The sequence below is a fragment of the Colossoma macropomum genome, unplaced genomic scaffold (assembly GCF_904425465.1).
Source record: "Colossoma macropomum unplaced genomic scaffold, Colossoma_macropomum, whole genome shotgun sequence".
NCBI classification, from domain to species: Eukaryota; Metazoa; Chordata; class Actinopteri; order Characiformes; family Serrasalmidae; genus Colossoma; species Colossoma macropomum.
Window position 1 is genome coordinate 3588612 of NW_023494801.1, and position 72089 is coordinate 3660700.

A 72089-nucleotide genomic window follows, 5' to 3' on the forward strand; every position below is an offset into this window, starting at 1 on the left:
TTACTCCAGATGTGTAATCAATCAGCCGAGACATGTTTGGAGTACAAATGTGGCTTCTGTAGTTTAGCACTGGAGCTATGAAGTTAGTGTTGCTAACAAACAAGTCAATAGTCACCCAGTTTTTTTCTGGAAATGCATCCCTGAAACCTCTCTCTCACAGAGCAGGTAGTATTTGGGTGGTGGGTCATTCTCAGCACTGCAGTAACACTGACGTGGTGGTGGTGTGTTAGTGTGTGTTGCGCTGGTCTGAGTGGATCAGACACAGCAGTGCTGCTGGAGTTTTTAAACACCTCAGTGTTGCTGCTGGACTGAGAATAGTCCACCAACCAAAAATATCCAGCCAACAGTGTCCTGTGGGCAGCATCCTGTGACCACTGATGAAGGATTAGAGGATGACCAACACAAACTGTGCAGCAGCAGATGAGCTATCGTCACTGACTTTACATCTACAAGGTGGAACAACAAGGTAATAGAGTGGACAGTGAGTGGACATAGTGTTTACCCTATACCCTAAGCACCCTATAAATGATGATTTTGTACATATTTAGCATATTATTACCTCTATTATTATTATTGCCCTGGGTTTCAATAGATCATAGCATAATCTCTGTAAATATCTAAGATCTGGGTCACGGGGGGGAGCCGGAGACTATCCCAGCAGTCACTGGGCGGAAGGCAGGAAACACCCTGGACAGGTGTTTTATATATTATATATATATATATATATATATATATAATATATATATGATATATATATATATATATATATATATATGTGTGTGTGTGTGTGTGTGTGTGTGTGTGTGTGAGAGAGACTTGCATGAACACAGAGGGGAGTCTAAAGTGGCCGCCTAGAAACCACAGAGAAAATATCCTGATTGGATCGTTTTCTGTTGAACATCTCATGATTGTACCTCTTTAGTTAAGAGTATATGTATTGCAGAACTGCGATGATTCTGTTTAAGTAAATTAAGAATTATAGATGTGAATTTTTGATTTGCCAGAAACATTAGGCCTTCTCTGAAGGCCTCAAAGGCCCTGATGGTTCCCCACTGACTTTTGTTCATTATATAACTAACAGTATATTGTAGCTCAAGTAAAAACTTCAGACATTTCTTGGCTGATCGACCGTATTTGAAGTAACTCTGTACATTCGATTATTTGCTAAGGCTTCACATTGCACTGCTGGAAGGTGTGAGTCAGAATACAACCAGTGAAATCCATGGTTTTCCAAATTAGACGTGAATTCCATCACAGGTTTGACCCTCTCAGTCACGATCAATAACATCCACTTACATTTAGCTTCGTGGGGGATACGTGTGCCCAACTCCTGCAGCCTAATGAGCTTTTCTAAACGGAGCAGCCATAATGAAGTGCAGACAACGGCAGATGAAGTCGTAATTTGCTCATAAATGATTCAGCGTCTCAGATGGGTGTAATGGCTCTAATGAAAGTAACAGAGGACGGTTTTTCGGGTTTCGCAGCGGCTCTGGAGAACGCCTCCTCCGTCCCGCAGCCACAGAGCTCCCAGCTGCTGGAGTCAGATGATATATCCGTGCAGAGTAGGGATGGGCTAGTGTGTGGCTGTGAGAGCGGGAATGCGTTCCCCATATAAATCTCCCACGTCCATTAGGAGTGGTCAGTGATGCAGCGCAAAACACAGGCCTGAACGTCGGGCCTAATCCTCCCGCACTGCAGCGCCAGCCGTTACCCCGCCACGAGAGCGCCATACATCACATGTAGATGTGACACGGCGGAACAAATCCCACGCTGACTTAGGAGGTCTGCACTGAGGGGGTGGGGTCAGTGCAGGGTGAAGCAGAAAGAAATCTGCTCTGCTACTGTGCAACTTCAGTCCTTTCTGAAATTCAGTCAGCCATTGGCCCCCCCTAGTGGCCAACCATGTCTGGTGGAATGGAATATTTTTAATTAATATAAAGAAATAAAGTGTCCTCCATAACTGCTGTCAGATGAACTAGAACACTGTTGAGACTTTCCATTGAGCTGCTAGCGAGCAATGAGGAGTGAACGGGGGGTGAGACCCCCCCTGCTGTGAAAACAATTCACACCTCTCCATGAAGACGGCCACACTGCAAAAATGGTATTGTGTCAAGTAAAATTATCTTAAATATAGTCAATAAATCTCATATTTCTCCTGTTGAGATTTTGGGGAGGTCAACGTCGCTGCTGGACTACAGTCAGTACCATTACAGAGCAGCAGTTTAAGAAAGATACTGTCCAAAATTACACTATTTCAAGAATATTACTCTCAGAAAGTGGGATAGGATTATATAACGGAGGGAACGCAGTGATCCACACTCATGTCTGTGTGATGTTTATGTGTAGATGTGGTCGTGTGGTTGGTGAAGCACAGAGAACCTGTTGATGTGATTGTTTTTCCTCTGGTTTTATATTAAGCTTATTTCATTTAATAGTCTATTCAGGATCTTAACTTTATGTAGTAGTTATTTATTTACAGTGATGGTTAAAGCTTTGTAGTGGTAAGTTATAGCATTCCTTAATCCCTGTAGATATTCATAATAGATTAACGTTAGCACCTTCTTACATGAACCTGAAGTTGGCTTCTTATTTGCCAGCTTCTTGTTTGAGTTTCTCGTTCCACCTTAAATGGTGCAGCAGTCACTTTCTGGTGCCTGAAGCTGCACCATTTAAGGTGGAACGGGAAAATTCGAACAAGAAGCTGGCAAATAGGAAGCCAACTTTAGCTTCATCCTTCTTACTGTGTTTTGGGGGTTGATTTTATTTTTCTGTGTATTTAGATTAGAAGTGATTCACACATTGATGGATTTGCTGATGTGTCTGATTGTGTTTCTCGCGCTAAACTTGGTTTTTACCGTCAGATACAGACTGAACACTTTCCTGCTGGTTCGGACGGCTAATTAGCTCGATCAGTTATTGAAGGAATAAAAGCTACCGAGAGCAGACCGTGCAGCCTGGATTAATCTGTGTCTGAGGATTATAACAAAACAGATTTGGTGAAAATCGGTTGAGTAATAAGGAAGTTGTGGCTGATTTAATCCTGAGACTCATCGTCTCTCAATACAAGTGAATCTGTTCACAAGTGGATCTTGACCTCTCCAACATGGCGGACGCTCAGACGTGTCGCCTCACATAGAGAACAACAGACAATGCGGCATCTAGGCATGTATATCTATGAGCGACACTTTTCCTGTTCTATATGATGTCTTTGCCTTCGTGGCCGTTGTCTGCTTGGCTCTGTATTTCCCATATTTCTTTGTTTCTGGTCCAAATGTTTTGTTTCCTGCTGGATTTTGAACTGTACAAACTCCGCCCCACTCCAGCCATGTACACGCCTTCTAGACACACAAGATCTGCATGCCTGTGCATCTACTGCTCTGTCCTTGCGTTGTCTAGTGTGTAGGTGCCCTCAGATGTCCAGTTTGAGTGTTCTAGGGCAAAATGTCCTTTTTGTCTGCAGCAACTCTGATGGACTATTTTAAGCTGGACTAAAGGACTAACTTGGCTCCGCCTCCATCAAGCTCATTATCATTAGAGAAAAGAATGAGCAATTCATAATTCTGCATGTAGATTCTGTGCAGAATGTAGACAACAGCAGGCGGATTTTGCATCACAATCATTCCGGGTGCAGAAGAGCAGGTGGTTTGATTGCTCACCCACTGACACTGAGCATCTAATGTAGAAGCTCATGCATCTTCTCTCTAGACTCCTAGTCTGCAAATCGTCATTGCAAAGCATTTTTTCCTGTTTCTATTTGAAAACATCAGCTGTCCTGATATTTCATGATGAATGGAACAACAGAAATCCACCAAAAATAAAGAAATGAAAAACCCTGTACATTAATGTATATTAAAGGGTCCATATCATGGAAAACTGAATTTTGCCATTTTTTTTTAATAAAAGAGTTTGACGTAGTACCTAAACACAACATTCCGCTCACTTATCAGTCCATATAGTCTCTTTTTGGAAACTAAGCTGCCGTTTTTTAATATTTTTTTTGTTTTTTTGTTGATGTCACAAAAACCAAAACATTAACATATATCTTCCTTTTCAGCCTATGTCAGTTTAGCCCCTCTAAACTGAAGTTATAAGCAGTGTTTCAGGCCAGACTGCTTTTTGAATGAGGCCCAATACAGGGCAGCCAATGAGAATAGAGATTATTTACATATATCAATCTTGAAGTCACAGTATAAAAAAACAGCCTGTTGGAAAATGGTCATGTTAAAATGAATTATGACCGTTTTTGGTACATAAACAAGTGGATGAATATGTGTAATAAAGTTCTCATTATGGAGATACAACAGCGGCAAAATACTAACATAGATGTGCTACAAATTCCCTGAACACTCGTGTGAGATCTTTCATCTCTAAACACATTTTATAATGTAATTAATATTTTAAAATCATTGGTTGACCACTTTATAATGGACATCTTAAAAAAACTATCTATATGTATATTACTGTTATGAAATGAGCCAAATGAAGTCAAAAGGTGGTGGATTTGTAAGGCAAATTGGGAATTAGAAGAGCCAGCTAGCTTCAAAGTAAATGTATAATGATATTTATGGATGTGCTGTACATAGACATAAAAATGCTCCACCAACTCCCAAGTGACTAGAAACGTGTTCACCCAGTGGTCTCCCGTTGGAATGCTTGACAACCCACCCAAAGCAAGAAACCTGCAGGCTCCCTATCAGAAGCACAGAGGAATCTCTGTTCTGAGAGAAATGTCATCAAATTTACTGATGCTAGGAAATGATACTGAGTATTTTGCGGTAATATGTTACATTCATCATGTGCCAGTAAACACTGCCTTAATGATTCATGTTGATCCTGACAAGCAGCCCACTTTTGTCAGGAGTTCAGATGAGCTTTAATTACTGAAGATTCATCACCGAAGACATCCGTGATGAATTTGCCTTCACCAGCACTGTAGCTGCTGCCTTAAATGCCATCCCATTATGTTTCATCTACAGGACTTAAATTGAGCTAGCAAACCCCATTGAGCTGGTGAATGCGATGCCATAAGGTCTGTTTGAAAAGGCTGTCTGTTTAGGAATCTGAATACAGAGTCCATCCACACTCACTGGCCACTTTATTAGAAACACCAACCTTGTGCTTCCACTCACTGGCCATTTTATTAGAAACACCCACCTTGTGCTTCCACTAACTGGCCACTTTATTAGAAACACCTACCTTGTGCTTCCACTCACTGGCCATTTTATTAGAAACACCTACCCTCTACTTCCACTCACTGGCCACTTTATTAGAAACACCCACCTTGTACTTCCACTCATTGGCCACTTTATTAGAAACACATACCTTGTACTTCCACACACTTTATAAGTTCCACCTTCCTTATAACTGTATTAAATATAAACTAAACACGTGTACAGACTCCAGCCCATCTGTTGCTGCACATTTTTCAGCCCTGGTTTATCCCATTCTTCATTGGTCAGCTTCTGACCACAGGACCTCTGTTGACCAGACTTTATTTAGGTGGTGCTAAAATATTTAGATAAAATGTTTAATGGCAAAAAAAGGTCTGACCACTGATTAAGGTCTAGTGGTTGGCTAACACAAACTGTTCATCAACCGTACAAGGTGACGCTACAAGGGAAAGTGGGCACAGTGTTCGCTGTGATGGTTCCCTGGTGTGCTGTTTTTCCAGTGTGGGAGGTAACTTGTCAAATGCAAAGAATTGCGACTATCTTTCATTTTAAAGTGGGAAAAATCCATTTCCAATAGCTCAAAGTTCTCACACAGGTCAGAGGCCAAGCAAATGGACATCATGAACAGGAGTGGAAGAGCTTGATCCTAAAACACATCATCTTTCAGGGTGTTCTCCTTCTCATCTGTTCATCGAGCACCAAGAGCAGACGGTAGTTTCGCTCCCAAGGGAAGCAGCTCAGAGTGAAGAAGATGAATGAGAGGATGGGCGGATGAGAAGATGGATGGAGAGACAGATTGGGTGAGCGTTTCTGGATCGTTCCTCAGCAGCTTCAGCACCATAAAGCTTTTAGAAACTGTATATCCTCATCAGGCTGCATCCTTCACATCTGGGCATGCAATTACATGGGCCTCTGTACAGTGTGTATGTGCGCTCTACTGCAGTGATTGCAAATTGCTGGAGCCATTGATGAACGGAGAAGGAATGCAATCAAAATAGCCAGAGAGAGCTGGATTAGGTGCATGAATCAGCCTGGCAGTTCCAGGCCTGGACTTGTTTGGTCACGACAGTGCAAACTACAGCTTTAATCAGGCCTGGAGTTATGGCCTAAACCCAAATACTGCCATAACCGCCTGAATTCTTTGCCCCACAGCAGTTTGGAATCTAAACTCGATTGTAGCTGGACGACCCAGCTCGGAAAACATCTCAATAATAGTAAACATTTATAGGATGTGACTGTTTATCTGCACTCTTAAAAAAGATGGTTCTTCAAGCGCTCTTTAGTAGAGTTGTAACCCTTTTTGGTGCTGTGTAGAACTATATACAACACAGTCTGGAGAAACATTTCACCAAGAACCGCTTAAGCATGCAAATGGTTCTATGTAGAACTCAAGGTTCTAAACCATTGAAGGACCATTTTTTTTAAGTGTGGACAATTTTCATTTAGGATGTTTTCCTTTGGCTCAAATCTTAGAACAAGTACATTTGTTGCTTAATGTCCTCTGAATGTTATTGTCATTTAATGTCAATGTGATTTAAAATCAATTATACAACAGTTAGTTCAGGCCACGCAAGCTGATTGGTCGAGAAGCGCTCTAACTGTGCTGTTATTTCACCATAACATCACAGGTTTTTCACAAACGCTGTATCACTCCGCTGAGATGCCGTTGCTAAGCAACGGATTTGACGGCTGTAGGAGACGCTCAAGCCATTTGAACGTTTTTACTTCTTACTTTGCCACAAACAGAAAATGGATACTTTTAAGATCACATTTGACCGACAGCCGATTTGGTCAGACTCTGAAGATGAGACGACACTAAATTCCCAAACTGTCATCACCACTGAGCAGCTTTTCAGTCGGCAGCTGAGACAGAAGAACAGCTGAACAACCTGGAATCAGCCAGAAATGAACCCAACACCATTCGCCAAACTAAACGGGCTGTAAGATGCTTTACAGACTGGCTGGAACAAAACAACATTAATACTGATCTGGCAAAAACTGACAAAACTGAGCTAAACCTGATACTGTGGCAGTTTTATGTCTCAGTCTGTACTTCAAAAGGCGAGGCTTACAGCAGACTGAGCAGGGAGTGAGCGGAGCTCATTACTCTGACGTAGCAACAAGCTGCTTGTTAAGGAACTATAGTTTGATATAGTAAGAAACGAGTGGGACAGGCTCTACTATCTTAAAGAGGTGGTTCTTCAAGGGTTCTTTAGTAAAGAAAAAATGGCTCTATATCTAGCTTTCCAGGTTAGCTTTCGCTTGGTGGTTGGCTTTCTTTTGCTAAATTCCTCCAAAACACAGAGAGGCCTAGTTAACACTGAAAGGGGAATATCTGGAAAAATACACCAGTAATTTATTTGGCATTGGAAATTGACTTTATAGTCTTTGTACATGTATATTTTGTGCCCACAAGAACAAGATTAACCCAGATTACCCAATAAATCTTGTGTTGTTCTATCCAGTGCATGAAAACTAGAACGTCTGCTAATATTAAGAATATTATCCTTGCTAGCTAAGAAAGTTCTTTCTGAACTTGACCACCAACCAGAAGTCAAATATACGTCCACGTTCCTCATTATGGTGCCTGCTAAATTTGGAGGAAAAACTACATAACTTAGTAATAAAGGTACTAAACTGTCACTGGGTCAGTTCCCCTCTTGTCACTGGGGTGGTTCCCTCAAGGGTCATCTCAGTACCTTCAGTCAGGGAACATAACTGTACCATACTCCACTGAAATGATATGTTCTAAGCTGTACTGACTCCACACACCCCGTCTCGTCTCCAGGCTTTTATTTTACTGTTCTGTTTTAAAACATTCGGTTATGAAAAGATACAAATACAAACTTTTCACCTGGAAAAACTTATTTAAGGTTCACAATCAGACCTTAAAACCACTGTTGTACCTTTGAGGGAACATTTACACTGTTTGTACCTCGATGACCAGAACAGAACCTTTATTTCTAACAGTGTAGGGGTAAAAGAAGCCAAGTTGAGAGACCGGCCGTAAGCCTGACTAATTTTGTCCAACTGATCAAATACGACTTGAACAGTCGCCTCCCATCCGCTTCAGAAGCATATTCTGAGCTGCAGTGCAGACTACAGCACCATCTGTGTCACAGGTGTGGAAGCATTGTTCATTTTGGCAGGAAGTCTTTGAACCTCTTTGTTGTGGGCACCAGGAAATCTGATGCAATCAGTGTCTGATGCTCCAAGAAGCTGCATTCATTTGCTTCCACGAGGAGTGGCTCAAAGGAAATGACTTATCCCGTCCAAATCATCGATACACACATGGTCTCATACAAACTGACTTTGGTCCATTATATTTGTGTTAAAGCAGCAATGTGGGATTTGTATGTACAGATTTGTACCATAAATTATAAGCTCGGATTCTTGACATTGACTTTTTTAAAAGCTTTATTGCTCAAATACTGTAATTGCACTAGCTAAAGTGACAGAGGTTGTAATTCTGCTTTTTAAAAAATAAACCAGTTATAGTCTCTCTTTATGTTACTGGATGCTAGTTCTTTCACTGAGAAGTTCAGACTTCAGTCATGATTTACAAAGATTCAGAGTGGGGACTGGCACTGTTCTAAGGAGCTCATTGTGGACTACCGGAAAAACAAAAGCTGCACACAATCTCCTGTCTGAATCAACGGTTCTGAGGTAGAGTGTGTCTCCAGCTTCAAGCTCCTGGGAGGGCACATCTCCGAAGACCTTAATGGACACTCAACACCTCACACTTGATTAAGAAGGCACAGCAGCGCCTCTACTTCCTGAGGAGACTGAAGAAGGAACATCTGTATCCTCAGATTCTCACAAACTTCTACTGCTGCACCATCGAAAGTGTACTGACCAACTGTGTGACAGTGTGGGACAGCAGCTCCACTGTGGCCGACAGGAAGGCCCTCTAAAAAGTGGCGAGTGGTATCTATCTATCTATCTATCTATCTATCTATCTATCTATCAGAATAAAGTAAGTTCAGAGTTTTGTTTGTAAACATGCTAAATCATGTTTAAGGACTGTGAACTATGTAGCACTGAACTGTGGAGTTTTCCATCAATTTTGTGTCCAGGAGTTTTTGGGTGGACCTGAAATCATGGCTTGATGATGCACTGGAGTGACACTGAGCATCACTCCTCTTCTAACACTATACTTTTCCCATTCCACCTTAAATGGTGCAACAGTTACATTCTGGTGAACACAAAGCCGAAGAGATTTTGCATCTTTCCTTTGACTGGGCCTTCAGCAGACCCCTCCCAGCGTTTCAGAGCAAAGAATGCTGCTTATTTTTTTTATGTAAACCTAATTTTTTATACTTTTATATACAAAATCACTTCAAATGAAACCCTTTTTACACTAAATATATTAAAAGTTATGAAAGTTTTTGCCTTCTACTATAATGTTACTATTTAGGAGATTTGTTTATCTTTGGACAGCAACGATTGGTGGACTGGGGTGCCCTAACTTTTGCATATAGGCTAGTGAGCACATCAACATTTAAAAAAGTGTTTTTACTGTGTTTAAATACGACGGTGTTTTAGGGCCACTGTTCATAAAAATAAAAATAGTAGACTTCAAGAATAAAGTCGTAATATTAAAAAAAAAGTGATACTATTTTGAGAAAAAAGTTGCAATATTACCAGAAAAAAAATCATAATATTTCGAGAAAAAAAGTCGTAATATTTTGAGAATAAAGTTGTAATACTATGAGAAAAAAGTCGACTTTTTTCTCTAAATATTACAACTTTATTCTCGAAGTCTACTATTTTTATTTTTATTAACAGTGACCCTAAAATGCCATCGTAGTTTCAATGTGATTTTTATTGTGGCAGTATATAAAGAAATATAAAGAAACCTGCAGTGTCTGTTTTATTGCGGAGAGGTGTGAATAGTTTTCACAGCAGTTGGGGTCTCACCCCTCCCCTTTCTCCCCCATTGCTCGCTAGCAGCTCAACATAGAGTCACAACCAACAGTGTCCCAGTTCACCTGATCTCAATGTAGTTAATAAAGCTACAGGCAAAATATTCTATTTGGACGATTTCCATTCTGGTGGTAGACTGGCAGTTGGGTTCTCTCAGGTTACGACGAATATTTCAAGCTCTACGAGTGTGTCGGATAGAGATAAGATTGAAAAACGCTGGACTGTTCTTTCAAGGAACAGATCAATCTGCTTTAATTGAAGTGGCATTTTTATCTGCTGGCTCTGCTGAACACAGGTTCCTAAACATGCCACCACTTGCCACAACATACAGCTTTACGACTTCCATTAAATACTGTCTAAATCAAAGGCCCAAGTGATGTAAATCCTGAAAAGCACACACGCCTCGAGGCTCTGGGTGTTGAACAGGACTGGTGATACCTCTCACCTCGACCAAACCAGAAAGCCATACGTTAGATTAGATGCTCTCATTATGAATGAACGTCATAGTGCTTTTGCAAAGAGCTCAACTGATACTGTCTAACATTAATATTCATCATTATATTAAGAAAACAACACACAAGATACGTTTGAAACTATTTTTTTTCATCAAATGGGTCGTAATGCATACATAGATAAATATATATTTTTGTACATTCAAAAACAGAATAGCATTTTAAATAGTTATACATTAACATTAAGATTTTAAAAATGTTAAAAAAAAAAAGGTAGGAAGGCCTTGTCACTGACCGTTGCTCAACATTTCAGTAATGCATATGAAACACACACATACGCACACATCAAAAGAAGAAAATAAAAACAGGCATAATCTAAGCTTGTGGCAGGAACCGTTTATAACTAGCTGGGATGTAGAAGCTGTCGAGCCTTTGATTATTGTGGCTGGCGGACTCCGCACTGCACTGTGCTTCTCCGTGTATCGGCTGCTGCGATATCAAAGGCAGGACGTAGATGCTGGTCTAATCTGCTGTTGTCAAGATAAAGGCATATTCAAGCAGGCCTCACCGACGAACGAGGACACTCGGCGTACAGCACCGTGCAAAGGTCAGAGATCACTGTTGATTTCATTTCCAGTCAAAACAGCCAACAAGTTATTCTGGCTTTAAGTTTTGCCAGGAAATCTGCAGGGATATTTTTCAACACCTCCAAAGTTCCGTTTTTGGCCCAATCCCATTTCTTATTTTTTACCACTACCCCTTGTTTTTAAGTGTCATCTTGGCCCTTGGAACTGAGTTACAAGGGTCAGTGATTGAAATCTTCCCTCTGAAATGGGACCCTCAAATAAAAAGAGCATCACCTCACTAACAGCTACTAGCGCTGCTCTGTTGGCGACCCTGCCAGTCTGCAGTGACAGCAGAGGATGGTAAAGTTCAGCTCCTCACTGCTGGGCTTTAGTTACATTTAGGGCATCATATGACTTCAAAGAGGGGGGCAATTATTTATTATCGCCCACCCCTAATTCTTCAGTGATATGAAGTTTCATTCGAATTTTCCCGTTCCACCTTAAATGGAGCAGCAGTTACATTCTGGTGCTTCAGGTGTCAGAATTGCTGGACTATGTAAGGTGGAACGGGAAATATAGTTAGCTAGCTACCGAGACATTAGCATACAACTAGTGATTTTTTATGCTTGTTATGAAGAAAAGAAGCGTAATACATTAAAATGACCTTAAACTAAGATAAAACAATGGTTATCATAATTTTTTAACAGAGAAAGTTTTCACATTTCTGGGTTTCTTTGGTCTCTTGTTCAGCCATCTCGCTGTTTTTTTTTTTCTCATTACACTCTGTTTGGAGTGAACCTCTGAAAAACCTCAGTTTGGAGGGTCATGTAGCTCTAACACTTCACCCTACCCCTCCATCTCAACATGAATCAGGACACCCTACCCCCAGGCCTGAACGTGCAAAACAGAGGCCTAAGGGCTAAGTGGTAGGGGCGAGGGGTGAAATGGGATTGAGCCTTAGAATTTGGTTTAGCACTTTCTGCTTTCAATCTCTACGAGTGTGTCAGATGGAGATTAGATTGAAAAAGGCTGGACTATTCTTTCAAGAAAGAGATCAATCTGCTTTAATTGAAGTGGCATTTCTTATCTGCTGGCTCTGCTGAACACAGGTTCCTAAACATGCCACCACTTGCCACAACATACAGCTTTACGACTTCCATATCCAATCTCCTCAGAAATATCTCTCAAAATAAGTTTAACTTGTACTCACTGGCTGTTTTGGCTGTAAATGACTGGCTTTTGCACAGTACTGTACACGTCTTGCAAAAATGCAACATTAATAAATACGTCCACCTGTATTCATCCATCTATTCTCATCCACAGACAGACCTCGAAACACAGTAGGCCTTTTTCGCACAGACCCATACATCTGGTTACTGTTGGTTGGGTATGGTCATTTCTAGGGTGAGGCTAGCTGGCTACAGCTGCTAAACTGTTTAACATCTCAGCAATGTCAGATTAGTATGAATAGCTAACGCTAGCAGACTTTTGGTTCAAGCCTCCCTGGCTGCAGCTCATAAAACTTTAGCTATTTTCATTTCTCTGCAATTTCTGATTAGTATGAATAGCTAAGGAACCTGTGTGTCCATCTGGTGAAGTGTTAGTACTTTAATTCTTAGCAATATCAGGCTAGTATCATAGCTATTGCTAGCAGGCTTCTGATTCAAGGCTGATTCTACGTCAGCTGGTTACAGGTGCTAAACCACTGGCAGTTTAATTCTCAGCAATGTTAGGTTAGTATGAACAGCTAATGTTATCAGACCCGTGCACACATCTGGCTCAGTGTTAGCAGTTGACTTTCTCAGCAATGTCAGCTCGTATGAATAAATAACGTCAGCAGACTTGACTTTTGGCTAACTGTCCTGCTGAAAAAGGACCATTAGATACCATTAGGATTAAAGCTAAATGTTTTATAACGGGAATTTGCTCAATGGTTTCCAAAAGAGACCACAAGTTTCCTGTAGAACAGTAGAACACCTTCACATGCACTTAGAATCAGCCACTGGTCACCCGTTAAACCATTAGGATCCTTTACATTGTGATATCAACCCATTAAAAAAGCCAAAACACATTACAAAATCATCACAAACCAACAAAAACACTTAATGGTTTCTATGTTATTTTAGCAGGGTGATTACAGGCGCTAAACCATTAGCGGTTTAGCAGTTACATTAGCAGTAGCAGCAGACCTATGATTCCAGACTAGCTGGCTAAAGATGCTAATCCATTAGCTATTTTAATTTCTCAGCTAACATTAGCAGACTCATGTTTGCAGGTTAGCTGGCTTCACATGCTAAACTGTTAGCAGTTAAATGCTCAGTAGTTAGGATGAACAGTTAACGTTAGCAGGACTATGTGTACATCTAGTTGTGTTAGCAGTTCAGTTTCCCAGGTTAGTATGAATAGCTAACATTAGCAGACCTGTGCTGGTTGAGTGTTAGGTATTACTTTTTGGGTGATTCTAGACAAGCTGGCTGTGGCTGATGAACAGTTAGCAGTTTGATTTCTCAGTCATGTGAGCTTAGTATGAATAACGTAAGTGCATGGAATCACAGTATTCCATGCACTTCAGTATTCCGTACACTTCAGTATTCCGTACACTTCAGTGTTCCGTACACTTCCTTGTCATTTATTAATGACACATATGAGACATTGTCATCAAAATGGCTGGCAGGACCATCTAAGCTGAGTTTGGACATCAAATCTGTGTAAATAGTGACCGCCGCCCCTCCAGTGCGACATGAAAATGGTGGGCGAGGAAAACATTCACGGCCAGTTATAATATATTTTAGCATGTTTTAACATCATACATAACACAATATTAATATTAGCACCATGAAACACAGTATGTTTAATATAATATCTTTATATCTTTAATCTAAGTTTACACCATCAGCTAAGTTACATTAGCAGACTCTTTGCAGCTGCCTCACTCAACTGACTCACGTTTACTAGGCTTTTCCGTGGTAGCCTCATTCACGTATATTGTTTATATTAATTCATTTTTTTAACAATGTATGAAAATGTTAATGGCCATTTTTATGCAATTAGATTTAATAAAACTTCATCATTAAAAATTTAATGCAGGAAAATACTGTATGGAAAACTCAAATAGCATGAATGTACTATTGTTTTGTACACTATATGTAAAAATGTGTAGCCTATTATTGGAGCACTGTAGCACATCATGAATTTGCTTCTGCCATCACTTCAGTGGAAATGATCATACCCAACTAATGACTGACCAGCTGTTTGTGGGGGTCTGGGAGAAAAAGGCCTATTGAACTGTCATTTTGTGTGGCAGTGTTATTGCACCTCTCTTCAAACCCAGCCTACCTCACAGCTACACTGGGAAAACCCCCTGACCACAAGTCTACATTCACAATTAACAATCTCTCCACAGCTTGCATATCACAGTTTCAGTATAATTGTCATTACACAGTTTTCAGTAGAATTCTCATTTCATCTTACATCCATTCCTTTTCACATATGTGGAAAATATTTAACCTTTCATATAACCTTGTGTCCGTTCCCTTTATATATATATATATTTACTTTTCACTTTCTATTCAAATATACACACTTTTCCCCCTTTGCTGTCATGTTGTGGTAGAATTCTCATCGTTCCATCTTGTGTCCATTCATTGTCGCATATGCGGAAAATATTTCACCTTTTATTTTATATTCATATATAAACTCAGTTTTTAAACTCCCTCTGCTGACATATTACTGTTTCTCATTCTCGTTCCTTTTCATACTTTCAACTATAAACTCGTGCTTTATCCTCTCTTCCAGAAGAACTCTTCCTATACCGCCCCATGTCCATACCTTTTCGCATACAAGGAAAATATCTGACCTTTGACGATATATTTCAAATATAAACTCACTTATTTTAGCCCCTCCCTAGATTTTCAGTCCATTGTGGTTCTGCACCACTTTTCTTGCAGGATTCCAGGTCCATAGCAAAGGCCTGTGCTGTGAAAACCCTTTAGCACTGCTCCTCCCCCAGAGACTCCGTGTTGTCCCCCAGGTCCACAGAGGCTGAGGGGGCCCTCATTTTTCCATGGCTGCTACCATACACGCTTCCATGTGCGCTCCCATGGCCTGGGTACACGTCCACTGCACTGGAGATGGACTGCACTGACCGGTCACGGAAGTAGTGGAAGGCCTCCTGGTCCAGAAAGGTTTGCTCCTCGCGGAGGCCCTGCTCGAAGAGCTTCCGCTTGTGCCGGAACTCAATCACCATCTTGGTGTAAGAGTTGAGGGTGGTGACGGAGGCCGCCATGCAGCAGGTGAAGGAGCCCCAAGCCATGCTGAGAGAAGAAAAACAACACAAAGAACTGTGATGTCCTGTTAGCATGCAGTTAATGTACATCGATCAGGCATAACATTATGACCACCTCCTTGTTTCTACACTCATTGTCCATTTTATCAGCTCCACTTACTGTATAGGTGCACTTTGTAGTTCTACAGTTACAGACTGTAGTCCATCTGTTTCTCTGATACTTTGTTAGCCCCCTTTTACCCTGTTCTTCAGTGGTCAGGACCCCCATGGACCCTCACAGAGCAGGTACTGGGTTTGGGTGGTGGATGCACTGCAGTAACAATGATGTGGTATGCTAACATGTCTTACAAGCTTGTGTTGTGTTTTTATAAGCGTCACATGTCTGTGTTTAATCTAGAATGCCAAATGTTCTTGCACACTGTTGTTAGCATAGCGCTTACACAATACTAGAAACCCATCATAATGCTAGTACAAGTTAGCATTATCATAGAGGTGGGTTTTTTCATCAAATTTAGACATTTATGGCCCGAATTGAAAGCCTATCTCTAATATTCAGGGTTCTTCACTGCAAGAAACGCAAATTTAACTTTAAAAGCCCACTGCTTGCCACCATGCTTTTAGCCTGCCACATACATAGTGCTTTTATAGTACAAAACATAAGAACAGGACCAGTACAGTTGTTAAACTTATGTAATTCACACCCACAGCTTTTTGCAAACCTCACATATGAATCCTCTCTTTATTTGCTCTGAGTCACTGGGCAGAAATGGCTTATTTCTGAAATTGACTTGAGTTTATGGATGACAAATTAACCCTATATTCCAGCCCAGAAGCCCTGAAAGTGCTGGAATGGAGTGTTTGAGCTGAGGAAATTAACCCGGCCGGTGGATGGATTTGAACAAGACTGAGCTTCAATTACCCTCTGATTTACAGGTTTCTAGCCGTTCCAAAGTGGAAGAAAATGTTTGGAAAAAAGTGCAGAAAAAAATCAGAAAGAAATTGGCCAGATGGCAAAGAACAAATGAAGCAATTTTATCCTGGACTAATGGATGCCAGTAGAGCATCTGTGGTAATTCAGCCAATGTAAATACCACTTTCATGCCTGTCAGAACCCAGCACATGTTTCAAGAACTCTTGTCCGAGCTCCAAAACAACACAGGTTATTTGGTGGGAGCTGTACAGTACAAATACTCCATCAGCTACAGGCTACATAGACTAATATAAGACTAATATATATTCATATTTTCCTCATTGCTAACCTTAACAGTGAGGTACACTGGATCCATCCATCACTGCCATCCATCAGTAATCGACATGGTGGACGTGGAATAAAGTAAGAACAAGTTACAAAATACAGGGCTCGCTAATTAACCCTCTGGACCGCATGAAAGCCTCAAAATCAAAAGTTTGGAGGTAAACTTTGCAGTGTTATGGTGCCCACTAGGCCTACAAATTCTGAAAAATGGTTCTGCTCCTAGATAATGGCAAATTTGGGGGTTTCTAGCTGAAAAGAGAAAACAAAGTTGTATAATATTCTGGAGTTCCATCAAAAAAAGTCAAACAAAATCAAAACTTCAATTGTAAGTTGCTGCCAGCCAACAGTGGAGCGCTAATGGGACCCCTGATTACCATAGATTACACACTTAAAAAAGATGTTTCGTCAAGGGTTCTTCAGTAAATTGGTTATGCACGCACCTGCCATTGGGGTTGCCAGGTTCACGGTTTTCCCTCCTACTTGGGCTAGTTTCGAAAATGCAGTCACACTAGAAAATTGTAAAGTTTCAGGTTTTGGTGGACAAATTTTAAGCGAGGGGGTTTTGGCTGAACCGGGCAACTCTGCCTCCCATACACTGTCAGAAAACTATGAGTTCTATATAGAACCACTTCATGTTTAAATGGTTCGTCGCATGGTGAAACAGTTCTTCAGATTGGTGGAGAGTCTGTTGTATGAGTTTCTACATAGAACATTTTTGTAAATGGTTCTATATAGCACCAAAAGTGTTTTTCTGTTGTTATGATGACTTTTTTAAGTGTGTATTTTGCACACTGAGCAAGGCAGGGCCCAATTTGAGGGGGATGTGAGAGGACGCCACCCCTACCTGGTCAAAAAAATTGCCCAAAACTGTTTCCCTTGTAAAACAACTATCCCCCCTTTTCAGTCTCCTTTGAATAAACATTATATCACTTATTATAAACATTTCAACTCCATCCATATGTGAGATTTATACACTATGAAAGTTCTTAATGTAAAAAACGAATGAGTTCAGATCAGAGCAGAGCGTGCGCAACTACAGAAGAGGTGGTCATACAGAACTGTGCACTGCTGGGGTTGCCAGGTTTGCAGTTTTCCTCCTATTTGGGCTAGTTTGAAAATGCAGGAGAAAACTGTACAGTTTCAGGTTTGGGTGGACGGCTTTTAAGCGGCCCTTCGGGCTGGGGATTTTTGCTGGACCTGGCAACTCTGCCTGCTATACACTGTCAGAAAAAAAGGTACTCTACAGGACAAAGGTACAAACAATGTAAATGTACCACCATATACACAACAACAACCTTAAGGCCTAAGTTTTCATCAGGAGAAAGTTGCATATTTGTACCTTTTCATAACCTAATGATATAAAACAGAACAATAAATCAAAAACGTGGAGACATGGAATCAACTTAAAAATATAATTGCAATGAAATGTGGTCCAATTATGTTCCCTGACTGAATGTACTGAAGACGTACCCTCAAGGCTATCAGCCCAGAAAAATACAGCAGGATCTGTGGACTATCTTTAAAAAGAAACAGCTGAGATAACTGTTAACCACCGAAAGGTGTTAGAAGTTAATAAAGCTGAAAATTGGATCTTATAATCTTCTGAGACTGTCTTAATATTTAGTTAAATAAACAGTAAAGATAATATAAAATGGTGGCTCTGCCAGCTGCATCTCCGGAATGAGAACTGCTAAGTAGCTCATCTGCTGCTGCACAGTTTGTGTTGGTCATCCTCTAGTCCTTCATCAGTGGTCACAGGACGCTGTTGGCTGGATATTTTTGGTTGGTGGACTATTTTTTTCAGTCCAGCAGCGACACTGAGGTGTTTAAAAACTCCAGCAGCACTGCTGTGTCTGATCCACTCGTAGATAGTCTTTGAAATTCTAAACAGAGTTAGAATTTCAAAGATTCTACCTTTCTTTGAAATTGTTATGATGATAATAGATTTTATAGCGAAAATATTTGTATTAAGTTAGAAAAGAGTGCAAAATAGAAGCAATTTGACTTTTGGACCCCACTGTATCTTCAGTTATATAGCAGCCTTCATGCTTAATTCAAGATTGAAGTTAGAATGGACTGGACAGGCATTTCGCCATAATACATTATGCAACATTTTGTCATCAAAATACTATTCTAATAGGACGCATTGCATAACTTCTGCAATAATACCAAGGCTTTTGTTTCTACACTGAAAAAATGGTGCTTTAAATTGCATTCAGATGTGCCAATCGGTTGCACATGACAATCCTTGCCAAAAACAGTAAACCAAAAGACAGCAGTTCCCAGATAGCGAGCATATATCAGTCCGCTGGCTTGATAAGGTCAGCCCCCCGCTGACTGTTTGCTGGACTGCTCACTGCTGATCCACCCTCGGACCACCCAGATGACTGTACAGCATACAAGCTCTAACTAGTTTTTAATCTCCTCAAACAGATTTTAAATGCATAGAAACTTTTATTTTGGAAAATAAACTAAGAAAAATATTACAAACAATTGAGAGGAAACAAATAATGACTAGGCCTGATATAAAATGATAGAAAATGTTATGCTGGATTAAAATGATTTACTAAACTAATTTACAAAGTATAAATAAAGAAAGAAAAGAAGGAAAAATCAGTAAATTGAACTGTGAGTGGAAAATGAGTGATGATAAGGGGAATTTTGTCTAACACTCTGCTTAACCGCTGGTCGGCCGCCCGGAAAACACTGAGCAAAATGCCAGTGGACCACCAGCTTTGCCATCAGTGGCCCACGGTCCTCTAGCTATCAGGGTTGTTTATTCGTGTGCAACATCTGAATGCTGTAAATTCAAAGCACAGTGTTTTCCAGTGTGGGATTTGAACCAATAAACCTCCACAAACCTCAAAGCTTTAAAGAACATAGTCCCAGTTGGATCCAGTATGAACTATGGAGCGTAGTTTTTCCTCAGTGTGCTCCGAGTCAATGTATCTTCATTTTCTTCCCTTCTGTGCAGCACTGACTGCAAAATGAACTGTTATATCTGCTTGTTATTTTGGCTTCCTGTGCTGAGCAACTGCTACGTTAGCCTCACTAGCTGTCCGCTCTACGCTTAGCATGAGCTAATTCAAGTGCAAATGGGGTGGCAGTTTTCTCAAAAGAGGACCTATTTACCCGACTCGGTCGCATTCATGTGATTCATGTGGGAAGGAAACAACAAACAAAACAATATGCAGTCTGTAGTTTATTAGCAATCAGCTGCATATATCATTTCTGGGCCTGTTCTAAAGGTGATCTGAACACAAATGTAGCAGAAATAAAATGTGAATTAATTGCACTTCAAAAAATTACTTTTTCATTACCATTAAATACCATTTGATTTGATGTTCATGTAGTGCATCCTGAGTAAAACTGAGTAACTCATGGAGTAACTCCAGCTAAGCTAGTAAGCTTTGCACTATCGTTAGAATAGTAAGTCAAGCTAAGCTAGTAAACTAAGCACTACATACAGAAACACAAGCTAAGCTGGTATACTTAGCACAATTGTTAGCATGTAGTAACTCAAGCACAGCTAGTAAGCTAAACACTATCATTGGAATGCAGTAACTCAAGCTAAGCTAGTAAACTAAGCACTATCATAAGCATACAGTAACAAGCTGAGCTAAGCTAAGCGCTACATACAGAAGCTAAGCTGGTAAGCACACATCATAAGCACACAGTAACAAGCTAAGCTAGTAATCTTAGCGCTACATACAGAAACACAAGCCAAGCTGATAAGCTTAGCACTATTGTTAGCATATAGTAACTTAAGCTAGTAAGCTAAGCACTATCATTGGAATGCAGTAACTCAAGCTAAGCTAGTAAGCTTAGCACAATATACAGTAACTCAAGCTAAGCTAATAAGCTTAGCACTACATACAGTAACTCAAACTAAGCTAGTAAGCTTAGCACTACATACAGTAACTCAAGCTAAGCTTGTAAGCTAAAGATTATCATTAGCATGCAGCGTGCAAGATAAGCTAGTAAGCTAAGCATTATAAGCATACAGTAAGTCAAGCTAAGCTAGTAAGTAAAGCGCTATTATTAGAATACAGTAGCTTAAAATAAGCTAGCAAGCTAAGCACTATTGATAGCATAGATTTTTGGCTACACATGGCTTTATAAATGTAACGTTACATAGTTAGGCTACACAGTAAGTTATGAAATTCATTACATTTCCATAAAGTTCGTATTTAGGTTTAATTCGGGTTTGTTTTAATGTTAAAAAATGATAAAAACATGGCAAAACAAACGACTGTCTTTGCACAAAACAATATGCACAACTTTTCATTAAATTCAAATCATAATAAAATGCAAACAGATGGTTGAAAGTTTAGAATCTGCACCTTCCCCTAGTCTCATTGAGCAACAAATGAGAATTAAAGGTAAAATTACTATGAATTAACATATGTATGAATACTATACATTAACAGGTTCCCCTAAAACAGAACAGGATTAGGAAACCCAGAATGGTTCTGTGGGATGGCGACAATGCGGTGCTTCAGATGCATCTTCATCCTACAAGCCTAAAAAGTGCCCGAGTGAATCAGGGCCATCAGGGAGAGCAGGTCGTGTTCAGTGGGCTCTCTGTGATGCGTTTCTCTTTTGTTTTGCTAGCTGGGTGGGCTGTCCGTGAGGAAGGCGTGCATTAATGTGAGTGGACTTTCATTTATAGGAGTCCATTAGAGCAAAATGTGCCTGTCTCAGAATCAGGACCAAACACCCACACAGCGGCCGCTGCTCCTCTCCACACAAACCTCCTTCAGCGCAATTCATTAGCCTGGATTTGGAATCAGCATGTTGCCCAAAATGGCTTCTTCTCTGCTCTTCTCCTTTGAGGTAATGTGGAAGGACGTGGGCAATAATGCAGAGTGGAAATGAGTTTTCAGGCGGAGAAAGCGAGTAAAATGGAAAAGCGCTGCTGGTTCTCTGTTTGATCATTATGGTACAGTATAATCAGGAATGTTAAACTAATCAGGCCTTCCATTATTGAAACACTGAACTCACTGAAATAGATGTAACAGATAAACACAGGGGCCTCTTTGTGGCGTGCGCTGGCCCCCCGGGCCCCGATGGTGGCTGCGAGAGCCTGCCGGAAGGACGAACCCCGGCAAACACTGAGCGGTAACGAAACCCAGCTCCAGGTGGGGGACAGAGCGCAAAGCCTGAGCTCCGCCGAGGGACGAGAGTGATGTAAGTGATGGCGGGAGGAGGAGGACGATGATGGTGCCGGCCACGAGAGGCACGAGGGCAAGGAAGAGAGAGAGAGAGAGGGAGGGAAAGAGGGAGGGAGAGGGAGAGGGAGAGGGAGAGGGAGGGAGAGACGGAGGGAGGGAGAGAGGGGGAGAGCGAGAGAGGGAGGGGGGGAGAGAGAGAGAGAGAGGGGAGAGAGAGAGGGAGAGAGAGAGAGAGAGAGAGGAGGGAGGGAGGGAGGGAGGAAGGGAGGGAGGGAGAGGGAGGGAAGGAGGGAGGGAGGGGAGAGAGAAAGAGAGGGAGGGGAAGAGAGAGGAGAGAGAGAGGGAGGGAGGGAGGGGAGGGGAGGAGAGAGAGAGGTAGGGGAGAGAGAGAGGGAGGGAGAGAGGGAGGGAGAGAGAGGGAGGGAGAGAGGGAGAGAGAGAGGGAGAGGGATAGGGAGAGGGAGAGGGATGGACGGATGGATGGATGGACGGATGGACGAGCAGGAGCAGCAACAGAAGAAGAGACTGAGTGAAGAGCTGAAAAGCTCTAGTGAAGAAAGTTTGCTTTGTCTTGTTTATTTGGTGACCGTGAATCCTGCTTCCAGTGTCCTACTTGTGCCTGGGGCAGCACAGGGCGCACTACATGCTTATACAAGGGTACAACCTTATATCAAAGCTGAGTGCAGAACTGACCACCTTTAATCACGTCTGCTTTTGAAAAATTTCGTACGTCGTGGAAACGAGCAGAGATTTGAGAGCAAATGATGAATTAGCATCAGTGTTTACCTACCACAACCATCTACCTATTACCTACATGAACCTTATTTCATGCAGATGTTTCAGTAAATCAGCAGCACTCAGAGGCTTGTGAGCCACTGCCTGTGCTTATAGCCAGAGCCTGAGTAAAGTAGTGAGTGCACTGCTCCCCCTACTGAACATTATAGCATTAAAGTTACAACAACTGAAAAGAACAAAATGTAAAATAAACTAAATTGACAACAGTGTAAGTTGATGCAGGCCACAAAGTCCAGCTCAGGCTCCAATCTCAAATAACCAGCTGTTATCAGCTGATCTCAATCAGGCTAAATTAACCTGCCCATTCTTGCCGCTTCCTCTGCGGGCCACTTTGCAACCCACCTCCACCCCAAGTCTTCCTTCATGCTGTGTCTGACTTAATCAATGTCATGTTTGTTGTCATTGATACCTGCTCTGTTCTGTACACTACTTCCTCAGAAATAAAGGCAGTAAACTGTCTCTGGGTCAGTGCCCCACTTGTTACTGTGGTGGGACCCTCAAGGGTACATCTCAGTACCTTTAGTCAGGGAACATAACTGTACCATAATCCACTGAAATGATATTTTCTAAGCTGTACTGACTCCACACACCCCGTCTCGCCTCCAGGCTTTTATTTTACTGTTCTGTTTTAAAACATTCGGTTATGAAAAGATACAAATGCGAACTTTTCACCTGGAAAAACTTATTTAAGGGGACATTTACATTGTTTGTACCTTGATGAACGAAAAATATACCTGCACATGTATCTTTATTTCTAACAGTGTAGGGGAGCTTTTCTGCTGCTCTCCCCTGCCTTAGGCTTTCCATGTATGCACAGGAGGTCCCAAAACAGAGCCAATATAACAGAGTAAATATAATACTGCAAATGGAAACAAATTTGAGGTGAAATGTCTTTTTACAGACTATAGAATGATGCTTTGTGTGATTATTTTCTAAAATAACACATTTAAATGCTGTGTTATTGCAGGGTATGAGATGCTTCTCCACTAGCTGTGTTTTGTATTGTTTATTTTGTGGACGGAGTCAGTAGAATAAAACTAAAGCACAGTGAAATATGTGAAATATACACCGATCAGGCATAACACTGTGTCCACTCACTGTCCACTCTATTAGACACTCCCACCTTGTCAGTCCACCTTGTAGATGTAAAGTCAGAGACGATAGCTCATCTGCTGCTGCACAGTTTGTGTTGGTCATTCTTTAGTCCTTCATGAGTGGTCACAGGACGCTGCCCACAGGACGGCTGGATATTGGCTGGATATTTTTGGTTGGTGGACTATTCTCAGTCCAGCAGCGACACTGAGGTGTTTAAAAACTCCAGCAGCACTGCTGTGTCTGATCCACTCACACCAGCGCCACACACAATAACACAACTCCACCACGTCAGTGTTACTGCAGTGCTGAGAATGATCCATCACCCAAATAGCACCTGCTCTGTGAGGGTCCATGGGGGTCCTGACCACTGAAGAACAGGGTAAAAGGGGGCTAACAAAGGATGCAGAGAAACAGATGGACTACAGTCTGTAACTGTAGAACTACAAAGTGCACCTATATAGTAAGTGGAGCTGATAAAATGGACACTGAGCGCAGAAACAAGGATAATGTTATGGCTGATCGGTGTATGTCTTTAAATATAACATGGAATAATAGCAACATTTGCTTATATTAAAGTGCATGTAAAATAAGTACATCCACTTTTGTAGTGGAGTGCCATGTGCACACATTATTAGTATTATTATTTTTTTCTATTTTTATTCTGATTATTGGTATTACAGAGTATTTTGATAAGTTTTTGTTAACATTTTTTTCAGGTTGTTAAAGTATTACACTCCTCCCAGATGTGAGTTTGATCATACAGATATACCAAAGATGAAACTGATGAATAACAAAACGCGTGTGTTCATTTTAAAGTCAGATTTCACTGTATGCAGCTTTGAGGAATAAAGCTCACTGGCCCAATACTGCATTCTTAAAGAAAACTGTCTTGCTGGCTCTGACAGCCATCAGTTAATTACCAAGGCATGTTAAAGAACCAGTAGAACTGGGGACTCTAGGAAAATGAGCCCTTTACTGTGAGCACTGATGTCACGTCATTTCATTCTTTGAACATTGTTCCATTAATGTATGCAAAAACAGAATACAGTCATTAGAATCTGAGAACCACCTCATTAGAGTATCGTCTCAAGAACCATGTATTACTATTTAATGTTGATTCTTCGGCAAAGATCAAATCAAATCAAGACATCATTCAGAGTTCATGATTAAAACATTACCCTTATTTCTAATACTATAAGTATTGTTTAAGAATGTTATGGTGTGCTAACAACTACCTGAAACCAACTATCCGATTCTGGAAAATAAAGGACTCCCTGATTTCTCCGTTGCACTTGACTTCGAGGGGAACCCTGCCTCCTTACTGGAGGGCAATCATTCTCTAAAGGTTTGATTTCTACACTCAGCCCCTCCAGCCATCGATTTGGTTTAAGTTAGGGAGCTTACAATACTGTAAACTATGGCATATTCCCTAAAATACTGTATATGAATGAATATAAATCGTATAAAACTCATATATGTTGCATATAAAATGATTAAACTATAATATACTGCATATAAACTGACATACATGACATATAAATTATAAATTTTAGGCAGTACCATATCCCTATATATAATATATATATAATATATTGTACATAAACCGACAAACACCACATATAAACTGATTTATCTGATATATACAGTAAATAACTGTATACTTCAGGCAGTGCCGTGTTCTGCGATGCATTATGATTCTTTGTACAACCTTCACACACACATATATATATGTGTGTGTGTGTGTGTGTGTTTGTAGAAGCTTCATATATATATATATATATATATATATATATATATATATATATATATGTACTCACTTTCAGACTTTGTGTGATCATTATGTCTATGCCGATCTTAAATGATTTCAGTACATTGTCATTTCTTGAAAGCAAAATAAATGTTACATAATATTAATAATGTTAGCTTAGCTTACCCTGATACCAAGGTAGTCCACTACCTAGCACACAGATCGCTAAGGCAACAAAACATATTTACAATTGTTTCAAAGGGTTAGTCTGTTCTGTTTTATTTAATATGCTCCACACCTTCTGCAGAGTAGCACTCATAATGTATGGCACATGTGCAGTTGTGTGGGGTAAGTGGGGTAAGGTGTGTGAGTCAACAAGAAAATGAAACTACAGGTAAGAAAGTGCAAATGTACTGACCAGAAGGACCAGCCGTAGTCCCACGTATGTGGTCTCCAGTCTTCTGGACCCAGACTGACTGTGATTTGAAACACCTGTGTGTACATCATATGAGCCACCATGCCCAGAAGACCTGGTGAGGAATACACAAACACACACACATGCAACGGATTTACATCATTCAGTTCAGTGATGATGTAAATGTATCACTGCATCATATATGGTGATGTACATTTTCAACATATACTACTTTATAAAAGGGCTCATATTGCTAACGTCACTTTTTTGGAAGATATGTTGGCTGATGAACACAAAATGTGTGCTGTGGTTTTACTTTCAGTTCCAAACATGAAACTAACATCCACAGGTCCAGCTTAGTTAGACTATAGACATCCACAGCTCCAGTTCAGTGACACTAGTTAACATCCACAGCTCCAGTTCAGTCAGTCTAGCTAACATCCACAGCTCCAGTTCAGTCAGTCTAGCTAACATCCACAGCCCCAGTTCAGTCAGTCTAGCTAACATCCACAGCTCCAGTTCAGTCAGTCTAGCTAACATCCACAGCTCCAGTTCAGTCAGTCTAGCTAACATCCACAGCCCCAGTTCAGTCAGTCTAGCTAACATCCACAGCTCCAGTTCAGTGAGACTAGATAACATCCACAGCTCCAGTTCAGTCAGTCTAGCTAACATCCACAGCCCCAGTTCAGTCAGTCTAGCTAACATCCACAGCTCCAGTTCAGTGAGACTAGATAACATCCACAGCTCCAGTTCAGTCAGTCTAGCTAACATCCACAGCTCCAGTTCAGTGAGACTAGATAACATCCACAGCTCCAGTTCAGTGAGACTAGCTAACATCCACAGCTTCAAATCAAGCTTGCGTCTGCATCTCTGCAGCAGCGTGTTGTGTAATTGGTTCTGAATTATCATTATCAGGTGTTCAGTGTTTGTTCCTGTGTTTATGCAATAGTCGATGTAAAGTAGTTAGTAACACTGCTGCCCTCCATGTGAAAGACTGGGGTTCAATTCTGCGCTTAGGCAAGCAAACCATGCTATACCAACAAGACCACATTTGCTTACTGTAACGTGATTGAATCGTAGGTTGTTACTAGTTAAGGCATGACTTATGGATTGAAGATACAATTTTGTAAAATAGGTGCAACTAACTAGTCAGGACCCCCATGGACCCTCACAGAGCAGGTACTATTTGGGTGGTGGATCATTCTCAGCACTGCAGTAACACTGACGTGGTGGTGGTGTGTTAGTGTGTGTTGTGCTGGTCTGAGTGGATCAGACACAGCAGTGCTGCTGGAGTTTTTAAACACCTCAGTGTCACTGCTGGACTGAGAATAGTCCACCAAACAAAAATATCCAGCCAACAGCGTCCTGTGGGCAGCATCCTGTGACCACTGATGAAGGACTAGAGGATGACCGACACAAACTGTGCAGCAGCAGATGAGCTATCGTCTCTGACTTTACATCTACAAGGTGGACTGACAAAGTAGGAGTGTCTAATAGAGTGGACAGTGAGTGGACACAGTGTTTAAAAACTCCAGCAGCACTGCTGTGTCTGACCAGCACAACACACACTAACACACCACCACCACGTCAGTGTTACCACAGTGCTGAGAATGATCCACCACCCAAATAGTACCTGCTCTAGGGTCCATGGGGGTCCTGACCACTGAAGAACAGGGTAAAAGGGGGCTAACAAAGTATCAGAGAAACAGATGGACTACAGTCTGTAACTGTAGAACTACAAAGTGCACCTATACAGTAAGTGGAGCTGATAAAATGGACAATGAGCGTAGAAACAAGGAGGTGGTCATAATGTTATGATCGGTGTATATTGATCTAACTAGCTTGTATGTTTAGTTACATAGTGGGGAAACATATTTAGTTCTCGCCAAAAAAAATACTTTGCTTGAATTTACATTACACAAATGTAAAGTGTATTAAAATGATCACAATTTTGTATTTTGCATTTTGCATATTGCATTTGGCAATAACTGTAATCATATATTTAAATCATGTGGCAAACTGAATCAAGTAAATTCAGTGCGGCACTGTTTGTTTTCAGTGTGCAGTAACTAAAGGCACTGCACTCATGCTAAAAGCATCTCCTCCAGCCGTTGATTGATGCTGGCGAGCTGCAGTGGCGTGAACCTTTTTAACCCGTGTCAGCTGACTGCGCTGAAGCTCATCTCTGGGTGGGAGTCTCGTCCCAGGGCCTCAATGCCTGAACGGATGCTGCGGACGGAATTACTGAGTATTAAAGGCCCAAATGAACAGAGCTGGGGGCCAGTGGGCAAATCAAATAATCTGAATTCAAAAAGCAGCAGCTGTTCCTGGCAATCTGACAGCAAGGGTTTACCTAACGCAGCGCCGCTGAGCTGCTCCCTGCAGACAGATGGGTCTATCACTGCACACCACGGCAGGGGCTTTCAGACAAGTACAGTGAGACCCTGCACTGCTGCCAGTATAAAGATGGGAAAAGTAACACATACTATGTACTCAATTACAATTACATAAGACTGGATTTGTACTTTGCTGAGTATTTTCAGGTTTTTGAAATACTGTTTTTAAAACATTAAAAATGTGTCCATACTACATCAATTATTTAAAAAAAAAAGTGAGGAAAATTCTACTTTCCAAAAAATTCCTTTAAAAAATGGTCCTTGTTAATAATCAAAAACACAACCACAACACATGTAATTATACATCTGTACATATATTTTCGTATTAAGAAGTTTGAACACCCCTGGTCAATTACATGTTTTAAGTTAATACATCGTCTACAGGGAACAACAAACTTAAATATGGTATTTTCTTCGAATTTAAGTGCACAATCTCTGTTTATTTCCTGAGTATACATATTGGAAAAAAATAAAATATAAAATGTGGCGAAGAAATTGCACAGGCATTATGTTTTACTTTGTTTCAGTATGATTAATTCAGCAAATAAACAGTACATGTGCATTAAAACATACAGAAGTGTGTTCTCTGTAGAGGATGTGTTAACTTTTTTACACTTAGTAAATCAACAAAGCACGTCATTTGACCAGGAGTGCCCAAACTTTGGCATATAGCTGTATTTGCAAAGAAAAGAAGCTACTTTTAACTTTATTTATATTCTATTTCAATTCTAAAATGGGAATTTCACGTTTTTTTTTTTCAACATTTCCGCATAAGTCATTAGTTGAGATCTAAAGTTGGGATGCAAATTCCACCTAATTTTGATATTTGAGTATCCCCAAGAGTTGATGAATGTATAATCAGCTGACCGCAGTAAGGAAAGAGGCTGACAGTGCTGGTGTTAGAACGCTAAAGCCTGAAAACATGTTTTATTATTCAAAAATAGCTGAGAGATTTTTGTAGATTGAGTAACAGAGGCTGCCCCTTCAGATGAGCTAATGAGCTAATACTAGAGCTAACTGATACAACATTAGTTACATAGTTAGATGCTAATAAGGACATGTTGTGCTTTCTCCTCAGTGGACAACATGCCTACATGTCAGTTTGTCAGAGAAATGCATTTTCCAACTGCTTCTGGACCTAGCTAACATCACAGCTACACACTTAAAAATGATGGTTCTTCACTGGTTTAGCAAATAAAACCATTCTATATAGAACGATGAACACTCAAAGAAACTTTGCATGATTAAATGGTTCTTTGCATCATGAGAGAGTTCTTCAGATTGATGGAGAATGTGCTGTAGATGGCTCTATATTGGAACTTTTTTGAAAAGGGTTCTATGTAGCACCAAAAGGGTTCTTCTATTACTTCAAGCTTGACATTGTGACAGTAGAAAAACCCTTTTTGGTGATATATAGAAATATTTTCAAACTGTTCTGTATAGAATCCTTTCACGATGCTTAGAACACTTTAATCATGCAAAGGGTTCTTTGAGAGTTCCAGGTTCTATATAGAACCATTTTCTTCATTAAGAACCCTTGAAGAACCATCTTTTTAGGAGTGTAGAGTAGCTAGCCCAGTTAGCGAAACAGCTGAGCTGATGTTGAGGCACTTGTTTTTTATGGTAGGAAAGTTTAATATCATATATAATCACAAATATGCCCAAAACTCATATTTTACAGTCCTGGTAAAACATAAAATCACTGAACTGTTAGCCTGTATATTTAACCAGTTTTCCCATTAAGAGTATGTAAACAGTGATTTCATTCAAATACTGGCACCTCAAACAGTTAACCGAGTACTTGAGTACCAGTCCACATCCATACGCTAAAGAAAGTCATTCAGAGTGGTTTGATGTGAAATGATTAATTGTAAAGAAACATACAGATTCAGATTTCTTTACAGTGGTGGTGATAGGAACCAGGGGTCACCATGACTACAACACAAATATAGACATTTTATTTACTATTCAGAACCACCAGTGAACCTACACGAGTCTTCTGAGTTTTTATTTGCAGTGCTGATGATGGTAAAATAGTGGAAAATCTGAAACTTTCTTTAGGCCAAAATCCTATTGCAGATCTGTCATAAAACAATGTTTCAGACATCTTCATAACCATTTCATGTAATAACTTTCAGTGAGGGAGCTTATAGAAGTGGACGTCTGGTTCCTATCACCACCACTGTGAGCTATTCTGACTCATTTCACACCAAACCACTTGGACTTTGTTTACATTGTAATGACTGAATTATGAAGAAATAAAAAAAAACAGTGGTATTCTCTTTTAAAATTTTGTTTAGTTTAATTTCATATTATTTAGCGACTGCATGCTTTGTGATCGGTCAGACCTCAGAGCTGGATGCTGGATGCACTAAGAAGCTGCAGGCCTATAAATTACTCTGTACTTTATTAGCTTTTTTTAGAATGTTTTACTTTTACTGTTGTCATTATTTCACCAGAATAACACTTTCACTGGAGTTTACTGGAGGCTACTTTGCCCATATCTACTAGTTTATTAGGTACAACGACAGTCGTTTTATCAGGTGTGCAATTAACCCCCCTCTACTTGGTCCATCAGTGGAAAGGGACCACTACAGGACTGCTGACTTATGATATTATTTGAGCAGTAGACAATTCTCAGCACATTGACCTTGACATGGCAGTATCAGAAACTAATGAAGGGTTGGAGAATGAGGATGCAACACAAACTGTACATCAGTAGATGGCCTAACTGTACACCAGCAAGGTGCAGCTACAATTACCTTTCCTCATTTCTCAACATTTGTTATTTTTAACAAAATGCCTTCAAAGCCTGTAGGTGTTCTGTGCTTTGGGAATGTCTGAACAGCTTGATTTTTTGTGTGATAATTAGGCCCAAACAGCAGAAAGCTCAGCTGTTTTCTCCTCTTTTGTTTTGGAGATCAATGGCGAGCATGCCTTAAGGGCATCTTGGGGTTAGATACGTTAGCCGAGGGCAGGAGATCGGCATTCAAAAGCCTTCGCTCTTGGAAGTTTCTGCCCTTCAGTTCAGCTGCCGTATTCTGTGGTGCCTTCCCACACTCTATCCCAGAACTGCCTGACAAGCACTGAGCTATCTGCACTGAATAAGATAATTACTATACATCATCTCCACATGAATAACACGGTTTTGTAGTTCAGTTTACATCTGTATTAATTGTATTGATGTTATGTATTTTTTTGGTTTGGAAATGATGAACTGAATCACTCAGTTCAGCAAAGTACAGAATGCAACACATATAAACACAGACTGAAGTTGGTAAGGCACCAAAAGAAACAGGTTTCAGTCTCAAACTACCAACTAGTAACAGAAATAGCACAAGGCCTGAACTCCACTTTACCCCATCATTAGAGGTGGAATGCAGAAAAAAGGAAGGTGGATCTGGGGAGCTGGGCGTGTGCTTGAACTATAAAGGCCAATTTACTCCTGGAATGTTTTTTTGTCATCCATTTGACTGATGGGCTACCATTTTAACCATTTCAGAAAAAATGAAAACCTAAATATATCCACTGCAACACGAGCAAAAACAAACTAGATAAACACACGTTCAATTAGAAATGGGACAGGACAGGATAAGATGGGATGAGAAAGGAAAGAAAAGGACAGAAAAGAAAAGGAAAGGAAAGGGAAGAAAAGGAAAGGAAGGAAGAAAGTAAAGGAGCAAGGAACGGAAAAGAAAGAGAATGGAAAGAAGAGAGGGAAAGGAATTCGGGAAGTGAAGGGAAGAGAGGAGAAGAAAAGGGAAGGGACGAGGCAGAGAACAGTATGGTCCAGGATGAGATGGGAAGGAAAGGAAAGAAAAGAAAGCAGAAGAGACAGAATAGAAGACAGGATGGGATAGGATAAGTTGGAAAGGAAAGGAAAGGAAAGGAAAGGAAAGGAAAGGAAAGGAGGGGGAAGCAAGTGAAGAGAAGGGAAGCTAAGAATAGGCAAGGGAAGGAAAGGGAAGGAAGAGATGGGATAGGACAGGACAAGCCATGATAAGATGGGACAGGAAAGGAAAGAAAAGGACAGAAAAGAAAAGGAAAGGGAAGAAAAAGAAAGAGAGGGTAGGAAAGAGAGGAAGAAAGAAGGGAAAGTAACAGGGGAGGAAAGGAAAAGAAAGAGAATGGAAAGAAGGGAATGGAAGGAATTGGGGAAGATGAAGGGAAGGGAAGAGAAGAATAGTAGAAGGACGAGACAGAGAACAGGATGGTACATGATAAGATGGAAAGGAAAGGAAAGGAAAGGAAAGGAAAGATGATGGGGAAGGAAGTGAAAGGAAGGGAAGTGAAGGGAAGAGAAGAAAAGGCAAGGAATGGAAAGGAATGGAAAGGGAAGGAAGAGACGGAATAGGACAGGACAGGATAAAATGGGGCAGGAAAGGAAAGGAAAGAAAAGGACAGAAAAGAAAAGCTGCTCTTGTGCCTGGAGTGCTTACGGAGTCAGACTGGATGGACTGCACAAATGAGCCCTTGCTTGTCACTCAGCCTGCGCTGGTGTGAGAGTGAGTCTGAGCTGGGACTGTGTATTGGTGGGTGAGAATGTATGTAAGTCTACCTGAGAGAACGGTGAAGACTGCGGCGAAGGCGTTCAGCTTCAGCCCATCGATCACATTACTGGAGTGAAAGAGCTCCAAGCACATCAGACTGAAGCCAACCACCAGGAGCATGATGTATAGCACCTCAGAGACCACTGACAGCCAAAGGACACCTGCAGCACCACACACACGCAAATACACACACACACCCCGGTGAGCACTCCACCGTCGCCTCATAATTCTGTCTGTCAGATCTGTTCACACAGTCCGCTGAGAGCAGACTCCTGCCTCAGCCTTCGGCATCAGCAAACAGGGGCTCGTTTGGGACGTTTAAATAGGTTAGCCCCTTTAAACTGCGGCCTGATTATTCAGTTATTCATCGTAAGGCTCATTATTCAATAACGGCTACCAGTTTTTCAGTGTCTACTACGAATTGTTCAGTACCTGTTACACAATTATTCCGTAACTACTGAGACTTATTCATTAACTACAATGAACTATGCAATAACTGGGTCATTCTACAGAAACGTCTATTTTTGTGTCCCTAGCATTTACAGATATATTACACTTAAAAACCATCTTAGGGTTACAATTTATTTATATTTTAAAATGAAGCAATACGTTATTTCAACAATTACACCTTCTTGAGCCGCAATTTAGCAATATTGTTTTTAAATCAATTATCTAGAATTCCAAGCACCACAGAAGAGCTCATCGTCACAGTCATGTGTGAAGGCTGAGGCCATATTTTGAAGAAGAAAAACACTTTTTCTGCAATTTTAACTACAATAATCTATACATGACTATGGAATACATAAATGAGATGACATGAAGAAAATAAAAGCCAAATAAATATTTTAAAAAATATAATGAAAGCTGTGGTCCCCAGGAGTCGTGTCACTGGTGTTACTGCGTCACAAAAAATCTCTTATTTTGAAATAAAAGTCACACTGATGACATCACTCGACTTCCTTTCACCTGTTTTCTGAGGATCTATGAAGAAAAGCTCATGGTGAGTCCACTGGGTCTTTCAGTTATCAGAGATTTTCTCATTTAGCTCATGATTTCATATGAAGCTTTTAGCTGAAGTCACTGGTGTGACCGACTTTATTCTGAGGTAATTGTGAAAAAATCGAATACAAATGGATTAAATTACATATTTTAGTGGATATTCCATGATTGACAACATGTGGTTTGATGCTCTGTAGCAGCCATTTAGTAAAATGCATTGTTCATTAAAAATGTCTCTGGTGTTTCCTTTATTATGTGTAACACCAATGAGGACCAGTAACACCAGTGACTCCTATGGAGAGATAGAAAAGTGGACGTTTCTGTAGAATGAGCCAACTGCTGTAACTGATTCAGCAACTACTATACATTATTAAGTATCTACTATGAGTTATTATTAGTAATTACTAAGTAACTACTATGAATTATTCAACTTTTATGATTTTTTTCAAACATGGCTCAGGCCATCAGATTTTGGAAGCAGAGTTATTCATTTTCTGGTTCTCATACAGACATTTGTTTTGATGTTTCTGAGTGACGACTGGGTCCAATGACCACATCTGATGAAGGACAGCCGGGAAACCCAAAGATAGAGTGAATGAAAGCGAGTCTCTAATGTTCCTGAAGGTAGACAAGTCTCAAATATTGAATGGCATCCATTAATTGTTGGGAATTCCCACATTGAACCCGCAATCCGTTTGTTTATTAACTGGTGGTTGTCCTTGGGTAATCAGGGCCTCTGACAGTGCAGATCTGACTCCGCATGAGTCAGAAAAAGATCTGCTGGCATTACATGCTCCATGAAGCCTACACTCTGAGGACAATGAGTAAACAGATAAACAAAAAAAAAAGAAAATACGCACTCTCTCTAGGATGCAACTCTCATTAATGTCAGTTAAGGAAGATGATGCCACGACAGCAACATCTGCGGCGGAGAAGCAAAAAGCCGCTCTGGTATCTGCTGGAGAAATTGAATTCTTCTCTGAGAGATCAGGGGAAATTCTCTTATCTGTCAGACGGTCTCGGGAGTGTTTCCACAATAGCTATCAGCACCTCATTAGCCGAATCCCTCACTCCCTCGTAGAGCTTCTGAGGATGAACAGAGAGTGCAGGGGTTGTTTTTAGCCTTGGACCTGCTGCTGGAGCTGATCTCTCCATGATCTGCCCATCAACAGTGAGGCTGGACAAGCTTTACAAATTGTTAGAAAACCTGAATAAACTTGAAAAGGAAAACAGTAAATAGAAATTTCAACTTCAAAGCTTCAATAATTTAATGTCATGTTGCTAGCTAGGTAAGAGCCTATATATATATATCTCACGGCTTTCGGAAGAAAACCTTGTATCTCCATTTTTGTTGTTTTACAGTTTTTGACATGATTTGAAATACCTGTTGTGAATGACCAAAAGAAACGGCCCTAAATGACTTGGAAATATGTCTGGTTCCATTGACTTACATCAAAAGTAAAGTAGGTTTTTTCCTTCTGTAAATTTACCATTTTGGACATACAAGGTTTCTTCTGACAACAGCGATATATATATATATATATATATATATATATATATATGACACCATGACATTAAAGCTAAGCCCTCAGTTTGGGGTGTAAATGTCAAAACCAGGTAAAAAAAGAATTTCTGCTAGCACCCTAATGGGTTTCTAGGACTATGTTAGCACTAAGCTAATGGAGATGCACATGAACATTTTTGGTCATTCCACTCAAATATTTGAAGCTCGTGAAGACATTCTATATTTTATGTTTTTAAGCTTGCAATAGACATTAACACACATTTTACCTTTTTGCAGTTTCTTTCAGTAAATAGCCCTTGCACTGGCTAGGCTGCTCCGTTTTGTGGAGGTCAGATCAGGTCAGAGGAGGTCAGAAAACTAATCTGGCATCTGGATTTGGGCCAGTGTATTTGGTCAGATTCTGGGCAGTCATTCCAAAACAGTCAGAGCTAACATTGGCTGTCAATGTTAGACCAGCTGTGGCAGAAATTGGGGAAAAATTCCACCATTAAATGACTAGCTGAGCTAGTGGTACAGGCTACAATGTTAACTTAGCCAGCTCGCAAGACTAAAACCACTGAAGCCAATGAACTCTCTGCTTCAGATGTTTATGCTTAAAAATCTTGATTATATCACATAAAAACCTGCACCGAATCTATCCTACCTATCTACGTTAATGATTAATTAATTAATAGTTAACCGACATATAAACACAAATCTAATTTAATTTCCAATAAACATCAGTTCCTATTTGAATGAGCAGCTTAATCATCCAGCTGAGGAAGGTTTTTGAATCGTTCACATGAGGACACAATAGGCCGCTGGTTCTGCTAGACAGGCCCACCGTAAAATGAAACATTAGCACTTTTCGAGATAAGAATGAGTGGTAAATATAACTCTAATATATAGAACTTTCAGTGGCTCTACTTTATATATTTTAGTTATATACATGTATTCCAGTTTTGGTCATATAATCATGACCATATTCCTATGTAGGGTTTGTTAAACACACTTTGTCATATTCTTTACTTCATAACTTTCATATTTCTTTCCAGTCAAAAAATACAAAGAGCGCCTAAGATTTTTGGCTTTCAGCAGTAAACTGTAAGCATATGACATGTCTATGAGCATAAAACACATTTTCTAAAAAAAACACCAACAATTTACACTGGATTCATGCAGTTACTGAATAATTTACCTCCAGATGTGGGCATGTAAATTCAAATGGATAAACCAAAATATACCCTGGAGAATAACTGGTTATTATGGTCTCAGGCTCTTGTCACCTGTCAGCACTATGTTTCACACTCCATACAAGGAAATCTTTGTAATGAGGGTGGTGGAAATATTTTTTCAAATTATGAGAAATTATGTCACAAAATGCTTTTCTGAACATATCAAGTATATCATCAGTAATTTTAGAATACTGATCAACTGCATGTTTCATAAAGAGAGCTTAATTAGGCCTGTTTAAATGGATTTAGTGTAGTATGTGAAACTTATAAACCTAAGAAAAAATAATATTATGATTCTTATTGAGTATTGGGAACATCTTCAAGTACTGTGAAGTTATATTGTTGCCATATTGCCGATCTCTACTTTTTAATACCGCGGTGTATTATTACAGACTTCCGTTTTGCATTCATAAGATTGCGTGTATTAAGTATTTTACAACAGCTTTGAACGTGGCTCAGCCAATCAGATTTCAGAACCAGAACTATTAATTTTATAATTGATCATTTGATGAGTTTTATCCTTGATTTTAGGCTTGCTGGTTAACGATTAATCACCAACAGGTGGCTTTTTGGTCAAAGGAATTTGCCAAAACTTCCCTAATCCTAACAATGTGATCTTTCACATGCATACAAACTAAATAATATTTGAAATGCTCTGAATTTGGGTGTAAATTTAAATGCTCTAAATCCTCTAAATACTCCAAATTTAGCTGTTTTGCATCGCGTGCTACAGTTTCTATTTCGGTTAAATAAGATTTTTGTCTGCAAACAACAACACGGATAAGTAAATCCAGAGCAGGCCTCTACTACAGAACCCCACATCAGGACTTGGGCAAACTTTGGAGGGTTTGTTGTGTTTGTTTGTTTGTTACTTCCCGCTCTCCTCATGTCTGGTCTGGGTTTGGGAAGCTTGGCAAGCGATGCAACAGACAAAACAGTGTGATGAAAAGCATCAATTCCTAGCCTTGACAGCCACGTGCAATATTTATGTCCACAGCAGTTAGAGTTTGAGTATCTATGAGAATCCGGCCTGTTTTCCTCACAAGCTGCCATGAACAATAAGCCAGTATTGACGGACGCTCAGAAGAACCAGCTAAGAAAGCGAAGGCTCCTCATGGAGGCCTGATATTTTCTGACGTGCAGATCTCGCTGAACTCTTCCACCAACCTGAGCAGACACAGCTGACAATGGAGAAAAACAATTTCACTGCTGCTCCTCTCTAGACTCCAAATATAACAGCAGCTAGATGGAGGAGTGGTTCCAAACAGATAGAAATCAAAACGCACTCATGTCATTGTTGGTCCGTCAGCAAATAGGGTTCTAATCGGGGACCTTGAGTCTAAACCGGTCCTCTTAACAGAAAGAGGCCGTGCATAAAGGGGGCAGGAAAATCATGTCATTTCCTTCACAAGTATATTTCAGAGCAGCTGTGAATGAACCTAATTTGCTAGCAAATTTAATTTTCCTCGCTCGTTATTAAGAATTAATTACAGATTTGTCAACTATAGGCTGTTCAGTGCAGATTCATTATGCGCAGATGGCTCATGAAAAAAAAATTTCATATCTCAAACATGGTATTTCCCCCAGTGCTGCGAGCAGCGTCTTGAATAAACTTGGCCAATTAGAAGGTGGCCTTTGAAAATTTGCTTTGCAAAGAGAATGAATTGCGTAATTGAGAGTTAGACGCATTTCTAAAAAGGCCCTGCATCTCTTGGATTGTATTATTGTATTACTGGATTGCATATTTGGATGCTGGATCTTCACACGAGTAGTTTCAGTATTTCTCCTCCTGTTAATTCATGTGCATTTATAGTTCTATTCCATAGTATATGGGTCAGTCTGCCACTGTGGTGCCAAACAGGGCTCATAATTCATAGTATTTACTGCATAATTCATAGCAGCTAATGAATAATTCATGATAGATAATGAATAATTAAAAGTGGTTACTGAGTAATTCTTAGTAGACACTGAATAATTAATCGTAGGTACTAAATAATTCATAGTAGGTGCTAAAAAGTTCACTATTATTAGTAAGTAGAAAATAATTCATAACAGTTACTAAATAATTGGTAGTAGACACTGAATGATTCATACTAGTTATAGAAAAAGTCATAGTACATTCTGAATAATTAATAGCAGATGCAGAATTATTCACAGAGATTACCGAATAATTAATAGTAGATATAAAATAATTCATAATAGACATTGAAAAATGTATTGTAGATACTACATAATTCATAGTAGTTACCAAAAAGTTTACTCTTATTAGTAAGTACAAAATAATGGTGAATAATTAATAGTAGGTAATGGATAATTCATAGTATATTGTGAATAATAATCAGCAGATACAGAATAATTCATAGTAGTTACCCAATAATTCATAGCAGTTACTGAATAATTTATAAACATTACTGAATAATTCATAGTAGTTCATCAATAATTTATAGTAAATGTTGAATATTTCATAACATGCTGAATAATTCATAATAGATAGTGAATAATTCATAGTGCTAACTCATTAATTCATAGTAGTTACTCAATAATTCATATTAGTTACTGAATAATTTAAAGTAGTATCTCATTAATTCATAGTAGACACTGAATAATTCATAGGGCTGAAAAATTCATGGTAATTACTGAATAATTCATAGTCGATGCTGAATAATTCACAGTAGTTACTCAATAATTCATAAAAGATACTGAATAATTTTTCGTAGTCACTAAATAATTCATAGTAGATACTAAATAATTCATAACAGTTACTCAATAATTCATAAACGTTACTGAATAATTCACAGTAGTTACTCAATAACTCACAGTAGATACTGAATAATTCATAAAAGTTACTGAATAACTTTTGTTGATTACTTCATAATAATCCTGGAGGTTGAGGTCTAAAGAAACAGATTATAAATGAACAAAACAATCCCAAATGAAGTTTTCTGAGCACTGCCAGGGTGAAAAACACACATGTGTACATGGTCAGAGCATCCATATCTCTAAATGAGGCTGCCACAGGGGCAGAGATGGGAGACGCGCTGTTCACGGCCTGCAGCGCGTGCTGTCGGACAAGCCTCAACGCCGGCCTAATGGCGGTCATTACTCACCTCTCTCCGACGCTGGAGCCAGATCAATAAAGCTCCTGCATTTCTCACCTGAAAAAACACAAGACAACCACTGCGTTAACATCTGTGCTCTGCCTCTCTCAGAACAGCAATCACACAGGGCCGCAGAACGGCCGCTCCATTTCATCTCTATGGCACTCGTCCACTTTTAGAGCTTTCTGAGCATGTTTCACCTGCGGTGAAGTCTATTACATCCAGGAAGTCCGGTGTGGCACCAAACAGGTAGAAAATAACAACGTTTTTAAAAAGGGTGAGCAACATGGCTCAGAATATGATGTCACAATACTGACAAAAACGTTTTTGCCATAAATAATACGTGTCATGCATCATTTGAAGCTTTGTTCTGATTGGCTGACCTGTATTGCGCCTTATTTAACAAGTGGTCTGGGCTGAAACACTCCTTATAACTGGACTTCTATGATCCATATAGCTGTTCAGTGCAGAAGTACTGACCACACCCATCATACACTCAGAAAAAGTATTATGAAGTGATTTATCTTAATAACGATAATTTTATATTGCTCACATCTACTTTTTAATACCACTCATACGAGATTCAATTAGATTAGATTAGAAATTTGGCATTATATGATTAATGATGTAATTCTTATGATACGGCTGTAGAGTCTGAAAAGTAACACAAGCCTAAAAGGCACAGAGCTGAGAGAGAGAGAGAGAGAGGGAGAGAGAGAGAGAGAGAGAGAGAGAGGGAGAGAGAGAGAGAGAGAGAGAGAGAGAGAGAGAGAGAGAGAGAGAGAGAGAGAGAGAGGTAAAAGAGAGAAAAGAAAGATGTAAGAGAGGTAAAAGAGAGAGAGGGAAGAAAGAGAGACAGAGAAGGGAAAAGGGACGGGGAAATACAGAGGGGAGGGAGAGAATCAGAGAGAGGAAAAAGAGAGAAGAGGGAACTAGATAGAGGAAAGAGATAAATAGAAAGAAAGGTAAAAAAGAGGAAAGAGAGAGAAGAAAGAGAGAGGGGTAAGAGAGAGAAAGGGAAAGGTAAGAGAGAGAGAGAAAGGTAAAAGAGAGGAAAAAGAGGAAAGAGAGAGAGAAGGAAGAGAGAGAGAGAGAAGGGTAAGAGATAGAAAGAGAAAGGTAAGAGAGAGAGAGAGACAGGTAAAAGAGAGGAAAAAGAGGAAAGAGAGAGAGAAGGAAGAGAGAGAGGTAAGAGAAAAAAGTAGAAAGAGAAGTAAGGTAGACAGAGAGAGAGAGGAGAGAGAGACAGATAAAGGTAGAGAGAGAGTGAGATGAAAGGGAGAGAGAAGTAAAGAGAGAGAGAGGAGACAGAGAAAGAGAGATAGAGAGAGAGAAAGGTAAGAGAGAGAGAGGAGACAGAGAAAGAGAGATAGAGAGAGAGAAAGGTAAGAGAGAGAGAGGAGACAGAGAAAGAGAGATAGAGAGAGAAGGGTAAGAGAGAGAAAGAGAAAGATAAGAGAGAGAGAGAGATAAAAGAGAGAGAGAGAGGTAAAAGAGAGGAACACAGGGAAAGAGAGAGAGAAGGAAGAGAGAGAGAGGTAAGAGAGAAAAGTAGAAAGAGAAGTAAGGTAGACAGAGAGAGAGAGGAGAGAGAGATAGAGTGAGATGAAAGGGAGAGAGAATTAAAGAGAGAGAGGAGACAGAGAAAGAGAGATAGAGAGAGGGGAGAGAGAGAAAGAAAAAGAAATAAAACAGTAAAAGAGAGAGAAAAAAGAAAGGAAAAAGAGAGAGAGGAGAAGAGAGAGAGAGAGAGAGGAGAGAGAGAGAGAGAGAGAGAGAGAGAGAGAGGAGAAAGAGAGAGAGAGAGAGAGAGAGAGAGAGAGAGAGAGAGTGAGACAGGGAGAGATTTCTACGTGAGTTTTTGGTAAAAACAGCTCTGATCCAAACTCCTCTGTAAGGCGTCCTGCTGTATCTGTGTGAGCAGCGTGCGGCGCTCGGCTGTTACTTCATAAACCTTCTGCTTCTGGACGCTAATTGAAAGGTCGGGCGGTGGAGGGTGGGTGAAAGTGTGTGGTCGTTCTCTGAAGATGAGGAGCGAGGTCAGATGGAGGTGAAAGCGAGTGCTGTGTTACTCCTTCACTGCTCCCTTGAGAGGCCTACAGCTCCCCAGCCCTTCAATACAGAGGGAATACATCAGCACTCTCACTGCAGGGATCCAATCAGAGGTGACGGAGTCTTAACAACGGCTAAAACAACAGCTGGAATCTCATTGTTCACACTTAAAAACAGAACAACTGTTGTTTTAACCCCACTGTAATTACACCAAGGGGTCGATTTGAGGTGGGATGCAAATCCCCGATGCCAAAAAATGCACAAAACGCTTCCCTCCTAACCACCATCCCCCTCTTTACACCCCTTTAGAGTAATTCCATCACCTGAAATGTCTACTATTGATATTTTCACTCCCTCCATATTTGAGATTACCTATGATGGGCTAAATGTGTGAAAGTGCACAAAAAAGTCAATGCAAAAATGTCACCAGCTGTTTATGTCAGTTGGCTACAGTTGTTTTAATTCCACAGTATTACAAATTTTTAACTGTGCTAAAAATTTTAAAAATTTTGTTTACCTGCAGTTCATATCCACCAATGGTCTTGATTTTTATTTTTATAATTCAACCGCTGATCATACCGAACAGTTCCATTAATCAGACAGTGGGGATGCACAATGATGTCGAATTGTATCGATGATGCATATTTGATGACACATTTAATGCACTCTGGAAGAGCAGCACATTTAGGGTTAGTGCACTAAATTATCCGTAATTTATTCATTTTACTGGATTTATAACCCTAAAGAAAGGAATATTATATTTTCTCTGTAATGCTAAAGGACTGAGTCCCAATTTCTTGTGTTTATGTATCGTCATCAGCAGATATGTTGATGAAAAATACCAGATATTGGTATCGGCCCATGAATCCCATCTCTGTGCATATACGGACACAATTTCTACAATTCCCTGTGAATATCTGGACACAATTTCCCATACGAGTGCGTATACAGACGCAATTCCCATATTTGTGCATAGACAGACACAATTCCCGTATCTGTGAATATACAGACACAATTCCCATATCTGTGCATATATGGACACAATTCCTTTATCTCTGCATATATGGACACAATTCCCATATGTGTGGACATACAGGCACAGTTCTTATATCTGCACATATACAGACACAATTCCCATATCTGCACATATACAGACACAATTCCCATATCTGTGAATATACAGACATAATTCCCATATCTGTGCATATACAGACACAATTCCTATATTTGCGCACATACAGACAGAATTCCTATATCTGCACATATACAGACACAATTCCTGTATCTGTGCATATATAGACAAAATTCCCATATCTGCGCATATATGGACACAATTCCCATATGTGTGCATATACAGACACAATTCCTATATCTACACAAAAACTGACACAATTCCTATATTTGCGCACATACAGACAGAATTCCTATATCTACACATAAACTGACACAATTCCCTATCTCAGTGCATATATAGACACAGTTCCCATATCTGTGCATATACAGACACAATTCCCATATCTGTGCATATATGGACACAATTCCTATATCTCTGCATATATGGACACAATTCCCATATCTGTGCATATGTGAACACACTTCTTATATCTGTGCATAAACTAACACACACACTGTGCATCTACAGACACAATTCACATATCAGCAGATAGATGGACACAATTCCTATATCTGCGCATAAGGACACAGTTCCCATATCTGTGGATATAATGCCAGAAAGATTAATGTTCTGATGATGTAACAAAATTGTGTACGAGTTTTTAAACAGCTCAGTGTCGCTGCTGGACTGAGAATAGTCCACCACAAACTGTGCAGCAACAGATGAGCCATTGTCTCTGACTTTATACCTACAAGGTGACCAACAAGGTAGGAGTGTCTAATAGAGTGGACAGTGAGTGGACACAGTGTCCAGTGCTGCTGTGTCTGATCCACTCAGACCAGCGCAACACACACTAACACACCACCACCACGTCAGTGTTACTGCAGTGCTGAGAATGATCCACCACCCAAATAGTACCTGCTCTGTGAGGGTCCATGGGGGTCCTGACCACTGAAGAACAGGGTAAAAGGGGGCTAACAAAGTATCAGAGAAACAGATGGACTACAGTCTGTAACTGTAGAACTACAAAGTGACACCTATATAGTAAGTGGAGCTGATAAAATGGACAATGAGCGTAGAAACAATGTTAATGTTATGCCTGATCGGTGCATGTACATGTAGGTCATTACTGAAAAATGATAATAAAGCAGTTGGACGTCTAACAGTTAAAGATTCAATATCCTGGTATTGAAGTGACACTAAAAACACAACAAGATTGTGACGTTAAATCTGTCTGGCACAAGCAGGCTGCACTCACAAGACGAGCTCTTAAAACCTTACAGGCTTTCTAAGACATAAAACTGCCTTAAATGACTTCACTTTTCATAAGTCCGTTTTTGGAAGGACACTTGACAAAACTTGGCAAAACGTCAACAGAGTGCATCAAGAAGGCCAGAAGTTTCGTTTATGAGCTCTGAAAGAAGTAGCACACATTCTCTTTAAGTAGAGCTGCGGCGTGCTGTGTGGTTTGACGCCAGAATAAAGAGCTGATGGAAAGCGAGTGACTGTTATCCAGGTGGTGGCTATGATTACCAAATTAAAAAGACATTTAGACAGATTATAACACAGGTACTCGGAATTTAATGAACGTTCCGTCGCCTCAGAACCTGATAAGAGGGGTTTTGATGTGCTGTGAATTACGCTCATCTTTACGACCTCCGTGAATCCCTCTGTCAGAAAGATAAGCTCTCCAAGGTGAGCTTCATCCTTCTTCCAGGCAGATAAGTGATCCAGAGCGCACTCTGCTCGAATCTGAATACAGGATGTTCACTCTACGGCAAAAAAAATGCAATACGAGTTCTATTTTAAATTCTAATACGAGCACTGGGTCACTTTAAATATCGGTTAATTAAAAGACACAATGAGCCAATAAAGATAAGCCTTGATGGTTTTTGATTTAGCACTGGTGGTGTAGTTTCTGATTGCACCAGGTTAAGCCCTTAAAATCCCAGGCTTATTACATACTAAGGCTTATTATTCAGTAACTACAGGGACTTCAAGGCAAACTGGCTGAGCTATTCTTAGGTTATAGAAGTGTGTAATAAAACTTTGAGCTGGCACGCAGGGCAACTTAAGGGGTTAATGAATTTTTTATTAATTTGATTAAACTATTAATCATGCAGGGCACGCATAATGTGTAATTTGAAGAGTGTTACTGCTGTACATACAGTCAGGCTAACACACACACACACACACACACACACACACACACATATATATATATATATATATATATAAGGAAAAAACCTACTTTACTTTTAATGTAAGTCAATGGAACCATTTCTTGTGGTCATTTCTTGTGGTCCACTCATCATGAAATTTACACACAATGTAAAGGACAGCAGGCATTTTCAAATTACAAGGTTTTCTTCAGACAAAAGCTATATATATATATATATATATATATATATATATATATGTATAATTGTCTACCACAACATAGTGGAGTTGCTGATTAAAGTGAAGATTTCCAGCTTTCATTTGAGGGTATCTGCATATGAACTGGGTAAACAATGTAGAAATTACACCATTTTCATACACAGCCCCCCATTTTAGGGGCTCAAAAGTAATATAATCATTATCATCAATTAAATAGACAATAAACAAACATAATCCTCAATAAAATTTTTAATACTTAGTTGCAAATCCCTTGCTGCCAATGACTGCATGAAGCCATAGTCATCACCAGACGCTGGGTTTCTTCCCTGCTCTGCCAGGCTTTTACTGCAGCTATCTTCAGTTCCTGCTTGTTCTTGAGGCGTTTCACCTTCAGTTTTGCCTACAGTAAGTAAAATGCATGCTGACTGGACTGAGGTCAGTGAGTGACTTGGCTATTGCAGAACAGTCTTTGCCCTAAAAAAAAGTCTTCGGTCACTTTCATGGTATGCTTTGGTTCATTGTCCATCAGTGAAGCACCGTCCAATGAGGTTTGAAGCATTTGGCTCAATCTGAGCAGATAATGTAGCTCTATACACTTCAGAATTCATGCTGCTGCTTTTGTTGGCAGTCACATCATCAGTAAATGCTAGGGAATCAGTTCCATTGGCAGACACACATGCCTGTGATATAACACTACCTCCACCATGCTTCACAGATGATGTGACATGCTTGGGATCAGGTCCTTCCCTTCTCCATAATTTCCATTTTCCCATCACTCTGGCACAAGTAGATTTTTGTCTCATCCATCCAGACATTCTTCCAGAACTGTACAGCCGTTTTTAGATGTTTTTTTTTTTATTTTGCAAACTCTAATCTGACCTTCCTGTTTTTTCAGGCTGACCAATGGTTTTTATTTAGTAGTTTTTACTCTGGCTAAGTCCATCTTTTGACTTTGTTTACTTCAACAAAGATATGCTGAGCTCCTGCAGGATGTTCTTGACCTGGCCAACTTTTATAAAGGTTGTAAAGTTTCTCTTCACCAGTGACAGAATTCTTATCATCCAAGATAGTTTTGTTTTCTGTAGTCTTCTGGGTCGTTTCAAAGCTCACCCATGCATTCTTTCTTTTTAAGAATGTACCAAATACTCAATTTGGCCACATCGTCTGTTTATGCTGTCAGTCTGATGGGTTGGATTTGATTTTTCAGCTTAATGATGGCTCCTTGGACTTCAAATTGAGAGTTAACAGTAACAGACTCCAAATGTAAATGCCATATTTGACATAAACTCTCCAACATTTGTCCGCTTACTTGTAAGTGAAATAATAATAACAACACATCTGACCTTGGAACACCTGAGCAGCCCATTGTCTACTTTGGGGCCCCTAAAAATATGAGGCTATGTATGTAAATGGTTATGATTCCTACACTGTTCCGATGTATACATACATACATACATTATCTAAACCGCTTATCCTTCTGGGTCGCGGTGGGGTGCTGGAGCCTATCCCAGCTGTCATTGGGCGGAAGGCAGGATATACCCTGGACAGGTCGCCAGTCCATCGCAGGGCAGACAGACAGACATACACACTCACACACTCACTCACACCTAGGGGCAATTTTAGCACATCCAATCAGCCTGACTGCATGTTTTTGGACTGTGGGAGGAAACCGACGCAGACACGGGGAGAACAGGCAAACTCCACACAGAAATGACCCTGGTCACCCGGCCAGGAATCGAACCCAGGCCATTCTTGCTGTGAGGCGACAGCGCTATCCATTGAGCCACCGTGCCGCCTGTTCCGATGTAATACCCTTAAATTAAAGCCCACACTTTGAGATCATGTTCACCACTTAATTTTAACTCCAATATTCTGTGGTAGAATGCTACAATAACAACAGCTTTTGATGTAGAGATAATTATAGGCCTGATTATATGTGTAAAAATGACTTAAAAAATAAAATACAATAACTGCTCAACAACAAGCAACGAACTAATTAGGACAATAAGGCCAAAATGCTGCACTCACGACTTGTAGGGGCATCAAAAGCAGATCTGAAATGGTTGAGGTATAAGAAGTGCTGTTTTTCTCAAGCTCCTGGGTCTACTGAACACCAAGAAGCCAATCCTGTGTGTCAGTGGAACAGTAGCTCTCAAGAGAAATGAAATGTGGGAGCTGGCGGGAGTCATTTCTGCAGAAGTGCTTTCTAAATGAATATTAGCAAACAATTCTGCTTTTCACCTCAAAGCCAGCTCACTTTCTAGTGCACTTCACAGTGATGAGCATGGAAGTGTCACCAGAGTCTGCGGGCTGAGTGGTAGAAGTCACAGGCATTCAGAAGCCTTAGCTTAGCTTGCGGTCAGTTAGTCTCATGGGGCTGGACATGATCTCGTAAAGAGAATATGGGTCCACTGCTAATAAGGGTACGCTCTCTTTAAACCCCACCCCAAATTCCTCTACTTTGTGTTGTTTTGAACACTGGGGTACAAGCTAATGTTTATTTTTTACTGCTTGTAATGTGTTCTCTGTACAAGCAACACACATCTACATGCTTAACTTTAGTTTTTGGGGGACTTTTTTCAGCCATGCTAACTTACGTTACATAGATGAGCTCACAGGCTCCGTCAGACAATGCCGACAAGTGCGACATCACCCCCACTTTGAGCTCCTCCACCTAGGACTGGTTTAGAAATTTTACAGCCTAGTAAGCTTTTGTCGGCAGTCACATCATAAATAAAAACAAGGGAACCAGTTCTGTTGGCAGCTATACATGCCCGTGATATAACACTACCTCCACCATGCTTCACAGATGATGTGCATGCTTCGGATCAGGTCTTTCCCTTCTCCATAATTTTCTTTTCCCATAATTCTGGCTCAAGTAGATCTTTGTCTCATCTATCCTGACATTCTTGCAGACCTCTACAGGATTTTTAGATGTTTTTAGATGTTTTTAGATTTTTTTGCAAACTCTAATCTGACCTTCCTGTTTTTGACACTGACCAGTGGTTTTCTTCTTGTAGTTTTACTCTGGTTTAGTCCTCTTTTGATTGTTTACTTCAACAAAGATATGCTGACCTCCCGGAGGATGTTCTTGTTCCAGTAAGTCTGCGTTCCCACCCACATTTAGCCCAGAATTTCTAATGGCTGTTCCCAGACATTCCCGCTATGCCATCACGTCTGGCAAGTAACTGTCCCAGTTCTGTCTATCCTTGTTTATCCTTATATGCTTTAGCCACTTTATGAGCTTCACCTACTTTATAGGTCTATCATATAGGTTTATATACCCGCAAGGTGGAGCTATAAGGGAGGGGTTTCTAATAAAGTGGCCAGTGGGGGTATGCTTTAGAACTATAAACAAATACAATTCCAGTGTGTAACTACAGCTAACTGAGCTAATGAATGCATGTATGGTTGCAATAAAAAAAAAAACAAATTGGAAAGCAAGATAATTTTTTGATTTTAATTTAATCAATTTATAAATTGATACAGGCTAAAAAATCTGCAAACTCAGTGATGTTTTTGGGCTGACTTTTTTCAGCAGGCAAACAATACAATCCTCAATCACTGCTGACTTTAAATATGGAATAACAGCCCATATTTAAAGCCAGTATAAATAACTATTTGGTTTTTTTATACCTCGAGAATCTACGTTAACAAACAATTGGATTTGTTCTGTAGTGTTCAAACAATTACCTGATGGACTACAACTCCCATAAACACTAGAACTGCACTGCAGTTCACATGACTATGCTTGAGGAGATGGCTTGGAGAATCGTTCCATACTGCAAATGCAGTGAGAATAGTTCACAAACTAAGACTTGATAAAATGTTTGGATGCACTACAAACACACAATTGTGCTGTTTTGTGTATTTCGCACACGTTTAATCTCCCATCTTGTGCATCAATACTAAATCAACTCCAAGAGAGTTCCACTTTATTCAGTTAAAGTTCTCTTCTCAGCCCTGGCCGTGCTATGAGTGACCTCATGTTTTCAGTGCCATGTTAAATATCCACTGCAACAGTGGCCTGGGCACATGTAGTCATTATGTAATGAAAAGCTCTAACCGTCCTAATGCAATTTACAGCCTGAGTTCTTCACACCCAGAGGAATTAATAAAGATTCCTGGCTTTTGATCAGGTCACGAAGCATTTAATCCGCTGTCTCAGGCTTAGCAGAGGGTGGCTGTCTCTGTAATGAGCACGAGGGATTCTGTAGGAACTGCTGAGCATTACTGCATGCCCATACATCGGTTTGGAGAGGTATGGTCCTACAAGAACCAATCACTAACTGCTAAGCTAGTTTCACATTAGCAGTACTGAGTAACAGCTGAAACACTGCAAGTTCAGTGCCAAGAGAAATGAGCTGTGGAAATGAGGTCTGCAGTATAAAGAAGCCTGTAAAAATAAACAGCAAATAAACAGAGTTGCAGATTACAGTGAAAATCTGTCCATCTACTGTGTGTGTATATATATATATATATATATATATATATATATTATATATATATAATATATATATATATATACACACACAGTAGATGGACAGATTTTCACTGTAATCTGCAACTCTGTTACTATATATATATACACATATATATCGCTGTTGTCGGAAGAAAACCCTGTATCTCCATTTTTTGTTTTTTGATTTTTAATATAATTTGAAAATACCTGTTGCTCTTTACATTGTATGTAAAGGTCATGATGAATGGACTAAAAGAAACAAACCCGAAATGACTTGGAAAAAGTCTGGTTCCATTGACTTACATTAAAAGTAAAGTAGGTTTTTTCCTTCTCCTGTAAAGTTACCATTTTGGAGATACAAGATTTTGTTCCCGACAACAGCGATATATATCGCTTTATATATATATATATATATATATATATATAATATATATATATATATATATATAAGATAGATATATATAGTTTATTTTATTAAAATACATGATTGAACACTCAATTTTTTCACTAAGAAAATAATCACAACACTACCGAAACATTTGGTGAAGTTTTGGAATGTTATGTTTATTTTATTAGCGACAAAATGGAACGTTCAGTCATTTATTTTAATAAAATAGACGTGATTAATAAACATTGACCAAAAACATCTGATAATATTAACATAATTGTTAGTGAGAAAATGTTTCGGTAGTGACAGTTTTAGCTCATTTTGAGCAGAACTCAAAAACACAGCCTGTAAATGAGCTTTTAACAGTTGTACACACATGAAATCACATTTTTCATCAAAACACAAAAAGGTTTACTTAATTGCAGAAAATCTGTGTTTCGGTAGTGACAATTCTCAGTGTTTCACACTGATTTGGGGGCACATATTCTACATATAAATAACGGAATCTAACTGCTCACCATGTGGCCAAGAAGGACAGGGATGCACTTACACTTCCTGCTCTAAGATACAGGGGTGAGGCTTAAATAAGGCTCCGCCTACAGAGTAAAACTCTCTGTGTTTCCGTAGTGAGAAGAAAGTGTGGGGCAGCACTTTTTGAAAGTTTTTTATTTAGAAATTAAATTGATGATAAATGTAAATCATCTTTAAAAGAAATAAGAATTATTCATAACTAAATTTAGGGGTTGGGGTTTGGGACAGACACTTCCCAATAGAAAGTAACCTATAAATAATGATTATGTATATGTTTAGCTTATTACTATCTCTATTAATGCCTTATGTTAGATCATAACATAATCTTTGTGAGGTCTGAATTCTTAATTATTTTTTATATATTTATTAATTTTTTGGGTGGGCCAAAGTTGGAACTAATTTGGAATAAAAAAAAAAAAAAAAGTATATATATGTATATATATATATATATATATATATATATAATATTATATATATAACTTAAGAACTGTCCACCCCAGAGTCCAGACCTCATCGCTGAATGCTTTGGGTTTACTTTTATTGTGAGAAGTGTAAAATGCAACCAATTTCTAAGACTGAACTTTTTTGGAAACTTTGACTAGAAATTAAATAAATGACCAGTGACCTCTGACACTCGTATATATATATATATATATATATATATATATATATATATATATATATACACATACACATATAATAAAACTATAAATAGTTTTCAATTCAATTTAAACTGTATTACTCTTTATATTTAGTTTCTTGGAATTTCAGCTCTATATTATACACTCTATATCATCAGACAACATCATATCAGTACTCACCCTTTATTTACCCCCCTTATTCTGCCCTGAGAACATGTTCTACTCTGGTAAAATAAAGGTTCAAATTGCAGTTGTTCCAGTTTTTCGACAATGCATGTGCCAAATATGGGGATTATACAGGATTATGATATCATCTCTGACCTATAAATTTGGCTGCACATACCGTTTTGCCATGTTTAGCAGCATCTGCAAAGGATTATACAGTAATTTTGTTTTTTTTTCTAAAAAAACCTGGCTCTGAAACATCATAACGAAAAGTTTGCTTTTAATGAAAGCATATTTTCGGTTTTTAATGCCGCTGTGAGACTGTTCGGAAATCCACTGATTGTGCATGATGGAAAGGGGGTGTCGGAAACATCAAACTCGTCAAGTCATACGACTTAATCCTCATAAATATGACCAGTGCCTCGTCCACTGTCATCTCTCTCCCCTCCCGTAAGCCAGGTCGATTGGATTTATTACCGTGTTGAACATCATTCGCAGGCAAATATGTCCAGTGTTGGCCCTGCATGTAGGAGCACAGCTGACACAAGGGCAGATCAGTGCAGTCTAGACCAGGGGTCGCAACCCAAATGTTAAGAAGAGCCACTTTGTCCTTTCAGCAAAAATCAACCACCTTGGGAGCCACAACATTTTATGTCCATTTTACCATCTTGGCTGTAAATATGTCTCAGGATGTGCTGATGTACTAGTATAGGCAAAAAATAAATTTAATAATAACAATAATATAAATGAAAACACAGACGTACTTTGCTCTGCTTTAAGCTTTAGCTCAGATATAGCCACTTTTCTCGCATCTCCAGCAGGAAACTTTTCCAAAAGTGGAAAAAAGGTGGAATAGTTTATTGTAAAATGTCTCTCAACATTCATTTTTTCACAAGGCTGAAATCAGCTTGTTGCCAGCTTCTTGTTCGAATTTTCCTGCTCCACCTTAAATAGCGAGGCACCATTTAAGGTGGAACGGGAAAATTCAAACGAGAAGCTGACTTCAGCTTCGTGACTTTTTAGGATTTGACAGTTTCTCATTGCAGATTAAATGTATCCGGAAACCAGCTGGAGCGATGAACACAAATTAGTCCATTTGTCTGTAAGTTATCGATGTTCGTCTTAAATCTTTCTCTTTGCCTTTTCGTTAGCTACTAGCCAGGAAAGATTGTTGTCTGTGTTGCTACGGTGACCAGCAACCTGCATGCCAAACTTCAGGCTTAAAGGGTGAATCAGCAGTTCTACATTAACTCCAGCGTTTAAGACCATTTATTGTTAAACTGTGTTGAACGATCAGCAGAGCTTTATTTTACTGTAAAGGAGGATTATTTTATTTTTACCTACAAATCTGATTCTGTGGAGCCACAACAGGGCAGTAAAAGAGCCGCGTGAGACAGAGGATGGCTAACACAAATTGGGCATCAACCACAACACAACAACAAAAAAGTCTCTAACTGTACACAAAGCAGTGCAGTGCAACAGTATAGCAGTGTAACATCTCCATCCAAAAATCCTAGCACTCATGGTAGTTGTAGTCAATCAGTTGTATAACTTCCCCAAATGCCCAAGTGTAGGCGCGTGAACTGTGAAGCAGCGTAAGTTCTGTCGTTAATGGTAGCTGTAGTGCATTAGGTTGTCCTATCACAGTGGGACGAATCTGAATGTTTCAACAAAGGCTCTCCAGGTGGAAAAACAGCAAGCAGGAGTTGTTCTGTTTGGGGTTACAGTGCTGTATGCAAAGCTGGCAATGATACAGGTATAGATTTCACCATTTACCTCCTGAAGAAAGTAAGTCCACTCAGGTCTTTGGACTGACAGGCTGAGACACTGCTTTAAAAATTTGCAATTGCAAACATATGTCCATTCATGAGATCCTGCTAGTGTGGGTTTCCTCCCTTTCAATGATGCACACACAAATGACCAGAGTGCCAACATCCCCTTTTGGACAAACCTTCACACTGCTGCAGTTTTGTGGGGATCGTTAGCAGTAGAAGGAAATAAAACATTAGACGTATATAATATTTAATATTATTTGGCAAACATAAAGATCGTTCTTCAAGGGTTCTTTAGTAAAGGCAATAGTTGTGTTTAGAACCACAAGTTCTATATAGAGCCATTTCATGCTTAAATGGTTCTTTTCATGGACAAGAATTGTTCTTCAGATTGATGGAGAATGTGTTGTATATGGTTCTGTATAGAACATTTTTGAAAATGGTTCTGTATGGCACCAAAAGGGTTCTTCCATTGTTATGATGTCAAGCTTGTAGCAACAGAGTAGCTCTTTTTGATGCTATATAAAACCATAGACAACACAATCTCCATCAATCTGACAAAACTTTTTACAATGCAAGGAACCATTTAAGCATTAAATGGTTCTAAATAGAACCATTGCCTTTACAAAAGAACCCTAGAGAACCCTCTTTTTAAGAGTGTACTACAGCTTTTCTAGCACCAGTGCTACTTGCTCAAAAGGTTTACATACAGCCCTGACAAGGTGGAGCTACAAGAGAGGTGTTTCTAATAAAGTGGCCAGTAAGTGTATAAACATTGTAGGTAATGATTTAACTCCTCCTTCCCTGCGGAATTTAGATCTGATCTAAATCCAAAACACCTGGTCCAGCTAATCAAGCAGATCTAATCAGATGTCCTCAGTTAGGGTTTAAGGCCGAACTCTTCAGAATGATGGATCGCCAGGTGGATCGGGTTGATGGTCACTGCTCTAAGAGTCCATTAAACACTGGTACAGGGATGCTGATGCAGAGACGATGCATCACTATTCAGCATTCAGACTGATTTCAAGCCTTTAAGGGGATCTATGACCAAATATTAAACATTAACGTACATCAGTCCGATATGTTCCTGTCTAATTCAACTTTTTTACATGAAAGCTATGCAAAAAAAAACACATTATATTATTGTATATGTCTTTATGGGAGTTGTTACTGAGCTTAGCGGATAATTTGTGTTCATAGCATTGAACAATGGCTAGTTATTCAGAGAGCATGCTTCACAAATATACATAATTAACCACATTCTCCATATAAAATTAATGGAAACGTGGCAAAGAAAGCTACTGTACATCACTTGAATCATAATGGCACTCGTCTGGACTGGCTAATGTCAACATAATCAACTACAGCTCCCCAAAATGTACTGAAAATCAGCAATAATACACAGAAACGTGCTATAAATACATTGACACTTGACATAAATAAACTGAAATGAATCATAATAAACTGAGATTTGCCATAATAAACCAGTTTATTTGGTATAATAAACTGCAACTCCATAAATAAACTGAAAATAGCCACAATAAATTTAAACTCCTCACAAACAAGCTGAATTTGTCCATAATAAACAGCTTCTGTGCACAAACTAAAACTGACCATAAATAACCTCCCATAACAAACAGTACAGCTCACCACAGCAAACTTAAACCTGCAATAATAAACTCACCACAATAAACACATACAGACCATAAAGAAGTCAAATGTGTCCATAATAAACAATGTCTGGCCATATATGAATTGAAGCACACCATAAATAAAATAAACCTCCCATAATAAATAGTACAACTCACCACAGTAAAGCTTGTCATAATAAAGTGAAATGCACCTAAATAAACCAAAACATGCCATAATAAACTAAAAACTCGCCTAAATAAACCAAAACATGCCATAATAAACTAAAAACTCACCTAAATAAACCAAAACATGCCGTAATAAACTAAAAACTCACCTAAATAAACCAAAACATGCCATAATAAACTAAAACTCGCCTAAATAAACCAAAACATGCCATAATAAACTAAAACTCACCTAAATAAACCAAAACATGCCGTAATAAACTAAAAACTCGCCTAAATAAACCAAAACATGCCATAATAAACTAAAAACTCACCTAAATAAACCAAAACATGCCATAATAAACTAAAAATTTGCCTAATAAACTAAGACTAACCATAATAATAAATAAGATAGACTTATCAACTACTAGCCATAATAAACTGAAACTCACCACAGAAATGACAACATTTTCTACAATTAACTACATTAAAAAAAAAGAAGTTCTTCAAGGGTTCTTTAGTAAAGGGAATGGTTCTATGACAACTATAGCAGAACCCTTTTTGGTGCTATATAGAACCATATACAACACATTCTCTATCAAACTAAAGAGCCACTTCACCATGCAAAGAACCATTTAAGCATGCAAATAGGTCTATATAGAACTCATGGTTCTAAATAGAACCATTCCCTTTACTAAAGAACAATGAAGCATCACCCTGTTAAGAGTGTGCTACAGCTTTTCTAGCATCAGCGCTACTCACTCAAAATGTTTACATACAGCCCCAACAAGGTGGAGCTACAAGTCTATTAAAGTGGCCAATAACTGTGTAAACATTGTAAGTGTGCTGTATACGGTTCCATATAGAACCTTTTTGAAATGGTTCTAGCACCAAAAAGGGTTGACATCTTAACTATAACCCTTTTTGGTGCTATATAGAACCATATACAACGCATTCTCCATCAATCTGAAGAACGATTTCACCATGCAAAGAACCATTTAAGCATAAAATGGTTCTATGTAAAACTCATGGTTCTAAACAGACCCATTCTCTTTACTAAAGAACCTTTGAAAAAAACATCTTTTTAAGAGTGTTCTACAGCTTTTCTAGCACCAGCGCTACTCACTCAAAATGTTTACATACAGCTCTGACGAGGTGGAGCTACAAGTCTAATAAAGTGGCCAATAACTGTGTAAACATTGTAAGTGTGCTGTATACGGTTCCATATAGAACCTTTTTGAAATGGTTCTAGCACCAAAAAGAGTTGACATCTTAACTATAACCCTTTTCAGTCCTATATAGAAACATATACAATGCAATCTGAAGAACGATTTCACCATGCAAAGAACCATTTAAGCACGTAAACGGTTCTATAAAGAACTCATGGTTCTAAATAGAACCTTTCCCTTTAAGAACCATCTGTTTAAGTGTGTACAGGTGGTCATAGCAGACTGGAACGTCCCACAAGTACAAATAACTACAGTGGTCCACTCTAAACTCCGTCTCTCCGGGCTAAAGCGCCCCTCACCTCCTCCGTGGATGTTCTCCTCGCAGGAGTACCAGATGCCGGTGTGGAAGTGCCTGAAGAGGAAGCGGTCGTCGCCGGTCTCCCAGCTGTAGTGCACTTTGCTGGGGTCCGTCTCGTTGACGCCGTAGTCGATGCAGTTGTGGCGGCGCTCCTTGCTGCAGTTGGGCTTGGGGACCCTCTGCGTGCCCTGGCACCAGTAGGTGGTGATGAAGGCCGTGGTGGACAGCAGCAGGGCCAGCAGGTTCAGGCCCACGGAGAGCAGGGCACGGCACTTCCGACTGGTCTTCATGGTGCAGCAGTGAGAGGGGGGCTGGCAAGTTCATTCACGCGGGACCAAAGGTGTGGGGGGTTCGGGGGGGAAAGTGGGAGAAGAAGGAGAGAGAGAGGAGGAGAGGTGGAGAACACGGGTCTCCTCCAGAGAGGAGAGAAAGAAATCCTCCCCCAGAGACGCCGAATGGGTCGGAGCGGAGCGGAGCGCGCGCAGCAGAGGAGCGGCGGAGCGCGAGGACATTCGGCGCGAGCGTCCTCAGCTCTGAAGCATCGCTGCGCGGAATACACACACACACCGCCTCTCTCTCTCCCACTCACTCACTCACTCACTCACTCCCTCGCGCGCGCTCCCTCTCCTCCTTCTCTTTATCTGTCTCTGACTCACTACGACTCTCTCTCTCTCTCTCTCTCTCCCTCCTTCTTTCTTTCTCTCCCTTTCCATCTACTCTTTCTTGCTCTCTCTCTCACGCACTCTTCCTCTTCTCTCTGTCTTTTTCTTTTCTACCATCTGTCTATCTTGTCCTTCTGTCTCACTCTCTCCTTTTCTCTGTTTTGTTCGTGTCCTCTGTTTCTTTCTCCCACCTCCTCTCTTTTTTATTGTCTCTCTCTTCTATCGCTCTTCGTTTTATTCCTCCCTCTTCTCCCTTTATTCTTTCTCACTGTCACTCTCTGTCTCTCTCTCCTCTTTATTTACCTGTCTTTCTCTGTCTCCCTCTCTCTCTCTCTCTCTCTCTCTCTCTCTCTCTCTCTCTCTCTCTCTCTCTCTCTTTATTTATTTGTCTTTGTCTCCCACTATCTTTCTCTCTGTTTCTCCCTTTTTCAGTCTCTCTCTTTCCCACCATCCCTGCCCCCTCTCCCACCATCTCTCTCTCTCTCTCTCTCTCTCTTTTATTATCTCTCTTTTTATCACTCTTTGTTTATTCCTCCCTCGCTTTCTTTCACTGTCACTCTCCGTCTCTCTCTCTCCTCTTTATTTACCTGTCTTTCTCTGTCTCCCACTATCTCTCTCTCCCTCAGTTTTTCCTTTTTGTCTATCTCCCTTTCCCACCATCCCTGCCCCCTTCTCTTTCTTTCTGTCCACCCTTCTTCATCATCCCTGCCCTTTCTCTTCTTCTTCTTCTCTCTCCACTTTTTTCTCTATTTCTTTCTTTCTGTCTTTTTCTGTCTCCTACCATCTCTCTCTCTCTCTCTCTCTCTCTCTCTCTCTTATTATCTCTCTCTTTTTATCAATCTTGGTTTCTCTCTCCCCCCCCCTCTCTCTCTCTCTCTCTCTCTCTCTCTCTCTTTTATTATCTCTCTCTTTTTATCAATCTTGGTTTCTCCCCCCCCCCTCTCTCTTTTATCTCTCTCTTTTTATCAATCTTGTTTTCTCTCTCTCTCTCTCTCTCTCTCTCTCTCTCTCTCTCTCTCTCTCTCTCTCTCTTTTATTATCTCTCTCTTTTTTATCAATCTTGGTTTCTCTCTCTCTCTGTCTCTAAAGTTTTGGTATTAAATGTATGATAATTTATAATAAGAGGTTGATACTGGAAAAAGAACCACAGATAGCTTAAATATGGTTTTATGAATGTGGGTCTCATCCTTCCAATAAATGATTAAATTATGAACTGATTAAAAGCCTAAAAACTATGATTCCATTAACATGATTCATTACCATCCTTTTCAAAATGTATAAACAGAATCCTGTTTCAGCTGCTGACCATTTCACCTTGTGTCCCTTACTGGCCATCCAGCCGGCGCTGTAGCCTGTGCACTATGTGGGCTGTATGAGGGAAAACAGCATAAATGAGCAGCTTTAGCTCATCTCAGGCATAATTTCCATAAAGACAAGACAATGTTCATCGATTAAAACCTCACCCGTCCACCCACGACAACAATTCATCACTCTGCACTTTATGGGTCCTTCATGATCAATAAAATGCACAGTGTGCTGGTGCGCCGGACCAAAAGATGGATTCCGTCAACCTTTATCACCCCAACAGACTCCCAAACGTGTGATATTGAAGACCTGTGTGACCCCCTGGTGAAATGTCAACTCATAGGAAGATCTAGGGCTGCCTCCACTGTTTACATCAGTAAGTAATTCAACAATTATTAATGATTAATTGAGTTTTAAAAAGGGACAAATTATAAAAGAGAAATTACTGAACAACAACAAACTGTGCAGAATCTTTCATAATGCATGGCCACGCTTTTTTAACACGTGGGAACGAGATCCTAATGCGTGGCCACGCTTTTTTAACACGTGGGAACGAGATCCTAATGCGTGGCCATGCTTTTTTAACGTGTGGGAATGAGATCCAAATGGATGTTTATTAAGGTGTCGGAATGAGATAATTAAGTCGTGGCCATGGCTTATTAAGGCGTGGGAATGAGATAATTAAGTCATGGCCACAATGTAGTAAGGTGTGGGAACGAGATCCTAATGCGTAGCCATGACTTATTATGGCATAGGAATGAGATAAGTAAGTCATGGCCATGACTTCGTAAGGCATGGGAACGAGATTCTAATGCGTGGCCACAACTTATTAAGGCGTGGGAATGAAATAACTAAGTGGTAGCCACAACGCAGTAAGGCATGGGAATGAAATAAATAAGTTGTGGCCACAATGTAATAAGGTGTGGGACCGAGAAAATTAAGTCATGGCCATAACATAGTAAGCCATGGGAACGAGATCCTAATGCGTGGCCACAACTTATTATGGCATGGGAACGAGATCCTAATGCGTGGCCACAACTTCTTAAGGTGTGGTAATGAGATAATTAAGTCGTGGCCACAATGTAGTAAGCCATGGGAATGAGATAATTAAGTCATGACCATGACTTAGTAAGGCGTGGAAAGAAGATCACAACTTATTTAGTCGTGGCTACTGCATAATTATCTTGTTCCCATGCCTTACTAAGTTGTGGCCTCACATTATCTTTATTGATAAAGGATGTCACCATTGGGGCTCCGTATTAATTGGGAAAAAATATATTAATTTTACAGCATCAGTAAAAAAGCAGAAACGTATATTTAACAAAAAATACACAGAAACTTTAACAACTAAAAATATAATATCAGATATTTCAGTATTTAGTGAGTCACTGTTAACCTTGATTACAGCTTCCATTCTTTTCAGGAGACTCACTTTCAGTTCCTCAAAGAATCTGCAGACACACCTCCAAAGTTCAGTCTTAGAAGCTGGTTGATCATTTTCTGAAGTAATCAAACACATTCAGGGGTGTTGAGGTCTGGACTCTGGGGTGGTCAGTCCATTGTTCAGCTTCTTTGTTTGATGTGTCCGTCTCCTTTTCTCAGTGAGGTTCTTCTTGACAGCTACACATCCTTTCAGACCCACAGCGCTGAGTCGTCTTCTCACAGTGGAAGGATGGACAGAAACACCTGTGGATGTTTTCAGATCTGAAGCAGCTTGATTTTCTCCTCTCTCTCAGAGATGAAAGCTTTAAGTGCTGTTTATCTGATGGGGGCAGTTTTGGTGTCTCCCAGGTCTCCCAGGTGGTTGTTAGGAGCCACATCTTCTCTGTAGCTTTTAATCATTTTTTGAACTCCAGTTTTTTGGAGACTCCTGTTTTTTCACTTTACCTTTCCTCTTCCTTATGCGAGTGGATTATCTTATATCAGTAAATATCTTCTGAAAAAGGAAAAGCTTGTACTTGTTGGCTGTTTTGACTGGAAATTAAATAAATGAATGGTGGTCTATGACTTTTGTCACTTTGTCCATCAGGCTCTGTTTCTTACTGTAAGAGAGCGGTAGGAGAATTTAAAATATATCAACTAATGTACATTAATACATAAAATATGCCAACTAATCACTGCCAAATTGATCCAAACAGTTCATTTTAATTGATGGTTTTATAATATTGAGTTATTGAGTATAATCGATTAATCTGTAGAAGCTGTAGAAATATATCAGACCTGCTCTTACTGAGATTTTGATGCTGCAGTGCAAAAACTGACCGATGCACATCTATATCTGAAACTGGACTTTCTCACCCATCATTTTTTTCAGTTTCGGCTGACCAGTTCCAGTGAGCTCAGAGTGTCTCGGCTCAGTGGCCTCGTCTTATCCCACTGTCCGAGTGCACCGCAGACGGGCTGGTCACAGTTCACCTGCTGCAGCTCACGGATCAGGACCTGATGGAGGTCTGTCAGCACTGAACATAGAAAACGCAGCTTTCAGGAGGTCAGAGTTAACCTGGTGTCAGTTAGATGATCGCAGGTGGACTGATGCACTGCAGTGAGGGAGAATGATAATCTGGTGTATGAAAGAAATGCGTTCATGATATATGTTACATCTTTCAGTTTATTTAGCTTTGGCAATAATTGTACAGATGTAATTATTTTATTTATATAAACATGATGCACACACTTGAGTCCAATGCAATTTTTTGCAGGATTAGATTTGCTTTTATTAATTTACACTGAAATAAAAGTTCTGTGCAGGTATATTTTTTGTTCATCAAGGTACAAACAATGTAATTCTTCCCTCAAAGGTACTACAGTGGTTCTAAGGTCTGATTGTGAACCTTAAATAAGTTTTTCCAGGTGAAAAGTTCGTATTTGTACCTTTTCATAACCGAATGTTTTAAAACAGAACAGTAAAATAAAAGCCTGGAGACGAGGCGGGGTGTGTGGAGTCAGTACAGCTTAGAACGTTTCATTTCAGTGGATTATGGTTCAGTTATGTTCCCTGACTGAAGGTACTGAGATGGACCCTTGAGGGTTCCACCCCAGTGACAAGAGGGGCACTGCCCCAGTGACAGTTTACTGCCTTTATTTCTGAGAAAGTACAAAACACAATAAAACAACACTCGACTAAACAATAATAATCACTATTATATGAAAACAAGTGACCTAAAATCACTTGTAATAAAAATAATAATAAAATAAGTTTGCATGGCGAGTGGCTAGTTTGCATCATATGTGTGCTGGTATCATATTTTAATTGGCTTTAGGGACCGACTCTTTCAATTAACCACTTAACATCCCAGGTTTACTTCATACAAAGGCTTATTATTCAGTAACTACAGGGGCTTCAAGGCAAACTAATGGAGCTATTCTTAGGTTATAGAAGTGTGTAATAAAACTTGGGGCCTGCAGGCAAGACTGTTGCTTTTTAAAGGGTCAACCAGGCTTTCACAGATTGATTTATGAGCTCAAACGCACATTTATTTTGAATCTGTAAAGGTTATTAAAAATTACACTGGTAAAGTAAAAGTACTTTCTTAGAAACTAACTCAAGTAAAAGTAAAAGTACGACAGTGACCCACTACTGGCTGGTGCTGGCCTCTAGGACAGGGGTCAGCAACATGCGGCTCTTTTACTGCCCTGTTGTGGCTCCACAGCAGAATCAGATTTGTAGCTAAAAATAAAATAATCCTCCTTTACAGTAAAATAAAGCTCTGCTGATCATTCAACACAGTTTAACAATAAATGGTCTTAAACTCTGATAATTCAACAAACTTTAACCCTAAAGGTTGGCATGCAGACTGCCAATTTAGTCAACATAGCAATGCAGATAACAATCTAGCCTAGCTAGTAGTGGAAAAACAGCAAAGAGAAAGATTTAAGACAAACATTGATAATTTGGAGACAAATGGACTCATTTGCATTTATAATCACTCCGGCTGGTTTCCGGATACGTTTAATCTGCAGCGAGAAACTGTCAAACACTAAAAGGTCGCAAGGATGAAGTCTCGTTTGCCAGCTTCTTGTTCTAATTTTCCTGTTCCACCTTAAATGATGCAGCAATTACATTCTGGCCCCTCGGGAACCATTTAAGGTGGAACGGGAAAATTCGAAAAGAAGCTGGAGAATGAGAAGCGTAAAAAGTTGAACATTGAGAGACACTTTACAAGAAACTGTTCTACTTTTGAGGAAAAGTTTCCTGCTGGAGATGTGAGAAAAGCAGCTACAGCTGAGCTAAAGCTTAAAGCAGAGCAAAGTAAGTCTTCGTTTATATATTATATTTTTTAGTCTATAGTGGCACATCAGCACATACTGAGACATATTTACAGCCAAGATAGTAAAATGGACATAAAATGTTGTGGCTGCCAAGGTGGATTGATTTTTGCTGAAAGGACAAAGTGGCTCTTGTTAATATTTGGGTTGGTGACCTCTGCTCTAGGAGCTTGTGGCTGTACTAATGGCCATGGCAGGAGGTTCATGGGAGGCGCGCACCCTGCAGAAAAGGGCCATTTTATGTTGCTAATGTTGTCGTTTGACAGTCAAAGGTATGCAGTATGTGCTGTTCTGTGTTGGGGAGTGGGGTTAGTGGGGTGGGTTGGTGATCATTGTGAGGGTGTAAGGCTTATGTGCCTTTGTACCTGGTGTTTAGTACAGAGCACTTTTTGTGCTGGAATCATGGCCTCCCTTGCGTCTTACTACACTTGTGCAGTGTCCCACGACTGGCTCGTTCAGCCATGGAGGCGTGGCCATGCAGAGCAGCGATGAGCATTTGCTTAAAGTGCTGTTTACCATGTTTTCTTCTTCGCCGACGCCACAGTACTATGACTTAATTCTACACTAAACTAAACTATTACAAAGAAAAAGAACTGTGAAGAGAATAAATGTAATTTGTTACTTTCCAATACAGCTTCAAAGTGGTGAGAAGTTGACCAAAGCATGTTAAGAAAGAATTGAAATGAGCTGTACGTCAACAGTAATCCACAATCCTAACCTATTTTTTTAAACAATCCTTTTGAGACAAAGTACACTGATTTGTCCACATGTACCTGCTTTGGCGCCAACCTTGATAAGACACGGCAAACTGAACACACAGGGACACGCAAGGTCACCGTTTGGGCTGTCACTTTGAGTAAGAACGCTGCTGCGTCCTGCATGTCTGGAAGCAAAAGCAGCAGAGACAGTGTGGGACGCTGTGCATGCTAACCTAAACAGCCTGACGGTATATGACATTGACTTACACTGCGCTGTGAAGGTGGACAAATGTCAACAGATTTGACCTTTTCTGAAAATCATTATGGTCAGGCTGCAATCGAAATTGACCGGGGCATGTTCAAATATGTTTCCTTTACATTAATAACAAGGGACGCCTCAGGGCCTTCCAGGCCTTCAGAGGAGGAGAAACAGTTCTGTAGAATAAATAATGTGTCTGTAATTTATAGTTAATTTTTATTTAGTAGAGTCAAATTTGTTGTATTTAAATTCTGCAAGTGTTGTAGTAATAAGTTTTGGTTGAAAACAGCAGGGATAAATTCGTGAAATGCCCTACAGATTGTCCAGTCAGACTTTTTTGACTGTGGTATCCAGGTACATGCGGTCAAGTGAGCTTTTACATTAGTTTAGAGTTTAGAAGGCCTAACATGTCAGATTGACCACTACCATAATTCGGAAATGACAGTGGAATCAATCACGTTTTGATTTTGGCATAACATTCTGACCACCTCCTTGTTTCTACGCTCATTGTCCATTTTATCAGCTCCACTTACTATATAGGTGCACTTTGTAGTTCTACAGTTACAGACTGTAGTCCATCTGTTTCTCTGATACTTTGTTAGCCCCCTTTTACCCTGTTCTTCAGTGGTCAGGACCCCCATGGACCCTCACAGAGCAGGGACTATTTGGGTGGTGGGTCATTCTCAGCACTGCAGTAACACTGACGTGGTGGTGGTGGTGTGTTAGTGTGTGTTGTGCTGGTCTGAGTGAATCAGACACAGCAGTGCTGCTGGAGTTTTTAAACACCTCAGTGTCACTGCTGGACTGAGAATAGTCCACCAACCAAAAATATCCAGCCAACAGCGTCCTGTGGGCAGCGTCCTGTGACCACTGATGAAGGACTTGAGGATGACCAACACAAACTGTGCAGCAGCAGATAAGCTATCGTCTCTGACTTTACATCCACAAGGTGGACTGACAAAAAACTCCAGCAGCACTGCTGTGTCTGATCCACACAGTGTGAGGGTCCATGGGGGTCCTAACCACTGAAGAACAGGGTAAAAGGGGGCTATCAGAGAAACAGATGGACTACAGTCTGTAACTGTAGAACTACAAAGTGCACATATATAGTAAGTGGAGCTGATAAAATGGACAATGAGTGTGGAAACAAGAACGTGGTCATAATGTTATGCCTGATCAGTGTATATGCTAATATGTCTGTTTGTCTGTTATAAGCATCAAATGCCTGAAATGCATGAAATGTCTTTTATAAGCTTCAACTTTAATCTAGAACAAAAAATCTAAATGTGAATCACTGCTAGCTTAGTGCTACTACAGTCCCATAGGGGTGCTAGCAGAAGTTAGTGTTATTGTAGAAGTGTTTTTTCTTTGTTTTTTGACAGAGTTCTGACATTCATGGCCCAAACTGAAGGCCTAGCGCTTATAATTTGCCACTGATCCACTGTTCCTCTCTCTCTCTCTCTCTCTCTCTCTGTAATGTTCATTCTCTAATGTACGCTCTCTAGCATAAATAGCAAATCAGACTGAAGTTTATGGTGAAGCTAATCTAGAATCAATTCCACGGTCAGTAGTCATTTTCTATATAATCTTCTCTGAAAGTGTGAACCGGGGGAAGTTGCTTATTTTGACCAGTTAATGACATTTATGCAAATTGATTTATGACAAAGCTGATCAGCAGAGTTGTTCAGCCTTGCCTATCCATTTTATATCAGCATCTCTAATTCATTTCGTGTCATTATATAATTGTGTGCTATACCCTGTAGTTTGTTAGCATCAGGTGACAGAATTCCTCATATAATAAGAGTCCCAGCAGTTCTGCTTTCAGCCGAAAACCCTTTATATGAGTCTAGTCCAGCTCCCTTTACCCCAGAGACAGACAATAAAAGTTGTGTGCTTGTTTATTCTGTTCAGACGGAACAGACACTGCGCTTAAACTTTGGGATCATATTTCATGACAGCATCATGGATAATCCTTCTGCAGCGTCACACGCCCTCTGCCCTTCTTTGATCGCTCAGGCCTGACCTCTAGTGCCCTGTGAAAAGTGACAGATTGAGTTTACCTGTATGATATAAGACACAGCACAATCTACAGAACTCCTATAGTATAAACTATGGATGTGGACGGCTGCTCGAGTGCTCGGTTAACCATTCAAAGTGCCAGTTTTCAAATACTGAAATCAATATATAGGCGAATATAAAATGCAAGATATTAAAAAGTTATAAAAGACTATATAATTTAAAATTACATAATTTTAAATGGTAAAAATAATAAAAATAATCATTTGAAATGATAAAAAAGTCAAATAAAAAGGGTGAATATAAAACTATGTAGCAGCTATGATATCGCACATGAGGGTATTGCACATTATGATAGTGATTCTATTTACAAATAGAGCAGTTTAATAAATGAACATAAAAGACACAATGCAAACCTCTTTTGAAGAAACCAGCAATTCCTCTTCAGCGTCTAGCATTGTACTGGTTAGCTCTAGTGTTTCTCATTAGCTCATCTGAAGGGGTAGCCTCTGTTACTCATCCAGCAAAAATCTACCTACCAATTTGTATGGATGATTTGTAAATAATAAAATATGCTCTCCGATTTTACCATCTAAAAAGAAAGCACAGCTCTAATTTTTGTTTTTCGTTTTTGTTGTTGCTGATTTTTTTCTCCACAGTTAACTGATTATCTGTTCATTAACTCTTATGGATATTTGAATATCAAAATTATTTGGAATGTACATCCTTAGTATAAAGTCCCTGTATCATTTACTGCCTCTTTCATACTGTATTAGAAACACCTCCCTTATACTTCCTCTCACTGGCCACTTTATTAGAAACACCTCCCTTATACTTCCTCTCACTGGCCACTTTATTAGAAACACCTAGCATGTGCTTTCATTCACTGGCCACTTTATTAGAAACACCTACCTTGTACCTCCACTCACTGGCCACTTTTAAGAAACACTTACCTTGTGCTTCCATTCACTGGCCACTTTATTAGAAACACCTACCTTGTACTTCCACTCACTGGCCACTTTATTAGAAACACCTAGCGTGTACTTCCACTCTCTGGACACTTTACTAGAAACTCCAACCTTGTTCCTCCACTCACTGGCCAATTTTTTTGGAACACTTACCTTGTACTTCCACTCACTGGCCACTTTATTAGAAACACCTACCTTGTACTTCCACTCAATGGCCACATTTTTTAGAAACACCTAACTTGTACTTCCACTCAATGGCCATTTTATTAGAAACACCTACCCTCTACTTCCACTCATTGGCCACTTTATTAGAAACACCTACCTTGTACTTCCACTCACTGGCCACTTTATTAGAAACTCCTACCTTGTTCTTCCACTCACTGGCCACTTTATTAGAAACTCCTACCTTGTTCTTCCACTCACTGGCCACTTTATTAGAAACTCCTACCTTGTACTTCCATTCACTGGCCACTTTATTAGAAACTCCTAGCATGTGCTTTCATTCACTGGCCACTTTATTAGAAACACCTACCATGTACCTCCACTCACTGGCCACTTTATTAGAAACACCTACCATGTACCTCCACTCACTGGCCACTTTTAAGAAACACTTACCTTGTGCTTCCACTCACTGGCCACTTTATTAGAAACACCTATCTTGTACTTCCACTCACTGGCCACTTTATTAGAAACTCCTACCTTGTTCTTCCACTCACTGGCCACTTTATTAGAAATGCCTAGCGTGTACTTGCACTCACTGGCCACTTTATTAGAAACTCCTACCTTGTTCTTCCACTCACTGACCACTTTATTAGAAACACCTACCTTGTTCTTCCATTCACTGGCCACTTTATTAAAAACTCCTACCTTGTTCTTCCATTCACTGGCCACTTTATTAGAAACTCCTACCTTGTTCTTCCACTCACTGGCCACTTTATTAGAAACTCCTACCTTGTTCTTCCACTCACTGGCCACTTTATTAGAAACTCCTACCTTGTACTTCCATTCACTGGCCACTTTATTAGAAACTCCTAGCATGTGCTTTCATTCACTGGCCACTTTATTAGAAACACCTACCATGTACCTCCACTCACTGGCCACTTTTAAGAAACACTTACCTTGTACTTCCACTCACTGGCCACTTTATTAGAAACTCCTACCTTGTTCTTCCACTCACTGGCCACTTTATTAGAAATGCCTAGCGTGTACTTCCACTCACTGGCCACTTTATTAGAAACTCCTACCTTGTTCTTCCACTCACTGGCCACTTTATTAGAAACTCCTACCTTGTTCTTCCACTCACTGGCCACTTTATTAGAAACTCCTACCTTGTTCTTCCACTCACTGGCCACTTTATTAGAAACTCCTACCTTGTTCTTCCACTCACTGGCCACTTTATTAGAAACACCTACCTTGTTCTTCCATTCACTGGCCACTTTATTAGAAACTCCTACCTTGTTCTTCCACTCACTGGCCACTTTTTTAGAAACACTTACTTTGTACTTCCACTCACTTTATTAGAAACACCTAGCGTGTACTTCCAGTCTCTGGCCACTTTATTAGATACACCTAACATGTGCTTTCATTCACTGGCCACTTTATTAGAAACTCCTACTTTGTTCCTCCATTCACTGGCCACTTTATTAGAAACACCCAGCGTGCACTTCCACTCACTGGCCACTTTATTATAAACACCCAGTGTGTACTTCCACTCTCTGGCCACTTTATTAGTAACACCTTCCTTGTGTTTCCACTCACTGGCCACTTTATTATAAACACGTACCATAAAGGTCCACAATGTAGGTGTACAATTACAGACCGTAGCTCATCTGCACAACAGATCACTCCTCTACCCCATTCACCATTGGTCGGTTTCTAACTACAGGGGCCGCCCACTGTTGTCCAGGATGGTGGTCCATTCTTACCTAAATAAGCAGTGACACTGACACGGTAGTGTGTGTGGTACTTGTATGAGTACAAGCAAGAGTTTCTCTGTGGTCAGAAAATGACCGCTAATGAAGAATTAGAGGATGGCTAACACAAACTGTGCATCAACAGATGGGCTGCAATCTCCAACTGTACATCAGCAAGATGTTTCCGATAAAGTGTCCAGTGAAGGTATAGAAGTATTTAGAAGTCAGTGGAGGAGAAAGTTCTATGTCCGTGGCCAGTGGCCAGCCTCTTTGCAAGATAAGGGAGAAGCTTCACTGTGGAGGCAGCTAATCCTCTCTGAGAACAGCTGTTGCCCCGTCTCCTCTTATAACCTCTGCAGAGGGAAAGCGAAAGGTGCCGACAGCTGTTTGTGTGTCAGTTTCGCGCTCGTGCAGATGCCCCAAGTCAGAAGCTGGGGATAAATCTGGCCTTGGCGTGAGCCGCAGAGCCCACGACGACGGAGCCCAGCACTGATTCTTTTTTTTTCTCACTGATTGCTGTGGTCTGAGCTTTCTTGACGTCGGCCCTCTCCCTCATCAAAAAACGGCAATGTCGTTGTCTGGATTGCTGCCATATGGTGGATAAGACTGTTGTGTAATATTATCAGTGAATCTGCCTGCTCAGATGGACGAGAGAGCCTTAGGACTTGGGACAAGCCTGCTTTTATGAGGGGACATTGTGCAATTCCTTTAATGGAGATTGTTTGCGTAAACATACAATGCATCTTATTTCTCATGGCTATGCATCTGCAGATGTTGCATTTCATGATTATAAAATCAGATTTACCCATTTTTTCTTCACACACACAGCTGATCAACCAAGACAGCTACGAGAAAAGCCCTTTTTTATCTTCTCTAGTCTGTACTTTACAACTTTGTGTGCTTAATTTCTGTCATATAATCATTTTCCATTGCACATTTAAAAATACCCTGATAGGAAGAGGATAGTGGACCATTGCCAGCCCACTGATGGCAAATCTGGCGGTCCACTGGCGTTTTGCTCAGCGTTTTCAGGGCGGCCCACCTGTGGTCTGTACATGCATTTATAAAGGTTTGTTCCAACAAGGGTCAGTTTTCGTAACACTCATTGGGGAAAATGATATCAAAATGGACATGATACACTCTTAGAAATAAAGGTAGGTACTGTAACTGGGTCAGTCCCTCTCGTCTCTGGGGTGGGACCCTCAAGTGTCCATCTCAGTACCTTTAGTCAGGGAACATAACTGTACCATAATCCACTGAAATGATATGTTCTAAGCTGTACTAACTCCACACACCCCGTCTCGTCTCCAGGCTTTTATTTTACTGTTCTGTTTTAAAACATTCGGTTTTAAAAAGGTACAAATACGAACTTTTCACCTGGAGAAACTTATTTAAGGTTCACAGTTGGACCTTAAAACCACTGTTGTACCTTTGAGGGAACATTTACACTGTTTGTACCTCGACGAACGAAAAACATACCTGAACAGAACCTTTATTTCTAACAGTGTAGTCAAAGCCAGTTTGTGCTGGTCTAGTGCCAGTCTGTGCTGGTTTAGCTGGTCATCTAGCATGGTCATGCTGGTTGACCAGAACACTAGGATCCCAAAAACAACATATGCAGTTTTTTCTAGCAGGGATGTCATTGGCGCCTGTTGGAAGAAGCCTTTATAACAGTTTTTTGTGGGTTTATATCAATTATCATGAAAGGCTTATGTAGATGTCAGATAGCCTTATGACTGCTGCCCTTTGGTGAAGAATAACTGCCCATGTTTATAGATAACAGTGTGTCAGAAACCACATAAGCAAGTCTATTTGAGCTTACTGAACAACTCAACCCAATTTGAGGTGAGCGAGTGATGATTTAGCGATGCAGTTAGCGTAATGCTAATTAGCACACACACATGCTTCCATTGCTTTCTGCTACATTAGCCTCACAGCTCCTGTGCAAAACTAAAGAAGCTCCAAACGTGTCTCATCTGATCGACTACATTTGTTGTAAGGGGGACTTTTTTCCAACTATCACTTTAATTGAAATCCAGATTGACATATTCATTATCCATTTCTTATTCATGCGCTCAGTTTTCCAGGTGATTTGCTGTTCAAGTGTGCTGGCTTGCCAGTATACAGTGAGGGCAGAGCCTAAACTGATTCGGAGACAGATGTGACTCAGCCTTATGGGCACTTACTGTAAGAGCCTGTCTGAATAATGATAAGATTCCGTCACTGCTAATATTTCAGCTTCATACAGCTCTGCCATAATCAAATTTTCCCTTTTCACAGCTGAGAAGTTTTCGAGAAGCACGCCACTCCACCACACACACATGTGCTGGTGTTACTATATTTGTGAGGACTTCTGTAGTACTGTAGTCCAAGTAACGTGACACTTACACCAAATGTCCCCATAACCACAACGTGTTCATGTTGGAGATGTTCATGAGTCTATTCAGGCAAGTCCGAGCCATGTCTTGAGTCTTTTATAGAGAAGTTTAGCCAAGTCTTGCTATTAGCTTCATTGTAGAAAAGTAAGCCTATTAAAAACCTGTCAGGTTCATCACAGTTTCAAGGATTTCATTACAGAAAAACCTTCAGTCTGAAGGACAGAACTGAGGCACTACAGGCATACAATGTGGTGTTTACTCGACTGGCTAGCCTGTAGTTTGCATAGTAAATATGCTCACTAGCTGATATATTTGTAGTGAAGGGTCTCCTGTTGGACCATTTTCTTATCCATTTTCCATTTTCTCAGCCATGTTCACTTGCCCATTTTCTTGTCCACATATGTCAGCTGACATGATCGTGTGGTGTGTTAACGTCTTTTCAACTGGTTGTTTGTATTATAAGTGTTAGGCCTCTCTCTCTTTCTCTCCCTGTTGAGAAAAGTTTGTGGTTTTGCCTGTAAAAACACAATATATGACTAAAATAAATGCAAACAAGCATAAATACAGTAAAAAAATGACAAAAGTTTCTTACTGCAAATACACAGTTGATGTCTTGTGAGATAGTTGGAACAAAAAAGTTTGGCTCCAGATTTCTCCTGGACGCTTCCAGACATCAAATAGATTTCTTAAATTCCATCAGCAGCACATCAGATTTAACATAATGAAGTATTGATTAGATAAAGCAGGTACTGAATGATAACTACAATAATACTGGGCTGCCATGAGGGGTGATTGGAAATGGTTAAACGAACACACTGACATACATAAACTATATCGCTGCTGTTGGAACAAAACCTCGTATCTTCAAAATGGTAACTTTACAGGAGAAGGAAAAAACCTACTTTACTTTTAATGTAAGTCAATGGAACCAGACTTATATATATATATATATATATATATACACACACACACAGTGGTGTGAAAAAGTGTTTGCCCCCTTCCTGATTTCTTATTCTTTTGCCTGTTTGTCACACTTAAATGTTTCAGATCACCAAACAAATTTAAATATTAGACAAAGATAACACAAGTAAACACAAAATGCAGTTTATAAATGAAGGTCTTTATTATTAAGGGAAA

The 72089-nt window shown here is 39.9% G+C and overlaps 1 protein-coding gene across 1 annotated transcript; it reads right to left on the reverse strand.

Moving 5' to 3' along the window:
• Positions 1 to 14646: 14646 nt before the first annotated feature.
• On the reverse strand, positions 14647 to 56835 carry gsg1l (gsg1-like). The gene is made up of 5 exons (XM_036589801.1): positions 56489 to 56835; positions 39673 to 39720; positions 32836 to 32988; positions 25885 to 25996; positions 14647 to 15428 (listed from the first exon to the last, which is right to left on the reverse strand). Exons 1-5 carry the CDS (start codon positions 56775 to 56777, stop codon positions 15104 to 15106), a joined length of 927 nt encoding a protein of 308 aa, XP_036445694.1. The 5' UTR covers positions 56778 to 56835; the 3' UTR covers positions 14647 to 15103.
• Positions 56836 to 72089: the final 15254 nt, after the last annotated feature.

What these genes read in the sequence shown, in the direction of transcription:
- gsg1l (XM_036589801.1), bottom strand. Translation starts at nt 56,777, where the DNA reads ATGAAGACCAGTCGGAAGTGCCGTGCCCTGCTCTCCGTGGGCCTGAAC. An exon ending in GGAGAACATCCACGGAGGAG is followed by an intron (nt 39,721 to 56,488) that starts GTGAGGGGCGCT and finishes GTGTTTTTTCAG; the next exon opens with GTGAGAAATGCAGGAGCTTT. An exon ending in GACTACGGCTGGTCCTTCTG is followed by an intron (nt 15,429 to 25,884) that starts GTCAGTACATTT and finishes TTCTTCTCTCAG; the next exon opens with CATGGCTTGGGGCTCCTTCA.